Below are 72,089 nucleotides of genomic sequence, written 5' to 3'. Positions count from 1 at the left end.
GAATGCCAATTGCCAGCAGATAGAAAATAATTAGGTCTGGCAGTTATAGGCACATTTAAAGTATTTCAGCCAACCGGCATATATTATGCCGTTAAGATTATAGTCACAATAACCATAATACGCGTTAATACACATTGACATGAATATTTATTAAAGGGTGATTTCGGGAGAGATGCATCACTGTTTGGAAAACCTAAACGAGATGGACAAAATTTGCCCGAGGCTGAACTATGCCTATCACAAACTTAATGGGTTGCACTTCGTTGATGCGCCTCGAACCTGTGGTGTGGGCCCTCGTGAGTGGGTCCCCGGTGGAGGGTCCGCCTCAGCGGAAGTCGCTGGCTGGGTCGCGGTTGATTGCTTCGGTGTTCCCGTGACCCAGTCGCCAGACGACGCGCAGGAGCGCCGCTGGAATTTAGTGGGTATCTCGGCCGGCGAGTTCCACATACCTTCCTCCAGTTGGCTGGCTGGTTGGGTAGCTGGCTGGCGGGGGGCGTAAGCGCATTTCCCTGCTTTATGAAAAAAAGGTTGTAAAATCTAACGTACGCTGTGTGGTCCATCTCACCTAAAGCTCCCATAATAAGGGTCGGCGAGCGCGAAACGGACATCTTGCGATAATCGTTGGACACGCCACTTTTTGCTCATCTGTCCGAGTATTAATGAGCTGATATCGTTACTATTGCTAGATGGGAGCTAAGTGAGTAAGTGAGCACTTGATAGATAGACCTAAAAGCCATGGCGGAGCCAATTAGTGTATAGCACGCAGTCTATCCGCCAACTTCAAAATATTGGTGCTTGTACAAACCTCGTGTGTCTTTAGAATATAATAGAATAGAATAGAATAGAAATACATTTGTTTTATTTGTTGATCCAACACACAAACATTTACAAAAAATCATTCCTTAAAAGCTAACCCAACAAACAGTGTCAAAAATGTTTTTTACTTGTCTTTACTTTACTTCTTTACTACTACGTTGTCTGTAGGTACTTTACTTCTTTACTACTACGTTGTCTGTACTTTACTTCTTTACTACTACGTTGTCTGTACTTTACTTCTTTACTACTACGTTGTCTGTAATTTACTTCTGCCTCACTCACTCTGCGTCATATTCCTCACTAGGGGTTGAATTTTAAAAATCCTTTCTTAGCGGATGCCTCCGTCATAATAGCTATCTGCATGCCAAATTTCAGCCGATCCGGATCCGGATCCGTACAGTAGTTTGAGCTGTGCGTTGATAGATCAGTTAGTCAGTCAGTCAGTCACCTTGTCCTTTTATATATTTAGACTAGCTTATGCCCGCGACTTCGTCCGCGTGGACTACACATATTTCAAACCTCTATTTCACCTCCTTGGGGGTTGAATTTTCAAAATCCTTTCTTAGCGGATGCCTTAACGTCATAATAGCTATCTGCATGCCAAATGTCAGCCCGATCCATCCAATAATTTCAAGAGCTGTGCGTTGATAGATCAGTCAGTCAGTCAGTCAGTCAGTCAGTCAGTCAGTCAGTCAGTCAGTCAGTCAGTCAGTCAGTCAGTCAGTCAGTCAGTCACCTTTTCCTTTTATATATTTAGATTTATAGGATTATAAAAATAGTTTATTAGCATGGACGAAGATGATTACATATAAAAATAGAACAAATAATTAAATATGTAGGTAGGTACCTACCCCTTCCAATGGCAACCCTCTGTTTACAATCTAACGGATATTTACTGGTCTATAATATACCCCATTGAATGATAATTGCTTTAAGTGATTTTTTACTATGCAATTATACTTGAATAATTGTAGAATAATTGTACACTCGTTTGTATTGATGAGTTACAGTAATTAAATGCTAAGTTATTGCTTAACTACAATAGACTGTGTGTTTTGTATTTCTATTGTTTAAAATGAAATCAATTCGCATGGTTAAGTTTAATTAGCTCTTGTGAATGTAAAAGTGTAGCCGATTACGTATTTATCAGAATAATCTTAAAGGTGTAAACTGTAAAAACAGCTTGACAATTATTACTATTATTATGTTTGTGTAGATGCAATTATTTTATTTATTGTAGCTGCCAAGTTGTAGTCTGTAGAGACGTGTAACGTGCAATTTTTGTGTAAAAAATCATTTAAGCGAAAAAATGAAAAATCAAATATGATAACCTCTATGGGAGCTTCATATTTGTGCATTTTGGAAACCTTGGGACCATAGGGCCCGGGGGCTCGAGCTCTTTTTGAGAAAATTTCGAAAAGGGTTATCGAGTCAACCGGGGACCCTAGAGCTGGCAGCTACCTTGGTCAAAGAATTAGTTTGGCCATCCAAACTGGTACCGACCTAATGTTGTTGAAGTTTCGAGCTAATGGTATATTTTTATTTCGGCTGACGTGAAAATGACGTCATTTCGATGTTTATGAGACATGGTTCCAGCGCAATAGCAATTTGTGGGACTTATACTATAAGATTTTGTGTTTCTTTTTCAAATGGTCTACTCCATATAGCTACGCCTATATGGCGTAGACCATTTTAAAAAGAATGCTATCATGGTTTACGACAAACCAAAAGAAGCTTAAAAAATACTTAAAAAACTACATAAAAACAACTCGCTGTGTCCGTCTGTTGACACACGCTTCTGAAATGAGGACGACTCTTAACTAATTTCTCCCATCGCTACCGTACGCCGTGAGTGTTAATTGCGTCGTGGGAAAGAGAAAAGAGATACAAAAGTAAATACGAGCGAACGGGACGAAACATTCACGGTATCGAAACAAAAAGTGGTCAGGACAACTCACACTAAAAAAGTCATGCGACCCCTCTCTTTGAGGAGGCGATACTATGGTGCAATGCGTCTGTCGAACTTTCAGACCAGTTGGTCAAAAAAATGTTGTAGGTATTGGCGTGAATTGTTGAACAGTTGATGAGAGCTCTCACTGTTTGTCAACCTAGAAACCAGAACAACGGATTTATGAATAGACGTAGACTAGCTTATGCCCGCGACTCCGTCTGCGTGGACTACACAAATTTCAAACCCCTATTTTTTTTTTTTTTAATAAAGAATATTAGACGTGTTAAATGACTAATATTCCCTTTTCCTCTCCAACTAAGCGTCAGGCTTGTGCTAGGAGTAGGTACGACAATAGTGCAACGGGCGGGGTTTGAACTGTCGACCTTTCGGTTTTCAATCCACTCCTTTACCGGTTGAGCTATTGAGGCTTAAACAATTTTACCAAGTTAGGGGTTGAAATTTAAAAAATCCTTTCTTAGCAGATGTCTACGTCTTATTAATAGCTATCTGCATGCCAAATTTCAGCCCGATCCGTCAAGTAGTTTGAGCTGTGCGTTTATAGATCAGCCAATCAGTCAGTCAATTAATCACATTTTCCTTTTTTATATACTTACCTATTTAAATAGATTTTGTAAAGTACATGAATTCTTTGTGCGTTGTATGTATGTATTTGTTTGTATTTGCTTTTATAATAATGTGTTTTTGTATGATTGTAGCCAAGTGCTAAGGGTGCGTCCATAAATTACGTGAGGTGTTTTTTTTTAATTTTCTGTCCCACCCTCCCCCGCTGGTGAGATGTTGTGAGATTTTATTCAACCCCCTCCCCCATCCCCCAATCTCACGTGAGATTTTTCAAAATGTTGGTTTCTTACGTAAACGCGTTGGATTGTTATTGTAAAAAGAAAAAAAATTGCTTCGTGCTTTTATTTACGACTAGTTTAGACTAGTAATCAATATTGCTGAGAGTTATAAGTGTAATAAAAATTTAACAATAGAATACTTAAAATAAAATTATCTTCTTTCGAACGAATTAGTGAATGATCTTAATCGTATTACTATTACGCTTAAGATTAAATCTTAGTACAATCTGGATTAAATGGACCAAAATAGTATAATTTTTTTATGTTTCAATCAGAAAAAAAATTGCGTGATATTTGCCGAGACCCCCCCTCTCTCCAACGTAAGATTAGGTGAAATTTGACTCGACCCCGTCCCCCCCTTAAACATCTCACGTAATTTATGGACGCCCCCTAGTCTATAAATTAAATAATAATAATAATATTGAGGTATCTGAGCTTCCCGTCGTGATGCTCAAGGAGTCATACAGTAGCAGAAACTCGTTAAGGGCCCAACCCTTTAATGATTGGGCAATATATAATCGTCTCTGTTGGACCGGTTCGTGATATTCATTAATTAATTAGTAAAATGTAAGGAGCAATCAAATTATGGGTATGTTATGTGGGGAATTCGTGATTATATCTGTGTACTAGCTGACCCGCCCCGGCTTCGCTCGGGTGGAATTTAGAAAATTGAGGTGGGGGTTGAATTTCTAAAAATCCTCAAATACATAATTCTTCATTTGTTGCCGGAAACCCAAATACCAATTTTCATGCAAATAACTTGAAAAATGACGGACTTTCATACAAACTTTCATCCCCTATTTAACCCCGTTGGTAGTAGAATTTTCAAAAATCGTAAAATACGTATTTTTTTATTTTTAACCGAAAGCTTAAGTACTAATTTTTATCGATGTAACTTCAAAAATGACGGACTTTCATATTAACTTCCATCCCCCATTTAACCCACTTAGGGGTGGAATTTCAAAAAATCCTTTCTTAGTGGATACCTGCTCTTTACAAAGAACACACCTTCCAAATTTCATGTCTCTAGGACCAGCGGTTTAGGCTGTGCGTTGATATATATGTCAGTCAGTCAGTCAGGACTTTGAATTTTATATTATACAGAATGGCTTTTAGTTGCACTTAAATCCATACTCATTACTCCATTGAGTCTACCATACTAATATTATAAATGCGAAAGTGTGTCTGTCTGTCTGTCTGCTAGCCTTTCACGGCCCAACCGTTCAACCGATTTTGACGAAATTTGGTACAGATATAGCTTGCATCCCGGGGAAGGACATAGGCTACTTTTTATCCTGGAAAATCAAAGACTTCCCACGGGATTTTCAAAAACCTAATACCACGCGTACGAAGTCGCGGGCTTCAGGTACTATAAAATAAAATAAAAATATTTTTTACGAGCTGATACCCGCAACTTCGTTCGCGTGGTATTAGGTTTTTAAAAATCCCGTGGCTACTCTTAGATATTCCGGGTTAAAAAGTAGCCTATGTCACTCTCCAGGTCTTTATCTATACCCATGCAAAAAAGCACGTCAATCCTTTGCACCGTTGCGACGTGTTTAAAGGACAAACCAACAAACGAACACACTTTTGCATTTATAATAAGGGTACTGATGTTGGTTTTTCATCATCATCACCATGATCAACCCATATCCGGCTCACTACAGAGCACGGGTCTCCTCTCAGAGTGAGAAGGGTTTTGGCCATAGTCGACCACGCTGGCCATGTGCGGATTGGTAGACTTCACACACCTTTTAGAACATTATGGAGAACTCTCAGGCATGCAGGTTTCCTCACGATGTTTTCCTTCACCGTTAAAGCAAGATCGATCTTAAAATGCACATACGGGTAACTCCGAAATATTACGTATTCTCACTTAGAATAAAGATTTCTTAGAAATATTAGAAGTTTGTGCTCGGAATTGATCTTTATGCTCCGTGAATAAGAGGCCCACTCTTAACCACTAGGCTATGACGGCATAGTAATGTTATAGCTAACTGATATCGAAGTTACTATTAAATTATACAATTATTATCAAAATCGCCTCGGAGGCTGCGATAGAGGTATCTGATATCGCTTTCTACGAAACAACTGTACGCTGGAATAGAGTTACAAATGTCATAGATAGGGTAAACTATTGCTTTTCATTGAGATTTACTATATATCTGGTTTGGTCTGGTGGGAGGCTTCGGTCGTGGCTAGTTACCACCCTACCGGCAAAGCCGTGCCGCCAAGCGATTTAGTGTTCCGGTACGATGCCGTGTAGAAACCAAAGGGGTATGGGTTTAATAAAAACTGCCATACCCCTTCCAGGTTAGCCCGCTATCATCTTAGACTGCATCATCACTTACCGCCAGGTGAGATTGCAGTCAAGGGCTAACTTGTATTTGAGTAAGAGCCTCAATAGCTCAACCGGTATAGGAGTGGACTGAAAACCGAAAGGTTGACGGTTCAAACCCCGCCCGTTGCACTATTCTCGTACCTACTCCTAGCACAAGCCTGACGCTTAGTTGGAGAGGAAAGGGGAATATTAGTCATTTTACATGGCTAATATTATTTAAAAAAAAAAAAAAAAAAAATATGTTTAGATTGTTTCGCATGTACCTAAGTGAAAGTTTGTTCTTTTCGCGAAAATAAACTCTTATTTTTGACATTCAAAAAGTCTATAGTATATCTATTCAATTGAGTAATTTATGTTTTACTAGCCGATGCCCGCAAGTCGCGACTTCGTCAGCATGGATTTTGGTTTTTTTGTAAATCCCGTGGGAACTCGTTGAATTTCGAAAAAAGTAACCTTTGTATTAGTCCAGGGTATAATCTATCTCCATTCCAAATTTCAGCCATATCCATCCAGCATTTTTGGCGTGAAAGGTTAACTAACATACACACACACGCACACACAAATTTTCGCCTTTATAATATTAGTGTGATATGCCAGCTCGACATATTTATAGGTCTACAATCAAAGGTTATCTCGTATGCAGTCGACATAACAATTAGGCTGCAGAGAAATTCTAAAGTCACACAGTTTTAAAGCTCAGATAAGCGAGTCGAGAGCGGTATAAACCTATCAGTTTATTGTTTCTGATGTGTGTTTACAGAACGACAACTTCTGAGCTTGTTAATTAGGCAGTTTCGACTTCACCTTTCTACTATCGTACCGCAAGACATCGCCAAGGTCTGCACCCGTACGTAGTCGAAATTCCCCGGATACATACGAAGCGATTTGCCTCCATATTTCTGATTCGAACCGTTAAGATTTGGAACACCCTTCCAGCATCAGTTTTCTCTTAGGATACCTTCAAGTAAAGAGTGAATAGATATCTTCTAGGCAAGCGCGCTCCATCTTAGGCTGCATCATCACTTGTCACCAGCTAGGTGATTCTCTAACTCAGTGTCTAACAATAAATGATAGCCACCGAGGTTGGTTTGTTCTACATTGCTGCTTCACTGGGTGATGTTGTAATATTTTTTCGTAGAAAACCTTCAACGGATTAAAAATGAGCTCGGTGGCTATCATTCAGTGTTGGAAACTGAGTTAGCGAATCACCCTGCAGGTCTGATTACAGCCAAGCGCTAGTCTATAAATTATTAAAAAAAAGGTATTAGAACTGTTACGTCATTGACATGAACAGGGTATGTGGGTTTACCGCGCCGAAATCCCAGACATAAAATGAAATTATTTTTAAAATATCTACATTCGTTCTTGAATTATAATCAAATATTATAATATTTTCGTCAAGAAACAAATAATTCGTGCCCGCTTCGCTCGCGCTTTTATTTCGTTTTACTTGATGCCCACAACTTTGTCCATGTGGATGTAGGTTTTTAAAAATCTGAAAATTATAAAAGATACGAGCGTTACCGGCCGTGCATTTTATTTTTATTTATTCTTTATTACACACAATAAACATAATATCAAAAACATAGGTACAATGATCTAATAGCGAAATAATTTTAGCGAATGTTTCATTATCATCATAATCAAACCATAGCCGGCTCACTGTTGAGCACGGTCTCCTCTCAGTATGAGAAGGGTTAGGCCATAGTCCACCACGCTGGCTGAGTGCGGATTGACAGACGTCACAGACCTTTGAGAACATTATGTAGAACTCTCAGGCATGCAGGTATCCTCACGATATTTTGCTTCACCGCTTGTCGCACCACAGCGGAAAGGTCGTGGACAAGCGTTATCAGGATTCAGGTATGCGTAAATTTAGCGAATGTTTACATTATAGATTGCAATATAACCGCTCTGACCTACTGATTACAATAATGCCAGTAGGTAAGTACTTACTTTTAATTTTAATGGTCGTTATTGTGGACAATTAACGTTAATGGCAATATTCAAAGATAAATATATAAATGGATGATTATTACTTGTTTTTTTTTTAATTTTTTGCAGTCGGGTGCGGTGATAGCCGTGATAGTCTGGCTCCTAGTATAGGTCCCGCAAATTGCTATTGCGCTGGAACCATGTCTCATTAACATCGAAATGACGTCATTTTGACGTCAGCCGAAATAAAAATATACCATCAGCTCGAAACTTCAGTCTAGTGCTGCAGTCACTAAAATGGCGGCTATGCGCATTAGCAATTTGCGGGTCTTAAGAACGGCTGAAAGTAATGTAGGGACCTACATCGACCTTTAGAAGGAGATAGTAGATTAATTGTAAAGCGTTGGCCCTGTCGTTGAGACCGACAAAACATACTTATAAGTATGAGTAACAGAGACAACGCTCTACAAAGCCGAAATGTCATTCTAAAGGCTGATGTACATAGTAGGTACTGTAAAGAGAATTTCTTAACACAAAAATCTAAAACCTAAATATTTTTTGCCCGACCCAGGAATCGAACCTAGAACCTCGTCATCTTCAGTCGAACATGCTAACCACAAGACTAACGAGGCACGTGGTTTTTAGTGAAATAATCTGGCTAATTCCGTTGTACATACAATCTCAAATGACACGTCTCAATCTATTGCTATCCCTTTCATAATGTTGCGTGCGGAAAAGGATAGCACTAGATTTAGACCTGTTAATTTAGTTCTGTTTAGAGATTGTGTACAAGAGAATCGGCCCCACTAAAAGCCTCCCACGCAGCGCTTGGAGAGATAGATATTTCCTCTTATTTATCCCGTAGACTCCGTTATCGACTCATCTCCATATATTTTTATGTCTCTATCCACGTTTTCCGGTAGCCGTTAATAGTTTAACCCCATTAATGTTAATTATAAGACCCCGTCAGTCTCATACGGCCAGTTCACACAACGCCAGTCGCTGGAACCAGTAAGTAGAGTCATTAAACTGCATCGATGCTGCCATCTTCGATCATCGTGAGGAAACCTGCAATCCGCATGCTTGAAAATTTCCCATAATGTTCTCAAAGGTGGTGAAGGCTGCCGCTCTGTTCTGTGGGTTGATCACGATTATGCCAGTTTATGGCACGGGTCAACTCTGTGAATCAGAAAGTTTTAGGCTATAGTCAGCCACGCTGCCCAAGTGCAGATTGCAAATTCTACACACCATTGAGAACATTAAGGAGAATTTTAGGCATGTAGGTTTCCTCACGATGTTTTCCTTCACCGATAACGCAAGTGATATTTAATTGGTTAAATCGAATACATTATAACTCCGAAAAGTTAAAGGTGTGTGCTCGGTATCGAATCCACGACATTTCGAATAAGAGGCCGACCACTAGGTCACCACGGCTTAACCAGATATTTCTGGTCATCAAAATCATCATCATCATGATCAACCCATGTCAGATGTGCCCGAGAATCGGGATCACACCCCTGATCTCTCGAATATTTCTGGTTAAGCTGTGGATTTCAAAAATATCATATTTGATATTTAGAAATATTTTTCTGAAAGAAAGAAGAAGAAAAGAAAGAAAATACGTTTATTTATCAAACTGTAATGAAGAGTGGGATTTTCACATCATTCCAGTAGCAACACATGACTGGATTAGATCACTGTACTGGAATGCTACTGGCACATAGCGCGGTGTAACTAACCATAACTTTTATGAACTATAAAACCATCTCGGAGTCAATTTGTAAAAGAGACCCAGGTCGTTTACATAATTTAGTGTTATTTATTGGTGGTTTCGAATGTGGACCGCTTTTTTATATTCTTGAGTGGTTTTACTTTCAATGATAATAATATATCCTAATTCCAAGCTATAACTTCATAATTTTATTTTGTTTTTCTCTTCAATGATTATTAATTTTAAATTTAACAAATTAATTTATTACCTAACTAAAAAGTTTGACAAAATGGTTAAACAATTGTTAACTTCTTAAGTTATAATAGTAAGTAACTAGCTTATGCTCGCGAGTTCGTCCGCGTGGACTACACAAATTTCAAACCCCTATTTCACCCCCTTAGAGATCGAATTTTCAAAAATTCTTTCTTTGCGGATGCCTACGTCATTATAGCTATCTGCATGCCAAATTTCAGCCCGATCCATCCAATAGTTTGAGCTGTGCGTTGATAGATCAGTCAGTCAGTCAGTCACCTTTTCCTTTTATATAATTTAGATTAACTATAACAGCTATGAAGTGCAAAAAATGAGTTACTTTGTTCTTCAATATAGTGAATGTAATGTATAATTGTTAAATACGTATAATTTCAAAGAAAAATGCCTATAACGCCATAATTAGTAACTTTGTAGTCATCTACGTGCAAAAGAGCCATTTTCATCCAAACTCACGTCCGCCCAGTTTAAATACCTAACACTACAAACCATTTCACGATAATAAACAAGAGACGAACCATTTCACAGATAACATGTGAAAAATCATTTGAGGTAACACCTTGCTACCTTACTTAGTAGCCTGTGAAAATCATGTGAAACGCCTTTTCATTTGAGGTAACACCTATGTACCTTACTTAGTAGCCTGTGAAAGTCATGTTAAATGCCTTTTCATTTCAGGTAACACCTTTCTACCTTACTAAGTAGCCTGTGAAAATCATATGAAATGCCTTTTCAGTTGAGGTAACACCTTGCTACCTTACTAAGTAGCCTGTGAAAATTACGCGAAATGCCTTTTAAATAAGTACTTGGGTTACTTGTCGGGGACAAACATACTAACCTACAATAAGTACAGTTTATAATAATGCAACTACAGTTATATAAATATGTATACAATATTGTATAATGTATAAAACTCCTCAATGTCATTAAGGAGGGTAAAACTTTACGTTCGACATTTAAAAACCTTAGCACGTTCTAACTTGTATTGATAATTATGTGTTCGGTGCCTTTGTGCTTCCGACGCGGGGTCTCGTAAGGCTGCAGTCAGACTACAAGCGATATAACATTGACAGCTATATCTATGCGATGTTTTTCAAAAACCCCGTGTGAACTTTTTCTGGAATGAAAAGTAAGTAATCTATGTACTCTCCAGGTCTCCAACTATTTATATCCATGCAAAAAATCTGGTTAATCTGTTGCTCTGTTGCGACGTGATTGAAAGACAAACCAACTGACCAATAAACCGACAAACAAACAATGGTGTAATTGTACTATTTGTTGAGAGCCATATACCTCATACTAGCTGAACCTCCTTATATCATCCATCCATGCTGCTGGAGGGCACCTCACACTACGCTCACTCTAGAACTTTCCGGCTCCAACGGCTATCATTCAACTAACTGATCGTTTGGGCTTTGTCAGTGATCTTGTATCTCCTGCGGATCTCCTCATTTCTGATTTGATCATATAGAGAGATGCTGGCGTTACCTTGCGGTAATCCATTAGCTTAATTAATTGATTCTCCAAAGCAAATTCGGTGGTGGTGCGTATTGCTTGCTTGTTGGCTTTTTTCCATGTTTAGCAGTGCGGGGGCGGGTGGTGCACATCACTTGAGCATGTTGCAATATACAGATTTTTCTGTTTCAGCGGATTATAGCAAATTAAGCTTATGGTTCCTTGTACACATACAGAAACTCCGAGCATGTAGCTCTCTGCATATCCCATCGCTTTGAAGACATAGTTTTATTTTATAGCAAGATATGGAACCGGACCTCAACTCTCTCAATAACTAAGCAATCAGAGCCCCACGTAGAGCGTAGGGTCACCGATATTGGACCTCAAATGCCTCAAACAAACATAAAAATGGATAGTAAAATTTTACGACCACCGATTTAGTGACCGTGAACTATGGGAGAGGAACGGAACGGATGGACTAAGAGCCCGCGAGCGCCAGACCTTCGTTATTTTATAAAAGCTGAAATTGTCCCCAACACAAGAAGGAACGATCCGCGACTGTGAAGTTTTAATCATGATGGCTTTAACAGATAATAAGGTAACAAAGGTGTACAAAATCTTACGTCAAAGCATAAAGTGTATTTTTTTTGGTATTTTCTTCGGAATAGCACCTATTTTAGAAATCACGTCATGTATTGCCAGATACTCTGGCTGAAATTTATAGAGCGCACTTTGACTTTGCTCAGACTTAAGTTTGAGTTACAACGAGACAGATTTATGTAAGAGATACCTATAGTTCTGTCTCGTTTTAACTCTGTCTTAAGCTTAAACTTTATTTATTCCGATGAAAATATTGCAAAATTACACTTTACATACGCTGATGACGTAAGATTTTTTTACACCTTTACTTTGTTATCTGCCAATGCCATCATGATCCAAGCTTCATAGTCACTGACCGTTCCTCCCTGTGTTGTGGGCAATACGCAGAGAAACTTTCAGCTTTTATAAAACAACGAAGGTCTGACCATCGCGGGCTCTCTCTCTAGGACGGGCGGACCGATTTTGGGGTTTTATATACTCATTTTTACGTAATTCTGGTGCGTGTTAAATTTTATTGTTATTTTTAAAGCCTTTTAAATTAACTACCACGGGTTTGCCTCCAATTTATCGGTTCAGTATTGTCGGAAGTTGTCTATGGTAATAAAGTTTGGATTTAAATGTGAATTGTTAAAATATAAACTATGTTCTTTGAAAATATTATTTGTAGCTTTGTTAAATGTAGGCCCATTATCTATTGGATACTTTGGAAAACAGCCTGTTGCAGCACGGTGGCAAAATAGATGCCATCAGTAGGTACCCTTATTATAAATGCGAAATTGTGTTTGTTTGTTGGATTATTGGTTTGTTGGTTTGTCCTTCAATCACGTCGCAACGGTGCAACGGATGGACGTGTTTTTTGTATGGGTGTAGCAGGTACAAGACCAGGAGAGTGACTCAGGCTATTTTTTATCCCGGAAAATCAAAGAGTTCTCACGGGATTTTCAAAAACCTAAATCCACGCTTACAAAGTCGCGGGAAAAAGGTAGTAATAAATAGTTTTTTTTTCTTGAGTTGAAACTTTTGGCTAGACATTTTTAGGCCTCTGTAACCGACGGCCCAGGGGCCCTATTCTAAGTAGGTATTACTAAGCCTGCGCTGTCTGTTCGTCCGCCCATCCGTCTGTCTGTCTGTCATTCTATTTTAATGGGCAGTTTTTTGTACACTACAATAGAATACATAAAAAAAAAGAATTATATCTACGTGTTTCAGAATTTTTGAAAATTCCATTCCATCATTTCATTTCATTTCATTTCATTTCATTTTTCATTTCATTTCATTTCATTTTCACTGATTTTTTAAAATCCCACTCGAGCGAAACTGGGTCGGGTCGGCAAGTCTAAATATATAAAGGGAAAAGCTGACTGACTGACTGATAGATCTATCAACGCACAGCGGGCTGAAATTTGGCATGCAGATAGCTATTAAGTCATCCGCTAAGGGTTTTTTAAAATTCAACCCCTAAGAGGCTAAAATAGGGGCTTGAAATTTGTATAGTCCACTTGGACGAAGTCGCGGGAATAAGCTAGTGCGTTATATATTAGTATGAATTCTGTGGTACTAATAAAACGGTATCTTTAATAGCCCATATACAATAAGCAAGTAATCATTCATTCCCGGTCATTCAAGCGTTCATTCATTTCCCTGAAATAGCCTTATCTGTAGGAAGTCATAAAGCACTCAAGTGTTCTATCACTTGTCTCGTGTCAACTCCTTTCTTTACTGAGGAAATGTCTTATGTAGACTCACTAGATAAGTCTAGGCATACTTTGAATGAGTGTCTAGGAAATCTAGTGCACATGTTATAGTCAAATGCCAAAGATAGAATAGAATAGAATTATTTTTTTCAAGAAAACTTTTACAAGTGCTTTTGAATCGTCAACTATGTAGTTTAATTTGCCTACCACTGGTTCGGAATGCCGATCCTAGTCATAGTCAAAACTTATTTTCAAATTCAAATTCAAATTCAAATTTCTTTATTGCGAATATGGGTAAACAGTGCAGATATTACAAAACAAAAAGGTACAGCCAAATTCTGCCTATTAGCATGCAATATGTTATGACTTATGATATACCTAACAACGTGTACATAGTTTTGATAAAATTAGATTATTCAAATTCATCTTTTCTGGGAAAATCATGCTTTGGTTATCGAGATATTGTTACTTATCTTCTGTAGGTACATAATATAATATAAAAATACTCGTCTTGACTAACTGAATGATGTGCCACAACTCCTGGTTGAAGAAACTTGAAACTTTGACTGAAGGTTTTTTTTATGTAAGCGCACATTATGAAAGGATTTTTGAAAATTCAACCCTTAACAGCGATTACACACTACCCGCACTACACTTCCGTCATCCGAGTTCTATCCGTCATCCCTGAGAATACCAGCAATTATCTATCTACGACATAGGGCCGGTTGTTTCAAACCATTGGTCTTCGTAAGATACGTTCGTTAAAATTTAACGGACGTAGACGAATTTTAACATCTGTTAATTTAAGAGCGTTGCTTCATTGTACAAAAAACTGTTAGTCATTGTTATTCTGGTTACGAAACTAACCCTAAAAATTAACTTACTTTTCCGTATCCTTTTTTATTTCATTTTATATTCAATTATATAGTTATTGATATTGCTACCTCGCATTTTAAACACTTTTTCTTTTTTAAAAATTCTCTTTCATCTTCAAAAAAACTACCATTAAAAGCATTGAATTCAATTGATTCCATTACTTATAATTTGTAAATAAAATAATCCGTTTGTAAGAAGTATGAAGTTACGAACTGATTTGACGATCACCAATGGTGTCAGCACTGGTTAACGTAAACGTAACATTTTAACGAACGTTAGCGCTAATAGATGCTGAATCAACGCTTTTTCTTTTCTTGCGTTCGTTAGCGCCATATTTAAAGGTTACGTGTCCGTCAAAATTTGTTTAAACAACCGGCCCTTAATATGTCATAAGCTACCATACAAAACAAAAGGAACGTATTTTCACGGACTCGGATCGGATGCAGTGCGTCACCGCTCTAAAGGGGTAAAATAAGGGTTTGAAGTTTGTGTAGTCCACGCGGGCCAAGTCGCGGACCAAGGCTAGTATTTTATATAATTAATAACTAAACGCCTAGTGCATGTACATATTACCTAGTTTGAATGAATGTCTTGTAAATCTTGTGCATCAATGTACCCAGTCACACATTGTATTGATAAGTGTTTAATAGGTAGGTACCTAAGTACTAGTGAATGTTAAAGTCACTTACCTAATTAGATAACATGTATTATAGAATATAGTACCTACTTATCAAAAATAAACAAATACGTTAGCAGACAAGTAATGAAAGATTCACAAAAATGATTTTAAAAGCTCACAAAAAATATGCTGAAATAAATAAGTACCTTGTAAAATAGATAGGTAGGTAGTTCCTAGGTAGGTATACAAATAAATGGTAAAGTACGCGACAGGTTAACATTTCGGCTTTGTAGAGCGTTGTCTCTGTCACTCATACCCAGTGGCCTGCTAGTTAGCTAGGAACCTGTTTATTGGCAGGTCAAAATGAAAAATATGCATTGAGCTATTACAACTGGGGTAAGCAGTGCATTTATGCCTCTATGACCTGCACGCCCCTGCTCATACCTATATGACGTTTTGTCGGTCTCAACGACAGAGACAATGCTCTACAAATCTGCTATCTCCTTCTAAATGTCGATGTACATTACTTTCTGGCGCGTACAGTAGGTATGTCCCAATTTTCCAGAGGGCTTTCCTAACACATTGGTGGGTAAGTCTTACAAAAATTCCTTTACACTTTAGTTTTCGAAAAGCTTCATAGCATTAGCACTTTTTAACTAAACACTTTTGGGAAAATGTCTATAGTTGCATAATAATTAATAGTGAATCAATAATCATATTCTGTAAAAAAATGTTTTATTATTAAATTATTATGGTTAATTATACCATACTTCGATAAAGTAGTTTATATTTACACAATATTTATGAAATGATAATAAAACTCAAAATAATAATAATAATATAAATAATAATCGACCATGACAGCCCCTCATTATCGAGAGTTTTATTTATTATTCTTATAACGGACGCGTGTTTGAAAAACTCGAGACTCAATTTATTATTAATAATATAAAAATAAATACAATTAACACAAATATTTATGTCTGTCGACGTACAAACAGATAAGCTATCTAAATGTCTCCTTTACTGAACAATAATTGTTACATTATAATTATTATGATCGGAGCAATAAATAATTATGGTCGTTTATATTATTTACGAGTATTCCGATTGGGAAACGTTCAATGCGTTTATGGAACGGACGTTCGGTTTAATGTGCTTTAACAATAAAATAGTTAGGTATATATATTTCTCAGAAATAATATACTTACCTACTATGTTTATCTAAATATACAAAATGAAAAGCTGACTGACTGACTGATCTATCAACGCATAGCTCAAGGTACTGGAGGGATCGGGCTGTAGCTACGAGTATTTCCATATTGTGACGTAGACATCCGCTAAGAAAGGATTTATGAAAATTCAACCCCTAAGGGGGTAAACTAGGGGGTTGAAATTTGTGTAGTCCACGCGGACGAAACTAGTTATCTATAATTCTATACCTAGACTACTTAGGTACTCGATAATGTCCATGATTTCGTCCGCCTGGATTTAGGTTTCTAAAAAATTCCGCGTTTAATTTTAATTTTCCGAAATAAGAGTACCTATCCTATGCCCATTTCTCAAGCAGTACCAAATATGTGATGTCCGTGACTTCATCCACGTGGATTTAGACTTTGTAAGAATCCCATGGGAATTCTTTGATTTTCCGGGACATTTTTCATGGGATTTAGTAGGTTTGCTAATAACTTTGTCCACACTGCACATATGCCTACGTCCTACAGTGTAAATATACATTACAATCGTGTGCCGAACAATAAAAAATGCAATTTATTTGTCACGCAAGAAATCAGTCAGTTGGCAGAAAAGCGGCCAAAAGAAATAATCACAGCCGTTTGATTCTGCAATGGCGGGCGCTGGCAAGTTGACAGATCCCACCGCTGCAGCACGCTCGGACTGCACCTAATGAGCGTGCCTCGCGGACCCTGCACACTGCACCTACCTATACTAGTCGCAATACCTCGTTGCACGCGGGGCAATAGAACATCTTTTTTGTGAAGCACACAACAAAAGACACTTTATTGCCCTGCGTGCAGCGAGGTATTGCGTATAATATAGTCCGTTTTTCATTAGTTTGCTTAAAAGATAACAAATCGCAGAAACCCTGTCCGAGAAACGCTAAATAAATCTTTTAGAGTTAGGTTTTCACTCGTATCATGATTTCATTGTCAGTTCACGATAACAAGGTCATGTATCAGTAATAGTGCTCCTCTTATACGCATTTCAGCGAGAAGTTACTTGCTTACCTCAAGTAAACTAAGAAAAACTAAAATATACACTAACTGATTCTACGATTCATATTACTTCTATATAAATATACGCAAGAAATCACTCAGCTGGCAATTAACAGAAACAATCATAGCCGTTTGATTCTTCAATGGCGGGCGCTGGCAAGTTGACAGATCCCACCGCTGCAGCACGCTCGGACTGCACCTAATGAGCATGCCTCGCGGACCCTGCACACTGCATCTACCTATACTAATCGCAATACCTCGCTGCACGCGGGGCAATAAAACATCTTTTTTGTGAAGCACACAACAAAAGACACTTTATTGCCCCGCGTGCAGCGAGGTATTGTGAGTACTATAGCCCGTTTATCTTTAGTGTGCTTAAAAGATAAACAAATCGCAGAAACCCTGTCCGAGAAACGCTAAATAGACCTTCTAGAGTTAGGTTTTCACTCGTATCATGATTTCAAAATCACGTTTATCCATTGCTCTGTTGCGACGTGATTGAAGGACAAACCAACAAACAAACACACTTTCGCATTTATAATAAGGGTACTGATGCGAAAGTGTGTTTGTTTGTTGGTTTGTCCTTCAATCACGTCGCAACGGTGCAACGGATTGACGTGATTTTTTGTATGGGAATTTAATTTCGTGTGATTCTGATCTACCTATACTAAAGAAGTTTTCGCTTCAGAAAATAACAAGTTTAATCCGTGTGGTGCTCAAAATATACTTTAACTGTAGAGTGTACACACCTCTTAACATGAAACGTTTCAGCAACAACGGAGTGTCTCAAGTCGTCACTACAGAGCCGCCCTGTACACTGTGGCCTGAAAATTAACAACCACGCTCCATTGCCGTGATTAATTCCCTCGATTAAGAGCCACAGGCTCCAAATTAATAAGTTATTTTTAATTACGCTGTAATTATTGTAAAGCTTAGACTAATATACCGTTATAGACAGAGTAGTAGTTAGTCACCATGGTTTTAATTTTATTCTGTTGACAAATAATTACCTTTTTATATTCTGCAAACGATTTCCATTTATTCACCCTGGTTATAAAGAAATCTTATTTTTTATGTTGCTGATATTGAGGTTATATTTAATTAATACTTCTTCTAAATAAATTGATTTTTACGATTCTAACTGTAATTGTGGATATTTTCTATGATAGGGTAAAGGAAAAGTCGTAACAAAACAAAGAATCGTAAAAAATAACACATTTTTTAAAAATTAATTTAAATTTTGACACAACGCCACAAGACGCCCGTTTACGGGCGATCTCCTTTACTACTGGAAACTTTACTGCTCAAGTATTGGAGGCACCGGGAGAACCTAACCCTAGGTTTAACTGATAATGTGTGAGCACAGCTTTAAAAAATAAACGTTTTTTCTTTAAAAAAAAAAGCGGTTGCAATACCTGTTAATGCGCGGAACGTCGTCTTCACGAATATTTTAATCTAGAATTTACTGGAAACAGCTATCGCTAGTTCAAATGATTGTGCGTTGTAGAAGCACCAGCAACCTACCAGTTGATCTTTGGGTGAAAATCTTGAATTTTAGCTTTTTTAGGGTTCTGTACCTCAAAAGGAAAAACGGAACCCTTATAGGATCACTTTGTTGTCTGTCTGTCGGTCTGTCAAGAAACCTACAGGGTACTTCCCGTTGACCTAGAATCATGAAATCGAAATAGATCTTATAACTGACATTTGGGGAAAAATCTGAAAACCGTGAATTTGTGGTTACATCACACAAAAAAAATTAAATTGTGGTCATGAACTAATAATTAGTATTTTCAATTTTCAAAGTAAGATAACTATATCTAGTGGGGTATCATATGAAAGGGCTTTACTTGTACATTCTAAAACAGATTTTTATTTATTTTTAGGCATAATAGTTTTTGATTTATCGTGCAAAATGTCGATAAAATACGAATGTAGTACGGAACCCTCAGTGCGCGAGTTTGACTCACACTTGGCCGGTTTTTTTATACTATGTTTAGAATTCTGTAGTCCTTACTAGTAAAACGTGTTAACGGTGAAGAAACACATCGTGAGAAAACCTGCACTTCTGAGAGTTCTCCACAATGTTTTCAAAGATAGGTACGTCTTTGAAATATGTCAACGCACTTGTATAGGCTGCAGTCAAAGACGTATTTTAATATTACACTTTACAACTGAAGTTGATAAATAAATAAATAAATAATCATTTATTTGCAAGAATGTTTGTACAAGAAAGATGGAAATTACACTATAATCAGAGGCCATAACATTCTACTAAATTAATAGTGTGCAAATATTTTTGAGTGACAATTTTTAAAATAATTAATAGTCAGTGAACAAAAAAAAATTAAATTAATAGTCAAACATAATTACAAGCAAAATTTTATAATGTCAAATTTCATTTATCAAACAAAAAAAATTGATCAAAAGAAGAATAGATCAAAGTCCTTCTATAATATTATTAGTCTAAGTCGCCCTGGTGAGTATACTGATATTAATTAGTCTGTAATGAAGCGATGAGGGTTTCACATTTGCGCTCAGTGGCACGTGAACAAGTTACTTGTAAATGCACATATGATACTTCTTGTGCTCTATTTGAAGATGTAATTATAGATAATACTAGCTGATGCCCGCGACTTCGTACGCGTGGATTTAGGTTTTTAATATCCCGTGGGAACTCTGATTTCCCGGGATAAAAAGTAGCCTATGTCACTCTCCTGTAGGGCGATTGTCTAAAACCTGCATCAATCATTATTACAATCTCAATTGTTCTGATTGGCTGAATTTGTGCCATTCTTGTTGCAACAACGCATTGTAGCCAATAGTGAGCGAGCATTAACCAATCAGAGATGATTGCGATCGTGACATTGTAGCTGTCAAACAACCGCGGTAGGGCCACAGGTCTTTGACTATACCCACCCAAAAAGTCACGTCAAGTCCATTGCTCCGTTGCAACATGATTGAAGGACAAACCAACAAACAAACACACTTTCGCATTTATAATAAGGGTACTTACCTACTGATTTATTTGTTTACTAGCTTATGCTCGAGACTTCGTCCGCGTGGACTACACAAATTTGAAACCCCTATTTCACCCCCTTAGAGGTTGAATTTTTAAAAATCCTTTCTTAGCGGATGCCTACGACATCATAGCTATCTGCATGCCAAATTTCAGCCCGATCCGTCCAGTGGTTTAAACTGGGCGTTGATAGATCAATCAGTCAGTCAGTCAGTCAGTCATTCAGTCAGTCACCTTTTCCTTTTATATATTAAGATTCTGAGAGGAGAGCCGTGCTCTGTAGTGAGCCGGTGGTGGGTGATGACATAAACATCATTTAAAATGCGAATCAAGCAATAATGAGTAACATTGATCGATCACAATTATATAAATGTATATAATTATTCATTATTTAATTTAATTTACTTAATCAAAAGTGGGACAAAGATCGCTGATGTAGGTAAATTATTTGCCATTATAATAATTAAGATAAAAATTATTTTTGATACACAATGTTCAAGCCTAAAAGTTTGTACAGGATGATGTTGCATTAATTATTAAAATAAGAAAGTTCATCTACTGTATCCATATTCCATACTAATATTGTAAATGCGAAATTATGTCTGCCGTTCTGTCTGTTATCCTTTCATGGCAAATTCCTTTAACTGATTTCGAAGAAAGGTTAACTGCAGCTGGTCTCTTGTAGGGACTTTTGCACGTCACGGTCTTGCACCGCCTGAATCCAGCGAATTCCTGCGATTCATTTGGTGTCTGCTCATCTAGTGGTAGGTTCTTTCCAGTGCGAAGCCTTTATCCCAAAGTCTCACTTCAGCTTCGCAACCTTGAGGTATGTCGGACGTCGGTTACTCTGGTTCTCTTATATTGTTAAGAGAACTCTTTTTCTCTTATATTGTCGGTTTTACGAACTATTTGCCCTGCCCATTGTCACTTCAGCTTCGCAACCCGTTGAGCTATGTCGGTTATTCTAGTTCTCGAACGGATCTCCTCATTTCTGATTTGATCACGTAGAGAAACTCCAAGTCAAAGTCAAAGTCAAATGATTTATTTAAAATAGGTAATAAATTACTCTTATTGATGGTGGTATGGTGTTAGATTTGTAAGATATAGTGGTGATAATTATTACGCAAACTTAAAACTACGAGCATATTACCTATCTCTTTCAATCGCCCGCTGAGTGACTCTGAGCTTTCTTATGAGGCTGATAGTTAGCGACCATATCTCGGATCCATATGTCATCACTGGCAACATCCACTGTTTGAAGGCTTTGGTCTTAAAAAAATCAGTATTTACGAATATACAAAACTCGGATCACCCTGTATAAGCAATCCATGATCCCATATCGCTCGACCCGACCCGGCTAGCAATCAGACAATTAACTTTAATGGGCTTATTTAAATTAGTGGCCAGTTTATTACAACGTTATAACTATTATCGGGAGTTATTGTGATAGTTAAAAATCGAGACTGTTGACCAAAATGACGTCAATTGATAACTTAATTATTAATTAGTGTTTTGCATTAGATTGGCTGGGCTCGCGATTCGCTTTGCTATAGTTTTATCAACATTTAAACTTTAAACTATGGTAAATATAATTCAGCTGTGATAGTCTAGTGGTTAGGGCGTCCGCCTTCTAATCGGAGCTCGGGGATGCTATGTGCTTTGTGCTTTTTAAGAAATTAATATTACTTGCTTTAGCGGTGAAGGAAAACATCGTGAGGAAACCTGCATGTCTGAGAGTTCTTCATGTTTTCAATGGTGTGTGAAGTCTACTAATCCGCACATGTGGCCAGCATGCAGCGTGTGGTAGACTATAACCAAAACCCTTCTCACTCTGAGAGGAGACCCGTTCTCTGTGATGAGCCGGCGATGGGTTGATCATGATGATGATAGTCTTTCGTCTGTCTTTTTAGGGTTCCGTACCTCAAAAGGAAAAACGGAACCCTTATAGGATCACTTTGTTGTCTGTCTGTCTGTCTGTCCGTCTGTCCGTCTATCTGTCAAGAAACCTACAGGGTACTTCCCGTTGACCTAGAATCATGAAATTTGGCAGGAAGGTGGGTCTTATAGGTGACATTTGGGGAAAAATCTGAAAACCGTGAATTTAGGGTTAGATCACACAAAAAAAAAAAATTGTGGTCATGAACTAATAATTAGTATTTTCAACTTTCGAAGTGAGTGACTATATCAAGTGGGGTATCATATGAAAGGTCTTCACCTCTACATTCTAAAACAGATTTTTATTTATTTTTATGCATCATAGTTTTTGAATTATCGTGCAAAATGTCGAAATAATAAGACTGTAGTACGGAACCCTCATTGCGCGAGCCTGACTCGCACTTGGCCGGTTTTTTCTTGTATTTACCCTTCTAGTTATAACTTCATACTTACTAATATTATAATAGTCCATAGTCCATACTAATAAGTGCATAGTGTATACGTCCTCCTAGCTTTACTTTTACGGCCCATCCGTATAACAGATCTTGGCAAAATTTTGTATCTAGCTTATCAGATAGCTTGCGTCCCTGGGACGGATATAGCCTACTTTTTAATCCCATTTTTTTTTTTTTTTTTAAAGAATATTAGCCATGTTAAATGACTAATATTCCCCTTTCCTCTCCAACTAAGCGTCAAGCTTGTGCTAGGAGTAGGTACGACAATAGTGCAACGGGCGGGGTTTGATCCGTCGACGTTTCGGTTTTCAGTCCACTCCTCTACCCGTTGAGCTATTGAGGCTTTCATTAATCAAAAGGTTCTTAAAAACCTAAATTCAAGCAGATGAAACTGCGGGCATTTTCTTTACCCAAACTTTAGTCAAACTAAGTAAATGATTGATTGATAAGTTGAAATAAAACCACACATTTAAAAGTCATTAAATTTTAATAAATTTACTACACAAGTATACAAATATCAATTTACAAATAAATTCTATTTTATTTACAATAATATTTTAATGAAATTCCTGAAAACTGGATCCCGAATAATTTTGTACTAAACATAAAATAAAAATTACCTATACAGTTATACTATTAACATTTTGATTTGGTACAATAATTAATGTTTTATAGAGAAATAAAATAATTATACATTTCATTGAATAATACACAATCGTTTAAGTAGTATATCAACCTTAAAACTATATTTACAAAAAATAATTTACAATTTTAATTATGTAAATTAAAATAATATTAATGTAAATTTTCGTCGGAATAAACATTCAATCTTTTATGAGACTTATTTTAAATTTCTAATGGAATTTGAAACAATCATTTGGCATTTCATTATTCAAATGTAAATATTATATATTAAGTTTTGTCTGCGTTATTTATAAACGGAGCAAATCTTACAATAGTGTTGTCTGTCATAATTTTGATTAATGTTGTCTGGCGTTTATTGTAAATCTCAACGAACGAACAGTTTAATTATTCTTGTCATTCGAAAATAAGTATAGTTGTGCAATTTTGTAATTTGATTGTTTTCTCTGACAACTCCTTTAATAATTTCGTAACTGACTAAATTAAAAAAAAACCGGCCCAGTGCGAGTCAGGCTCGCGCAATGAGGGTTCCGTACTACAGTCGTATTTTTTAGGGTTCAGTACCTCAAAAGGAAAAACGGAACCCTTATAGGATCACTTTGTTGTCTGTCTGTCTGTCAAGAAACCTACAGGGTACTTCCCGTTGACCTAGAATCATGAAATTTGGCAGGTAGGTAGATCTTATAGCTGACATTTGGGGAAAAATCTGAAAACCGTGAATTTTGGGTTAGATCACACAAAAAAAATTAAATTGTGGTCATGAACTAATAATTAATATCTTCAACTTTCGAAGTGAGTGACTATATCAAGTGGGGTATCATATGGGGGGTCTTCACCTGTGCATTCTAAAACAGATTTTTTATTTATTATTATAAAAATCTGTTTTAGAATGCACAGGTGAAGACCTTTCATATGACACCCCATTTGATAAAGTTATCCCATTTATAAAATTGAAAATACTAATTGTTAGTTATATACTAGCTAATTTTTTTATATGGAAATATTTGTCTTTAAGTACTACAGAGAACCTGCTAAATTTTGGTTTTCAACAGGACTTCTATAATTTATTAAATTCAAATTTAACGTTTGAAACACAGAATTTGAACGTTGCCAAGCGGTTTACTTCAAAGCTTCAAGATCGCAATTCACAACGGAATAAATTTTAAAATATAATCATTGTTTTTAATATAAAAATATATTAAAATAGTAAAAGTATTTTAACTAGGAATTCAGCCAAACAACAGTTGTTCAAATAACTTTACACAACCAAATTATATCATTCATTTTTTCATTCAATATCGAATTCAGTCTCTTTTTAGGTAACCAAATTATACAAAATCTTAAATATTCAGTACAATAGTTTTCTTTCTTTATACTTATAATTTACTAATCGATTCATCCAATTAATTTTATTTTATATTATACGGTGTATTTGTCAGTGATGTGAGGAATCGATAAAATATAAATTCTTTTCAATTATTTTGTCGTAGCAAAATATTTTTTTACACTGATGAATAGAAAGTAATATTTTAAGCTATAAGTCCCGCAAATTGCTAATGCGCGTGGCCGCCATTTTAGTGACGGTTGCATTAGACTGAAGTTTCGAGCTGATGGTATATTTTTATTTCGGCTGACGTCAAATGACGTCATTTCGATGTAAATGAGACATGGTTCCACCGCAATAGCAATTTGCGGGACTTATACTGTAACGATTCACCATAAAGAAATTTAAGATTCCATAAAAGTATAACTGAGGAGTTGGCGTACAAAACGGAACATATCTGATCAATTTTTTTTTCATCCGGATGTTGTTGAGTTTGAGCTCCTCTATCTCCGCTTTTTACCCCATTTTCACTTTTGTTAGACCACTATAAAGTCGCTGTGTATGTGTATAAGTTTTGTTGATTGTCTTACTGCTGACCGTTAGACTGTGTACTAGGCGATGGTGAACTCGGCACAGAGGCTTGCATAGCCAAGTGTGGAGGCATCATGGGTAAAGGTCGGCCCATCAGTGGGTGTGGGAAGTATTGCTGGAGGGGGTGGGGGTACATGTGGTGGGGGTGGCGGGTGAACTGCGCCATTTTGAGCTTCTCTATCTCCGCTTCTTGCACCCTTTTCGCTTTTGCCCGTCGATTTTGGAACCAGATTTTGACCTGTCGACAAAAAGAAAACAGGGTAAGTTATTTTGAATACCTACTTGCAGATCATTCCTACAAGTCTAGCTAAATGCCAGGGACGACATATTATTAACTAGCTAATGCCCCACGACTTCGTACGCGTGGATTTAGGTTTTTAAAAAACCCGTGGGAACTCTTTGATTTTCCGGCATAAACAGTAGCTTATGTCACTCTCCAGGTCTTTAACTATACCCATGCGAAAAATCACGTCAATCCGTTGCTCCGTTGTGAGGTGATTGGAAGATAAACCAACAAACCAACAAACAAACACACTTTCGCATTTATAATAGGGGTAGTGATATGAATCCGAGACATGGTCGTTAACTAAGATGAAGTCTATGTATAACTTGTATTTTAATTCCTGCTTATTTTTATGTTTTTAATTTAAGGTAATAATATTCAAACACCAGTTACGGTAAAATGTATAAGGCTCATCAGACATTGTTTCAACCTATTGTACCTGCATTTTATTGAATAAATAATTCATTCATTCATTCATTCATTCAACTCTAGGCCCCATAAGAAATCCACTCAGCGGGCGATGCGCGATGGAGAGAGCCAATGTAAAAAGTACTCTGTGGAGAGAGCTACGACTAAGCTTGGAGTTTCTCTACGTCGCGTCGTGATCAAATAAGAAATGAGGAGATCTGCCCCCCAATTGTGTAAGAATAACCATTTCATGGCTATCGCTATCGTCAAGAAATTATGCCCTTTGATTGGTTAATTCGCTCTTTACATTTTTTCACAGCCAATCAAAGGGCAGAATTCTTGACGACTGCGATAGCCATGAAATGGTTAGTCTTACACGATTGGGGGGCTGTACTCTATAGCAGCGTTTCCTATTTGCTGGGTCGCGACCCAGTACTGGGCCATCAAATTAAAATACCGGGTCGCCACATACCTGCCTTGTTTTAAAAATATTACCTACATTTCTATCGACACGTCGTAAATATTCGTAACGGGTATTTTACCTAATGGTTTAAAAGTGTGTTAAGTGGGTCACGAAGAAGCAGTGTGAAAATTACCGGGCCATGGCAGAACCATGTTTGGGAAACACTGCTCTATAGGTATAGAAAAACAAGTCAAACCAGCAACTTTTTATCAAACGTCAAAACGCTTAGTATGGCCGCTGGATGGTGGCGGCGCAAGACCGTGGCGTGTGGAAGTCCTTACAAGAGACCTATGTCCAGCAGTGGACGTCTATCGGTTGATGATGATGATGATGACTTGTTCTGATCGCACTGTACCTAAGTACTAATTTATTTTTCTAATTTAAGAACTAGCGCGCACCACGGTAAATCGTACGTTTTTTCCCGCAAAATCTGTGAACTATAGAACTATATTACTTATATGGGAGCGCGCGCACTGTGGAATTAATTTCGCACAGGATTTTCATCATCATCATCATGATCAACCCATGGCCGGCTCACTATAGATCACGGGTCTCCTCTCAGAGTGAGAAGGGTTTTGGCCATTGTCCACCACGCAGTGGCGTGCACAGGGTTTGAAGCCAGGGTAGGCATTAGTTAGGTAGGAACCTGTTTAATGGCAGGTCATAATGAAAAATATGCATTGAGCTATTACAACTGGGGTAAGCAGTGCATTTATGCCTCTATGACCTGCACGCCACTGCGAGGGGGCTGTGCGGGTGTGCGAGGCGTTCGTAGGAACCTGTTTAATGGCAGGTCATAATGAAAAATATGCATGAGCTATTACAACTGGGGTAAGCAGTGCATTTATGCCTCTATGACCTGCACGCCACTGCCACCACGCTGGCCATGTACGGATTGGTAGACTTCACACACCTTTGAGAACATTATGGAGAACTCTCAGGCATGCAGGTTTCCTCACGATGTTTTCCTTCACCGTTAAGCAAGTGATATTTAATTAATTTAGACGCACATAACTCCAAAAAGTTAGAGGTGCGTGGCCGGGATCGAACCCCTGACCTCCGATTAGAAGGCGGACGTCCTAACCACTAGGCTATTACAGCTTTCACACCGGATTTTACTAGATTTAAATTCAAATTAACGGATTTTAAAACGCACCGCAACTCGCCGCACGGTGGTGCGCGCTAGCTCTTTACTAACCTGCGTTTCAGATAGTCCAAGAGACGACGAAAACTCTGCTCTCTCAGCAATGCTTAGGTATTGCTTGTCAACAAACTTGCTCTCGAGAGCACGTAGCTGTTGTGCGGTGAAGGGGGTCCGGGGCTTGCGGTTCGGTTTGTGCTTGCGCAGGTTGCATTTGAGTTTAGGAGGCTCGCCGTTGGCGTCTGTTGGCAATAGAAAATTTGGTTATTTTTTTACTGAAGCGAAACTTCTTAACGGATGTTTGAGAGTAGTTCTGTAGTAGACTGTTCTTAACGGATGTTTGTGGTAATATTTTTTTACTGAAGCGAAACTTCTTAACGGATGTTTGAGACTAGTTCTGTAGTACTAGACTGTTCTTAACGGATGTTTGTAGTTTTTTTTTACTGAAGCGAAACTTCTTAACGGATGTTTGAAAAAGGGATCTAAATGGAAAAAATGTGTAACAAATTTTTAAAAATTATTATTTCTTCACAAGTTAGCCCTTGACTACGATCTCACCTGGTTGGTGGTAAGTGATGAAGCAGTATAAGATGGTAGTAGACTTTAATTTTTTGTTACGCCCATACCACTTATCGGTTTCTACACGGCATCGTAACGGAACGCTGAATCGGGCACGGCAGGGTGGTAACTAGCCACGGCCGAAGTCTCCCACCAGACTAGTCCACAGACAATGTAAAAAAATATAAATGCCCACATTGCTCTCTGCCGGTAATCGAACCAGCGATCTCCCACGTATAAGACTACTGCGCTGAGCCAGGGAGGGCGTCGAAAACACTTCATTGTGTGGACGCTCATTGTTGCCCATAATATGAGTCCCGACGGAATACAGCTTCGCTACTCTCAGGTGTTCATAGCTTCATTAATAAGTAATTGTAAAGATTAATGATGGCAATAGAGATGGTCTCTACTAGTCAAATCAGCAACTTTTTATCAAGCGTCAAAACGCTTAGTATAGGAGCTTGTATGAAACATAGTACACGACAGGTCAAGATGGCAATCGCACGACACCCGCGCTCGCCCGCACCGGGTTAGCGCGTGTTGTGCGGGTGTGCGGGGCGTACTACAAAATATCTTATTACAGTACATTTTACTATCGGTTAAGTACGTTTTGTTTCGTTTGCGAAGTACAATGGTAGAATTACAATTTGCAGCGATTTAATATCAATATCACATTCGACCGATTTATAATAATAGTCTCGGAGTCAGTGGAAATATTGTGGAGGTGAATGATAAATAATCAGAACTGAGGAGATGACATATTATCTCAGCTGGTTGCGAAGCTGAAGTGGCAATGGGCAGGGCACATAGTTCGGAAAACCGATAGACGTTGGGGAGCGTGTGGAAATCCCACAACAAGAGACCTATGTGGACGACTTTGATTGGGTTGATGATGCTGATGATGAAATAATAAATGCTGAGAGTTTAAAAAGCGTTTCACAATAACGGTTCGTATCAAAAATCGAAAGGATACATAATGTAATACGAAAAAACTTATTTAATAAGAACTTAAACTAACACTACCAAAACTGGGTGTATGCAGTGGCGTGCAGGTCATAGAGGCATAAATGCACTGCTTACCCCAGTTGTAATAGCTCAATGCATATTTTTCATTATGACCTGCCAGTAAATAGGTTCCTAGCTAACTAATGCTTACCCTGGCTTTAAACACTGTGCACGCCACTGGGTGTATGTATGTATTTGTAGCCGATTACATTATGGTTTTTGAAGGCTATCTAAACTATCTGGTAGATCAACTTAAGAATCGAAGGTTAAAGTACTACTATTAAAATCTATGTACATCAATAAAATCTTTCTGTTTAAACAATAACCTTAAAGTTTCGACCCGCTCTTGGACTACAGTGGCTAGGGAACTAAGGACAGCCCATTACGGCTATTTATTTACTTGTAGAGAAACGTAACAACTCAATAAGCAATGGCCCAAAGAATGCCGACCCATTCTCTTAGGCGCGCCTCACACGGGCCACGTTTGACTTGTAAGTTGTAACACGGGATAGATGCAATTAAATATGGTAACTGACCGATTAACTCACAGAGGATTAGGTACTTTATTAATGCAAGAGCATTATCAACGTATTAGAACTGTACAGTTTAAATACATGAACAATATGGCTATATATCTATGGCTAATATCAGACGAAATTTGACAGGTATGTAGTACTATTCTTTTATGATTTTACTAGCTTATCCCCGCGACTTCGTTCGTGTGAACAACACAAATTTCAAACCCCTATTTCACCCCCTTAGGGGTTGAATTTATGAAAAATACTTTCTTAGCGGATGTCTACGTTATACCTAATAGCTATCTGCATGCCAAATTTCAACCCGATCCGCGTCCAGTAATTTGAGCTGTGCATTGATAGATCAGTCAATCAGTCAGTCAGTCAGCCAGTCACCTTTTCCTTTTATATATTTAGATTAAGTTAGGTTCTAATCACATATTATATGTGACACTAAGGAGATAAAATAGTTATCTCCTTTAGTGTTTAAAAATCCTGTCTTAGCGAATGTCTACGTCATAATAGCTATCAGCATGCCAAATTTCAGCCCGATCTGTCCACGGTCCAGTAGTTTGGTCAGTCAGTATTTACATTTTCGCCGAGCGAAGGGCGGGCTGTCGCTAGTATCTACTTAATAAACTTTTAACCGATTAAAGACTATCGAAAATCGATAGCGCTATAATTTATGCTTAAAAGTTTTTAATGGATCATTAAATTGACGATAAAATAATATTTATTATTTCGGAAACCGGTCAATCATAAAACTTTAACGGGAACAAATTAGATAACACAAAACTCCAGTCTTTGACGAATAATGGCGCCGATTCTCTGGTCTTTCTCCAAACTACATTTAGATTATCTGCATCTTTTTCTTTTTAATATTGCTAAAAAAGGACGGAACATGAGTTTTACATTTAAAGACTCTAAATTGGGTATTTGACTCCAATTTTTTTATTACTTTATTATAAACTAGAATAAAAACAATGACGTAAACTGAAAAAACTAATTAAACCGATCAAATAACAAAAAAAATTATAAGCATTTAAATATTTCTGATTAGACAGAGATAGCGATACAGCAGTTTGACGTCACACCTACTAATGCCATAGTAGCTTCATGCGGTTCCATACAAATTTTCGTTTTGCGAGAAAGGGATAGAAGACCCTCCCACTCCAAAATTAAAATGCCTGTAACTTTCTAAATCTTTGATGGATTTTAATATTTTTTTCAGTGTACGTCACTATTTTCATCCTAGTTTATAATAAAGTAATAATATTTATCAAATTCAAAAGTAGGAAAATACCCAACTTTAGTGCACGCTACGAATTTAAACCCGGCTCGCGACTAGCAGCTAAAGTCAAACTAAAGTCAACGGCTCTAAATTAAATGTAAAATTGTCAAACTGTGTCTGTCCTTTTCATATTACATTGGTAAGAAGAGGAAGCAAATACTCTAAATTTTAGGTGATCAGAATCAGCACCGATGCCAGTTTCAATTTGATTGTGATAACACACTTTATGGGCTATAAAAACTAATTAATATGTAGGAACTAATTAACGCGTTTATGCGTTGATTGATTGTGTGCTCGTTAGAAAGTCTTGTAGGCTAGGAGCAGCGTCACAATTATGTATTTTCCTACTTTTGAATTTGATAAATATTATTTCTTTATTATAAACTAGGATAAAAATAATGAAGTACGCTGAAAAAATGTTAACATCCAACAAAGATTTACAAAGTTACAGGCATTTTAATTTTTTAGTGGGAGGATCTTCTACTTATCCCTTTCTCGCAAAACGAAAATTTGTATGAAACCGCATGAAGCTACTATCACTACATTAACAAAATACTAGGTGTGACGTCAAAATTCTATATCGCTCTCTCTGTCTAATCAGAAATATTTAAATGCTTATAATTTTTTTGTTATTTTATCGATTTAATTAGTTTTTCCAGTTCACGTCATTATTTTTATCCTAGTTTATAATAAAGTAATAAAATTGATGTTAAATACCCAATTCACGTCAGGCTCAGAATAAATACCTGTAGAAGTAGCTCTAATGTGACTCTTACCTACTGTTAAAGTGAGATAGCTAAATGCATTTAAGCTCTTATTAGAACGTGACAAAATGATTATTTTCTGTCCTTATCACCGTGGCCACTTTTTTTTGTTTGTCAAGATGTATTTTTACGTGAGATCTTGAAAAAATTTATGATTTATGATTTAAAAAAACAACGTGAGGTTATGTTGACTCAAGTATTTTAAAGAAATAATTGATTTGTTTTGCTGTTTTTTTGTTTTTGAAGTTATTGTGCAGTGGTGGGGAAAAGGGAATACAATAGTAGTCATGACTAACATGGCTAATATTATTTTCTATAATAATACTTCAACCCTCTAACAAATAAACCTGGAATAGCGGTGGAATAGTTATACTCTGTTTTGTCTTTCTCTGTCATCAGTAATTTGACATTTGAAGGAAAAAGACAAAACAGAGCATAACTATTCCACCGCTATTCCAGGTTTATTTGTTAGAGGGCAAAAATATTTCAAGGTGAGCTCTTACACTAAAAAAGCTAATGAGATAACCCAATCGATTTACGCAAATCGAATCGTAATCAGTCATTCATGAACACTCTATTAATATCCAGTAGGTATAATAACATGTGATCAAAATACAATTATTATAATACGTTATCGTATCAAAATAATTATAATTATTATAATGATACGTTATCGTCTAAATTCAAAACAGTTAAAAGAGGTCACAATATTGTGAGATATTGTGATATGTTTTGTCTTATGATGATTTATTATAATTTTAATTATAACAAGATCGATATAAATGCCGAGATATGGTCAAGCGAACAAAATTTTTCACGGTTTGGAAACCAAATAAATCAGCGCCACCTCTTAGATACTAATGAACGACCCGTTTGAAATCCAGACGTCACTGAGGTTACATTGGTACATAAGCACCAATGAGTTGGTGCCATGTTGTTTGTTCAATAACCCTGTCCATACGAAGTAATATATAAGTCAATGTATAACAAGCTAATGATGGGTCTATAACACTGGTTCGGGAGTTACTGAAGTACGCTGAGAGCATTACATGAATATGTCATTCAATATTCTCAGCGTACATATTATTCAAAATCCTTTGATCTTTTATCGTTTTGTATTTTGTGTCTTTTTCTTGTACCTTTATTTGTATTTAAATTTATTATTAATCATCTAGTTAGTGTAAGTGGCACTGCCGTTCTAATAAGATATAAAATAAATAAATAAGTTTTTTAAACGATATTTTGTAAGGACATGTTATTTTAGGTTATACTTTTTATCTAAAATAATATTTATTAGTATTTTAACGCTAATAAAATACATAAAAGTACTTCGTAAGTAGGTACTAAATGTTTCTAACACTACCTTGTCAATAATAAATTAGAAGTTCGATGGGCTATACTTTAGATTCGGTAATTTTGAAATAAGTAGATAGTTGAAATCCGTTGATTAAAACCGCGTACGAAAAATAGGATGTTTTACGAAGAACTAAACGATCTGTTAACTGTAAGGTACAACGCACACCAACAGGGTAGAGAGACGTCAAGGAGCAGCGCGAAGTACGCCGCGCGTCCTTTGAGTCTCATGCGCATTGTTTTTTGTATTCATTACACCAATTTCAACCGTATGTCAAATTGTATAAAGCTGAGTTTATCGTTGCAGCAAAAAATAAAGAGCAACCACCGAGCTTCTTACTGATGCTTCTTGGTAGTGTGGGCATTCCAAACCTGTTGGAGATTTACTCGACGATTCCAAAGCATTTAAAAAAAAAAAATTATTCTCAAAAGAAATTAGTAGTCAAAAATTAGAAGTTAATTTGAATAAAACAATCTTTCTTTTTCTACTATGTCTATAAAAATAATCCATTAAACTCTGCCGGTGCGCGTCGGCCCTAAGGCCAAAGGAATATCAAAGGAAGATATATTAACCCCGGTACAGGAGTTAACGATTTCATCGTATTAATCCCGATGTCAAACACGACTCGCTTAATAGCTAATGGGCCACGAAACGCGGGAAAAAAGTAAATTATGTGACAGCCGAAAAAAGTCATGTGTATTAATGTCGCGGGACGTCAAAGCGACTGCCGGTACTGAAATACTCGTAAGGGGGCGGACATACGTGCGACTGTCTCATTGAGGACTTATATTTAGTTAGAGGGATCTGGCTGTTACTCATTGGCTTGTTAGGTACATCGTTGGCATAGAAGTTATTGCCATAAAAAGGCAACAGAGAGACACAGTCTATGCATTTATAAAGTAACTAGCTTCTGCCCGCGGCTTCGCCCGCGTGGCCTACAGGAAACAAATGGCATTTTTTTTTTCAGAAACAAACATTATAACATCAGGACACGCACTCTGAACAGCACCGAATAACAAACTTAGGGGTGGAATTTCGAAAAATCCTTTCTTAGTGGATACCTAATGTTCACAAAGAATAGACCCTCCAAATTTCATGTCTTTAGGACCAGCGGTTTAGAGTGTGCGTTGATATCTATGTCAGTCAGTCAGTCAGTCAGTCAGGACTTTGAATTTTATATATATATATATATATAGAAGATTAAGTTAGGTTCTAATCACTACCCATATCATAAATGAGAAAGTGTGATTGTTTGTTGATTTACAATGAACCAAAAGGAAGAAGCAGCCACCAGGTGCCAGGTTGCTTGCCTGGTGGCTGCTTCTTCCTGCATGTTTAGCAGTGGGAGGGCGGGCGGTGCATTCCGCATGCTGCATGTTGCACCATACAGATTCGACCTGTTTCAGCGGATTATAGCAAATTAAGCTTTTGTTCATTGTATATCATGGACTTCCGCAAAGTAACGCCTGCTTCTATACAACATTTTTGTTGATTTGTCCTTCAATCACGTCGCAAGGGAGAAACGAATTGACGTGATTTTTTGCATGGATATAGTTAAAGACCAAGAGTGACAAATGCTACTTTTATGTGAAAATAAAAGAATTCCCACGGAATTTTTAAACACTTAAATCCACGCGGAGGAATTTGAGGAGATCAGCTAGTCAAATATAAATCATGATTTTTCTTTATTTTTAACATAATTACCTAATTATTAACATCACGCATGGCATCACAAAATCATAAGGCAGTAAACGACCAATATTTTTAAATTTTTTAACATAGAAATAGAGTAATTTCTGCAGGAAAATATTTTTAGCAGCATTATAGTAATGTAACTAATAGGCTGAGATACTTTTCATAACACAGTCCAATACCACAGTTTGATCATATCCGTCTTCCGCATGCAAGATTCCTAAGCCGTCCACATCTCAATAACGCCTTTTAAAAATATATGCACGGGAACCGTAAGCTACTCCGCTGTTAATTGTCTAAAGAGATATCAATACACATGCTCGCATCTGAATTATGCGCGCCTCCTAATGGCGTCGAAAGAATTACGAGGCATTTTAAAATGTAACTACATTTACTATTGTCGTACATTCGTTCTGTCAAACATGTAGACTCGGCTTAAGAATGTATGATTAACGCTCATTGCATATAAAATTCTGTTTCAGTTTATATTGCAATCAATTGTTTTTTATGCGATACCATAATTATTTATGCTCGTGTTATTAATAAATAAGTACTAATAAATTACAATCCTCAATCAAATAACTCTTGTAGTTCAATAATTGTGTATTCTTTCTATGTGTTAATCCAAGGTATAATCTATCTCCGTTCCAAATTTTAGCCAAATCAGTCTAGTAGTTCTTGCGTGTAATAGTAACAAACATACACACACACATACAAACTTTCTCCTTTATAATATTATGTGATTAGGTATAGTGTCTAAAGAGATATCAATACACATGCTCGTATCTGAATTATGCGCGCCTCCTAATGGCGTCGAAAGAATTACGAGACATTTAAAAATGTAACTACTTTTACTATTGTCGTAGGTATATTCATTCTGTCAAACATGTAGAGTGTAGACTCGCCTTAAGGATTTATGATTAACGCCCAGTGCGTGTTAAATGCTGTTTTAGTTTATATTACAATCAAGTGCGATACCGTGATTGTTTTTTTTTTTTTTTTTTTTTTTTTTTTAATAGATATAGCGAGCAAGCGAGCAGGCGGGTCACCTGATGTTAAGTGATTACCGCCGCCCATGAACATTTGCAGCACCAGAGGAGCCGCCGATGCGTTGCCGGCCTTTTAGGAATTTGTTGGTCCGCCCCTTGAATAACCCCATGTTATAATCTAGTGGGAACACCGCCGATGGGAGTTGGTTCCACAGTTTGCACGTGCGTGGAAAGAAGGATCTGGCGCAGCGGACGGTCGAAGTGCACCAGACACCCAGATGGTGAGGGTGAAATTCCTTACGGTGGCGCGCGGTGCGGTTGTAGAAAAAAGAGGGTGGAATGAGGTCAAAAAGCTCTTCAGAGCACTCCCCATTATACAGGCGATAGAACACGCATAGAGAGCTAACGTCTCTGCGGTGCTCCAGGCTTTCCAACGAGCCGGTTAGTTTGGGATCGTCCACAAGTCGAACAGCCCGCCTTTGGATCCGATCAAATGGAAGGAGTTGGTACTGGGGTGCTCCAGCCCAAAGGTGGGAGCAGTACTCCATGTGAGGGCGGACTTGCGCCTTATAGAGTAGGAGCCTATGCTCGGGCGCGAAGTACCGCTTTGCTCTGTTGAGCACCCCAAGCTTTTTGGAGGCTAATTTGGCCTTGCTTTCCAAATGATCGCGGAATTGAACCTCGCTCGAAATGTGGACTCCAAGGATCCCAATGCTGTTGGAAGGTGTGAGGGGAGTGCTCTGAAAGAGAAGAGGCAGTGTAAAAGTGTGTGTTTATGCTCGTGTTATTAATAAATATGTACTAACTAGCTTATCCCTGCGACTTCGTCCGCGTGGACTACACAAATTTCAAACTTCTATTTCACCCCCTTAGGGGTAGAATTTTCAAAAACCCTTTCTTAGCGGATGCCTACGTCATAATAGCTATCTGCATGCCAAATTTCAGCCCGATCCGTTCAGTAGTTTGAGCTCTGCGTTGATAGATCAGTCAGTGAGTCAGTCAGTCAGTCAGACAGTCAGTCAGTCACCTTTTCCTTTTATATATTTACATAAAATTCAATCTTCAATCATAAAACTCTTGTAGTTTAATAATTGTGTATTCTATGTGTTAATCCAAGGTATAATCTATCTCCATTTCAGCCAAATCAGTCTAGTAGTTTTTGCGTGAAAGAGTAACAAACGTACTCACATATATATTTTATAATTTTTATGATATTATCGTTCTTGCCTACATTTCATGGAATTTTCTAAATAATTTCAAATACATAATATAAAAATTGCTGATAATGCATGGGATACCTCTCCTGACTCCTTGGAAGATCCCCAAAATAAAGAACCAAATGTAATTAACTATTCATCATCATCATCATCATCATCATCATCAGCCTGTGGACGTCCACTGTTGGACATAGGCCTTCCCTAAAGAGCGCCACCACACCCGGTCCTCAGCCTTCCTCATCCAGCCACTTCCCGCCAGCCTCTTTATATCGTCGGTCCATCGTGCTGGAGGGCGTCCCACACTACGCTTGCGTAAACGCGGTCTCCAATTAACTATTGTCGTAGATTAATTCTGTCAAACATGTAGACTTGCCTTAAGAATGAATGATTAACGCGATTGCATGTAAACTTATCTTTCAGCATATAACTTATAAGTATATATATATATATATATTACAATCAGTCATTTTTTGCTATATTTATAACTTACTCTAATTATTTATGTTCGTATTAATAAAGGCTAATTATTATTAAAATACAATCTGTTGTAATATAATTATTATAATGATGACTATTATCATTAATTTGAATAAAAATCACATAAAAGAATAATGATATTATATATTATGAAACTGTTTTATAATGACACTCAGTTTTTTGATGTTAAAACATTATTGACTATTGAGATATGTTGTGGCCGTATGGTAATAATTAAATGCGGCAACGGTGGAAGATGTTTATTGAGAGCCGGCTTATGATCTACTCTCGCTTATGCGCTAACAATATCAATAAAGAAATCTTACATACTATTGTTTTAATCTTATTGCCTAACTACCTAACCTACATAATTTTGCATCACCTCTCTTTCAATCCGATGTGCAGGCAACCTAATTCGATATATTGAGGAGTTGCATTTTTATGTTACAGCTAATATGAAGATGCTACGTTTAAACTGTCAATTCGTACATATTACAACTCCCCTGAAAATGTATGCGGTTACCCCTCCCCTTAAAAGAAAAAAAAATGTTAGACGCTACATCGAATCAGAAGAAAAGATGATGACAATCACAAAAATAAAATCTAATGCTAAATAAAATTAATTATGTAAGGAAACATTTTTTTTTAGTTACTTCCTGTGCTTAAAGTGCAATTTATCTTATCTCTTACTTCGTATGGGCATACTTTCAACTTTACTTATAAATAGAAAAATCGTTATCTATTAAGTGCAAAGTCAAGGATTTAACTTATACAAAAGTTTCGAAAAAATCTCATCATAATAAAATAATCTCAAAATAGCATCATAGGTATTAGATATGTATAAGCTGAGGTATCGATTTCACAAATCGACTTCAAAAGATTCTTTGACCTATCAAATCGTCGTCATCATAAGTATACAGCTGTCGTATAGCATCGTCGTAAGACGGTAAATATAAGGTTTCTATTCTATAACCCATAATAATACCTATTATTAAGTAAACATCTCAGGTATTCATATTTCCTGGACAGTCAAAATAAATCTCTCCTAGTCTTCATCTTCCTTTCAAGTTACTTCTTCACATAATACAAATAAATAAACAAATCAACAAACGCGGCGCGTACTCTCCTAATCAATATTTAACATAACATGCTTGCGAGCATTTTTCATAACACTTATAATCTTCATCAAACTTATTTCTTTTAATAAGTATTTCAATAACATTCAACTTTTCATAAAAATTCTAGGTCTTTCACTAACACCAGCGCGGTAGATAATGATCAAGAGTCTAGACAAATATATAGTTGAATGAGGAGGTACTAAATATGCGCAAAACATCGCGTTTAAACAAATAAATAACAATCAGATTCCTACGTCAGTATGTCTCAATCCAAAATAAATATTGTATATTTTATACCTATAGCACTTCTACAGCCGAAGGGTGATCAAGCCTTTGGTTTGCAGAGTCCTAATTTGTCAAAGCCGGGTAAAGTCTTATATCGTCAAAACTAGCACGAAACTAGACGAAAAACGTCTGTAGGGGAAAAAATTCTCCTTATTTCATATTCATTTCCTTGTATTTGCAAATTGCATCTCGAGCAAAACCATTGTCTCGTATAACAATACAAAATATTCGGGTACGCGTGTGTCGTTGACCACGCGATGACACCGTTATAATTCTCTGAATTATTAATATTTACGAAAGAAGTAAGTACCTATTTATTCATTTATTAATTATTATCTATTATTAGTTTAAACTATCCTACACACTATATAAAATCTTACAAATAAAGTACGAATGGAACTTATTAGTAGATAGTGGAGCAAGTATTATTTATTATTAAAAAACCAATATTCACCTAACCTACGTACAAAATTAAATTATCTACCCAAGAGAAAAAAAAATTATAATTGCTACATATTTTACCTATTTGCCCATTACGAGAGATAAATTGCACTTACTTTAACTGTTAGCGACGCATTTCAATAGTCAATTTCGTGACCGCCGTGTAGTCGCCGTCGTCGTCAGGACTGGTTTTGGTCATCAGGTCTGGAGGTCTGGAGTCTGCGCCTCTTCTTTACTGCATATTAATGGGCCGGGAAAACCCTGGACTCCTCGAACTGGGCCGGGAATACCCTGGACACCTCCTAGTTGTGGCCGGGATAACCCTGGACGCACGATGATGCTGGGCCGATCAATGAAGCTTGAGATTGTCTTATGTTCATAAGCGATTCATTTTTGAACTTATTTCTTGATGTTAGTGTTTTTTGATTTTTAATACAGGACGTGGAATTATTTTCTTCTTTTTGTTCTAATTGAGTCTTGAATCTTGATATTCTTTAGAAAATTGTGTAGTCTTCTTCTTGATCGGTGCCCAGCCGGTGCACGCACTTAGATTAGGCATGCACCGACTGGCAAGGGTCGCCATGAGATATGTTGTGGCCGTATGGTAATAATTAAATGCGGCAACGGTGGAAGATGTTTATTGAGAGCCGGCTTATGATCTACTCTCGCTTATGCGCTAACAATATCAATAAAGAAATCTTACATACTATTGTTTTAATCTTATTGCCTAACTACCTAACCTACATAATTTTGCATCACCTCTCTTTCAATCCGATGTGCAGGCAACCTAATTCGATATATTGAGGAGTTGCATTTTTATGTTACAGCTAATATGAAGATGCTACGTTTAAACTGTCAATTCGTACATATTACACTATAAGGATTATTATCATTTCATAGTTTAGTTAAAACTCTCGTGTTGAAATTGAAAATTGGATTCTGCAGAATATGTAATGTAATGTAAATTAATGTTATTTATCTACTGTCTATCTATTAATGTTAGTTATATACCTATATAAAACTGAGTGACTGATTTATCTATCAACGCAGAGCTCAAACTACTGCACGGATTGGACCAAAATTTGGCCTGCAGATAGCTATTCTAACGTAGGCATCCGCTAAGAAGGGATTTTTTTAAAATTCAACCTCTAAAGGGGTAAAATAGAGAGTTGAAGTTGGTGTAGTCCGCGCGGAGGAAGTCGCAGACATAAGCTAGTGTAGAATAAAATCTAAAATATTTTTACAAATATTACGATAAATAAGTCTACCATAATAAAATTATTATCCTACTCCTGATACTCTGCATTCTTTGTGAAGGTTTCAATGTCAATTGCAACCATTTTTATCTAAATATATAAAAGGAAAAGGTGACTGACTGACTGACAACGCACAGCCCAAACTACTGGACGGATCGGGTATATGAAAGTCTGTCATTTTTCAATTTATTTGCATGAAAATTGGTATTTGAGTTTTCAGTCACAAAAAACAAATACGTGATTCAGGATTTTTAGAAATTCACCTTCACCTCGATTTTCTAAATTCCACCCGAGCTAAGCCGGGGTGGGTCAGTTAGTCTTTATATAAAGGGCGGGATATTTGCAGAATATACTTTATGCAAAGTGCAGTACGCGCCAAGCTTTACAAAATCAATTTAAATAATAAATATTCCGACCGTACTATACCTACCACTAAAAAGACAGCTGATATATTAATGAGCGTGCTTGCTTTTTGTGCGAGCTGTACCATTAATCCTGCTGCGTGGTATGTCATTCATTCCGATGTTTTAAACGGTTTGTTTCTCGACGTTTTTGTTGTCTGTACATGTTACAAGGGAGGCGGGAATTCGCTGGAAATTCTCTCTATGACTTGGACGAAGAATATGTTTATAGTGTTTGAATAATTAATTAATCTATATTAAATTCATCTCTATTTATTTATTTCGTTTATATGTTCCAATTATGATACGTCAAGACTCTGCCACCAGTTCGGCGAGCAAATATTAACTAGCTTATGCCCGCGATTTCGTCCGCGTGGACTACACAAATTGAACCCCTATTTTACCCCCTTAGGGGTTAAATTTTCAAAAATCCTTTCTTAGCGGATGTTTACGTCATAATAGCTATCTGCATGCCAACTTCAGGCCCATCCGTCCAGTAGTTTGAGCTGTGCGTTGATAAAGCAATCCAGTCAGTCAGTCCTTTTCCTTTTATATGTTATTTAGATAGATTTCTCTCGACACATTAACAGAAAACGCGACATTGGCGAAGTAAATTGTGCCGTGGTGGCACTACCAAAAACCACTAAGCAAGAAACAACAGCAACAACAGTAAACATAGTTTTCATCATGTTTTTATGTGAATATTTCGTGAGTACAAACTCGCGGTATGGAATAGCGGTTCCATACATTTAATTCAATGGTTGAAAACTTATACAAAGTAATTTCTAGTCAAATCAGTGTGCAGGCGTTTTGAACAAGTAGTCAGCCGTTGTCAGCCGTTGGCGGCCGGCCAAAACGTTAATGTCCCATTGAATAGTGCTATTTGTAACCGCTCTATACACTTAATAGATCGCGTATAGGGCTATGAAGAACGCTGGAAATGTTTAAGTGTTTGAGATACATCTACAATTGAGTATGTGCCTATGTCAACAATAAATCATTTCTCGTTTTAAGTGTAGTAACCATTTTAAATTATCGATTTTTCGAATTATCGATAAAACTAAAAAAGTACGTCATTATGATGTGAGGTCACATTCTAGTATTTCATAGAATATTGCATACTAAATGCGCGTTTTGACGTTTGATAAAAAGTTACTGATTTGACTAGCTTTGTACCGGACATACCGGAATACTGGACAGATGATGATGGGCTGTTTGACACGCAGATAGCTATTATGACGTAGACATCCTCTAAGAAAATATTTTTTGAAAATTCAACCCCTAAAGGGGTAAATAAAATAGGGGGTTGTTTGTGTAGGTAGTCCACGCGCGGACGAAGTTCAACCCATCAACTCATCGCCAGCTCACTACAGAGCATGGTTCTCCCTCAGTATGAGAAGGGTTTGGCCATAGTCCACCGCACTGGCCAAGTGTGGATTGGCAGATTTCACACGCCTTGGAGAACATTATGCATACACTCAGGCATGCAGGTTTCCTCACGATGTTTCTATAAAATTGAATCGAAATCGCAGACGAATTTGAGGGCCATTCATCTAGTGATATAATAATATTGTATTTGCTCAAGACTTTTTTAATGGGCAAAATATAGTAGACAAAATAATTAGTTGGCAAAACAAATCAGCTTCCAAAATCCGATATCAAATCGACCTAATCTAGTGAACTCTTCAACAACAAAAAGTATTGTTCGACTATGAAGTGAAGTCTAATACAAAACCGTCAATTCAAGACTATATTACCACTAATCGAAGACAAAAATAAAAATCTGAAGTCTCTGATAAAAAAACTAAACAAAGCCATCAATAAATAGTTAAATAGACTACACCCGTGTGTTCTATGGCCCCCATTTAAAATGAAAGCCCCGAAAGGATTCGGTCTGATCGCAAGATAATTTATATTATGAAAAAACATATAAAAAGCTATATATTGTGGGTGTACGGAATCCGGGAAGAGTTGTTAATGCTCTTTGTTTGGGCCGATTTTGAGATTTATATCTTGCGTGCTTCCTTTTTACAAAAGGGGCAATATTTTTCGGTCCGTCCGTTCCTTTGTACGATTTTAATGTTTTCATAATACTATTTGGTTATTTAGGATACGACTACTGACTATTGGTATTAGAAGGAAAATTAAAATCTAAATCATTTTTAGAGCCTCAATAGCTCAACGGTTAAGGCGCGGACTTAATTGCACTATTGTCGTACCTACTCCTAGCACAAGCTTTACGCTTAGTTGGAGGGGAAACGGGAATATTAGTCATGATTAGCATGGCTAATCTATATATATAAAAGGAGAAGGTGACTGACTGACTGACTGACTGACTGACTGACTGACTGATCTATCAACGCACAGCTCAAACTACTGGACGGATCGTGCTGAAATTTGGCATGCAGATAGCTATTATGACGTAGGCATCCGCTAAGAAAGGATTTTTGAAAATTAAACTCCTAAGGGGGTGAAATAGGGTTTTGAAATTGTGTAGTCCACGCGGACGAAGTCGCGAGCATAAGCTAGTATTCTATAAAAAAATATTTCCCCCTACAGCTACACACTACTTTTTCTAAAAAGCGACTTACTCCAAAAAGAAGCTTCTTATCGCCAAAAACGTAAGTATTTTCAAAAGTATAATGTTTCTAAAAAAATGTTCTGTAAGACCAAGGCTTTTTTGTAAGTTTTTAGTTTATTCCTACGCAGCAATTTTTTTTTAGAACCATCAGTTTTTTTTTAAATTCCCACACAGTAGGTACGCTTACAGGGTGTAAATCACAACACAATGTGTTTAATAAATAAATAAATAATTCCGAAAGGTAGGTACTTTCAGAACTATGGGCGTTTTAAACATTTAAAATTTAAATAAGTAGGTACCTATGATTTGATTACACAATAACAGTCAAAAAAGAAATTTATTAATTTGCTTTTTAAAATATTAATAATCCAAGTAAATTTTTAAATGTAACTTTTGTCATTCAAAAGAGCTCTATAAAACTTTAAATATATTATATTTTCAATAAAAAATCAAATATCAGAAGATTTTTTTTGCCAACGCTACACGTGTCGAAAAGTGAACAGTAAAATGAGACAACGTCGTTTCTGGCATCAGTACGCAAATGGAGCTATGCTCTTGTTGTCCGGTAATTGATTGGGAATGCTTCTATAATTAGGAGAATGACTTGTGGACGGTACTTTCTAATAGGGTTGTCATAATTTGGTAATATTAAAAAGAAAAAGATGCAGATACTCTAAATTTAGTTTAGAGAAAGACAACAGAATCGGCGCCATTAGCCCCAATCTCTAAATATATAAAAGGAAAAGGTGACTGACTGACTGACTGATCTATCAACGCACAGCTCAAACTACTGGACGGATCGGGCTGAAATTTGGCATGCAGATAGCTATTATGACGTAGGCATCCGCTAAGAAAGGATTTTTTAAAATTCAACCCCTAAGGAGGTGAAATAGGGGTTAGAAATTTGTGTAGTCCACGCGGACGAAGACGCGGACGCTAAGAATCATAGTTAAAATCGTTTTATAATAGCTTTTGATAATAATTTTTATTGCGTACAATTCATCATCATCATCATCATCAACGTAGACGATAGACGTCCACTGCTGGACATAGGTCTCTTGTAGGGACTTCCACATGCCACGGTCTTGTGCCGCCTGAATCCAGCGGCTCCCTGCGACTCGTCTTATGTCGTCCGTCCAGCTAGTGCGGGGTCTTCCAACGCTGTGTCTTCCGGTGCGTCGAATTAATTGACCCCAATAAAATTTGGCGAACAGCGACGACGACGAAGCACAAGATAAAAAAACGACGAAATATTATACGAATTACTATTAGACCACTATTAGCCAAGATTTATAAAGTGTAGAGCGGCACCGATACGATAAATCGTATTACCTAATCGTACACGACAATTTATTTAAAAATCTTGTAGGAACTTTTTCATTTTCATTGTCTAAGGATGTGGTTATGGCAAGTTCTGTTAACCAGTTCAAGAATAGATTGGACAAACATTTGGAAGACTCGAAGCACTTCTGATATAGACGCATCTGCTTAGTCTATTAAACATAATTATAATAATTTTTCGGCCAAAAAGTAGCCTATATCCGTCTCCGGGATGCAAGCTACATCTCTACCAAGTTTCGTCAAAATCGACTGTATAGATGGACCATAAAAAGATTACAGACAGGCAAAACAGACAGAAGTTTGGATTCTAACTCCTCAATCCTGATGCTGTACGGGACCTGACCACAAAAACTGATGGGATTTTGAAACTCTCGGTTATAAATTGATTTGGAGGTACCTACCAAGTAAAGACTTTTTCTGTCAAGGACTCAACTTATCAGCTCTAATGCTGTAAGGAATTGCATTCCTAAATCCTAGTGATCCCACGGTATTCTTGCGTTTGAATATTTTTACGAAATTTGGTACTTAGCGAGTACATTGCATCCCGGGGACGGGCTACTACGGATAGGCTACTTTTGTCATGGAAAATCAAAAGTTCCCACGGGATTTTAGAAACCTAAATCCACGCGGACGAAGTCGCGGGCATCAGCTAGTATATTAATAAATGTATAGCTAATCACTGAGGCTGACCCCCGTATTCACAATCATTACTATGAGGTCTCACAGTGCGCTTGAACGCACAGTGTGTGGTTCCACCAATCAGATTATTTTGTCACGTCAATTTTCGATAATCTGATTGGTGGAATCCATACTATGCGTTCGAGCACACTGTGCGATTTCATAGTAATGACTGCAAATACGGGTGTCATTGTCGTGCAGTATAAAAGCCACTTCTCGTGACAGAACAAGGAGTGTATTTTAAAAGCATTAGCAAATTTATCGCTACCATTCTCCAAATGAGTATTCAAATTTAGTTCCGAGAAGGTTGTCATAATTTATGGAGCGGCCACAATGCGCTGCGTTCGATGACAAATTATCTAATTCGCCACGCTTTTAATTAAGGCTGTTATATGAAAAAATCGGCCAAGGTCGAGTCAGACTCGCGCACTGAGAGTTCCGTACTACAATCGTATTTTTTCGACATTTTGCACGATAAATCAAAAACTATTATGCCTAAAAATAAATAAAAATCTGTTTTAGAATGCACAGGTAAAGCCCTTTCACATAATACCCCACTAGGTATAGTAATCTTACTTTGAAAGTTGAAAATAGCAATATTTGTTCATGAACACATCTTAATTATTTTCTTGTGATGCAACCACTAATTCACGGTTTTCAGATTTTCCCCCTCATGTCTGATATAAGAGCTCCCTTCCTCCCAAATTTAATGATTCTAGGTCAACGGGAAGTACCCTATAGGTTTCTTGACAGACAGACAGACATAACAAAGTGATCCTATAAGAGTTCCGTTTTTCCTTTTGAGGTACGGAACCCTAAAAACTGGTCAAGTGCGAGTCGGACTCGCACACGAAGGGCTCCGTACCATCGCAATGTTGTTGTTTATTGTTGTCCTCTATGTATGTGGATTGTTTTCCCATATTAAAAAAAAAATTATAACTAAAAATTTCTAAATAATAATTGAAATAAATCGTAAGTACAACATATAAAACATGACTTGTACGTTTTAATTTTTTTTTAATTTGCATGGTGGCAATTTTGAAATTTTAATTTTTTTGTTTTTTATAGAGGCAACAGAAATAAAGGCACACTCTGTGAAAACTTCAACTCTCTACCTATTACGGTTCATGAGATACATCCCGCTGACAGACAGACGGACGGATAGACGGACTGACCGCGGAGGTTTAATACCTAATGGGTCCCGTTGGCTCTTTGAGTACGGAACCCTAAAATTAATAAACAACGTTGATAGTAATCGATTTTTATGTCGGGGATTATTCGATTATTATAAACTCAAAACTATTTGACGTGAGCCTAATTTATCGAATAAAATAAAACGAAAAAAAATTCATTTTCGATGTAATCCGTGAGAAAAATATTGTGTTTATAAAAGGCAAGGGGATTTGTAGGCGTAATAAAGTTTATTTTTAGTCTCATTCGGAATAATATGATTTGAAATTTTAAAGAATTAATTGATTTTTTACATATTGTGTGATCGAGTATCGATTACTGAGCGGTAAAAATTGTTTATAATTTTACTATGTGGTAATATTGTTTTTAGGGTTCCGTACCTCAAAAGGAAAAACGGAACCCTTACAGGATCACTTTGTTGTCTGTCTGTCTGTCTGTCGGTCTGTCAAGAAACCTACATGGTACTTCCCGTTGACCTAGAATCATGAAATCTGGCAGGTAGGTAGGTCTTATAGCTGACATTCGGGAAAAAATCTGAAAACCGTAAATTTGTGGTTACATCACACAAAAAAATTAAATTGTGGTCATGAACTAATAATTAGTGTTTTCAATTTTAAAGTAAGATAACTATATCAAGTGGGGTGTCGTAATAAAGGTCCTCATCTGTACATTCTAAAACAGATTTTTAAGCATCATAGTTTTTGAATTATCGTGCAAAATGTCGAAAAAATACGATTGAGTACGGAACCCTCGTTGCGCGAGCCTGACTCGCACTTGGCTGGTTTTTTAATTATTACTATCAAAAAATCTATTAATTAAATAAAAAAATTGAATGATTATGTCAATGAAATAACTTGGGTAGCTGATATATTATTTGATACTAAACAATATCAAACAACGCTTTCATCAGACCAAATGAATGTATTGCATTATAATTGTAATTATGTATTTAAATTTTAAATAGGTATTTAATGTATTCTTGCCACAATATTGTAAACATTATTCATCAATTCGTCGTAATCTCAAAATCAGAACGCGAAAATAGCGAAACAAAGTAGGCTATCAAACTAATTATTGTACCCTCATTTACATAATTAAATCTCTTTTAGATCGATTGTCAATAATTTATTGATTAAATATTTATGCATTTGACAGTTCGCAACAATCATTATCTTAACGGCATCTGTATTTAAGAGGGGTTTATTTGTAGTGCACTCCAGACATACGCAGTTTGGCCGGAGTGAACTAGAGGTGTGCCGTGTGTCCTACCTGTGATGACGTATGGAGCGGAAACGTGGACGCTAACAGTTGGCCTCGTCCACAAACTAAAAGTCGCTCAGCGCGCTATGGAGCGAGCTACGTTGGATATCACTGTCAGGGATAAAATCCGGAACGAGGAAATTCGCAGAAGAACAAAAGCGACCGACATAGCTCAAAGGATTAGCAAACTGAAGTGGCAATGGGCAGGGCATGTCTGTCGCAGAACCGACGGCCGATGGGGCAGACGTGTTCTGGAGTGGAGACCGCGTACCGGTAAGCGCAGTGTGGGACGACCTCCAGCCCGCTGGACCGATGACCTGAAGATGGTGGTGGGGAGCGGATGGATGGCCTATGTCCAGCAGTGGACGCAAATAGGCTGATGGATTGGATTGGATTGGAACTAGAGGGAGGGAACTCTCGGTTTGAACTTGAATCGACGATTATGTCCAATATTATCAATGTTTTTTTTATTTGTAACAAAAATATCCATACTGTATCCATACTAAGTAATATTATAAATCCGAAAGTGTGTCTGTCTGTCTGTCTGTCTGTCTGCTAGCTTTTCACGGCTCAACCGTTCAACTGATTTTGACGACATTTGGTACAGAGATAGCTTGCATCCTGGGACAGGACATAATCTACTTTTTATTCCGGAAAATTAAAGAGTTCCCACAGGATTTTTAAAAACTAAATCCACGCGGACCAAGTCGCGGGCATCATCTAGTTTACAATAAAGAGAAATAGAGAGTAAAAGTGGACTGGACGTGCTTCCTTTATATCTGTTTTTCTTTGTTTTTCTTTATATTCGTATTGATTCAAGTATATTTTTTATTAAAATGAGAACTAAACTACGTTTGTATGGGGCGAGAGACGGTGACACTGCCTTTAATCGCTGGGAAGCAATTAGTTTCGTTCCATTTTATAAAATGTGAAATTGATTTTTATCATAATTAATTCGGCATTTTATTAATTTTATTTTTAGTGTCAACTTAATTTACAAAACAGTTCCGTCACAATAAGCATGTTTACAACTACCTATTTAAATCGTTTTGTCAAAATAGTTTTGTTTGCGAAAATATCGAATAGTTTCATAAACTAAATAATATATAAAAGGAAAAGGTGAATGACTGACTGACTGACTGACTGATCTATCAACGCACAGTTCAATCTACTAGGCGGATCGGGCTGAAATTTGGCAAGCAGATAGCTATTATGATGTAGGCATCCGCTAAGAAAGGATTTTTGAAAATTCAACCCCTAAGGGGGTGACATAGGGGTTTGAAATTTGTGTAGTCCACGCGGACAAAGTCGCGAGCATAAGCTAGTGAGTTCATAATATTCTACTGCTGACAGTTTTATAAAAAAAAAACTGCTGACAGTTTTATAATGGGTGGATAATACGTTGACAAATGACAGAAGTGAGGGGAAAAACGCGGACGAAGTCGCGGGCATCAGCTAGTGACTAACTAAATCCAGTGAACTGTCCTTGTACCCCTTGCAGACTTAGACGTCGTCGTCGTAATAAAAAAAAATTGGAAAGCAAACAAACAGAATTAGAATAAAGGCTGCACCTGCAATGAGCCAGTTAAAAAACTTGGCGAGCTTTCAGAAGTCAGGCTTGTTTGTGCAAATTGACGGATTTAATCGCCCGCCTCGTTTCGTGAAAGAATGCATTTCGCGAAAAAAATCGTACAAAACAGCCGCATGCTTTAATGGGCATTTCTAATTGGTCAACGCATAGGTCGAGCCTCGAGTACTGAATACTAAATCAGTCTAATAAAACCTTTGCAGGCATTTTAAATTGTTTTAAATATAGTACGTAGATTATATTTTGTTCTTCTTCTTCCTTATCTTATCCTACGTGGGATCGGCACAACATGGCGACGAAGTCACGGGCATCAGCTAGTAAAAAAAACCGGCCAAGTGCGAGTCAGGCTCGCGCAATGAGGGTTCCGTACTACAGCCTTTTTTTTACCTTAACCCTAAATTCACGGTTTTCAGATTTTTCCCCAAATGTCAGCTATAAGATCTACCTACCTGCTAAGTTTCATGATTCTAGGTCAACGGGAAGTACCCTATAGGTTTCTTGACAGACAGACAGACAGACAGACAGACAGACAGACACAGACAGACAGACAACAAAGTGATCCTATAAGGGTTCCGTTTTTCCTTTTGAGGTACGGAACCCTAATAAAATAAAAAAACACTCAAAATAAGATGCATGGTCTGTGGTATCAAAACGGACTCCACTCAGAATTTGCTGCGCATGCGGTGGGAATAGGGGCACAGCGCTGGTCTTCCGTGGAGCCACAAGTTTCGGAAAGCTAGTCTACCTTCCAATACGGCCAATACCTATAGAGCGAAACTCACCATGCCAATCATTACATTACAATCTTTCTTTGAAGTCCTCTAACGTCACGTTCTTCTATTCATAGATATTAGATTCTCCGAATTGCGTGTGGTAGGTAGTCCGGCTCGTTTGTGGAATAGTCAGAGAGCGAGCAAACGTTTAGTGTAATCCACTTGTACGCAAATGTACTCTGAATAGCGTATTCAGGACTCAGGCATCGCGCAGACGACGCATTTTCCTCTGCAATGAATTGCACCATCGAATCAAAACTGTTTCAACTCAAAAATCTTGCCTTTTGATATGCCTTACCTATACCTACAGTAAGTGGCCAAAAGTGATGAACATCGATCTTTAGAAGGAGACAGCAAATTTGAAGAGCACTGTCTCGGTCGTTGAAACCGACAAAGCGTCATATGGGTATGAGTGACAGAGACAACGCTCTACAAAAATGAAATGTCATTCTAAAAGCCGATGTTCATCACCGTAGTACTTCAGTGTCCGATCCCTGGCTCGATTTTCAGTACGGGAAAACTGTAGTAAATAACTACGCTTTATGTACTAATTCATTCAAAGCAAGTAGATAATATAATAATTCCTTTTTTATAATTTTAATATCTGATTATTAAAAAAAAAAAAAGTAAAAGTACCTACTTTTGGGGTTGAGATAGTTTTGATACTAGATGATGATTCCCGATCCCCACGCATTCTATGCAATTTTCGGCGCTTGATAGAAACTTTTGGCTTCGACCAAAACATCGGTCTATTTTGACCAGAGGTGGTTTTTTGGCTAAAGGTGAACGAATCCGAAGCTCCGGTCAGAAACTAGTTAGTAATTTAAGTAAGTATAGGATAGAAGGACGTCAACGCAGGGCCTTAACAGCGTACTTAAGACTTAAACAGCACTTCTGTTCATTGTCTAAAGCCGTTACTAATATTTGTACAGTTCTGCGAACAACTAAAAATATATTACACTTAAATCTCGGCTTCCTTTCCAAAACAATTACGCGAATGTAAACTCTAATCCCCTGTAATAAAAGCTAGTGTTTGTCCAATTAACAGGACTGCAAGCTAATTTGTGGTAGCAGGAAGCACGGATGGCGTGATGGGGATCCCGAGAGCGTATAATCTTCACTTGTGATGTTTATCTAAAGATTTATGGAGGACTGTCATCAGCCAAGATGGCGGCACGCGTCACTGACTCTCATATCGTTGTCAAGATACAAAAGTGTGCTAATTTTCAGGCTTCAAGGATTTTTTTTTGCTTTCTTATCTGAGAGAGGCGACCAGGATACCCACTAAAACCCAGCGGCGCGCTCCTGCGCGTCACCTGGCGACTGGGTCACGGGAACACCGAAGCAATCAACCGCGACCCAGCCAGCGATGTCCGCCGAGGCGGACCCTCCACCGGCGACCCACTCACGAGGTCCGTCCGAGGCGCAACGACGAAATGCGTGCGCCTCCCGACCCAACGGGCGACAAGTTGTCGCCGACAACAGCAGACCCTGCGCACGTCTCCCGCGTCCCCTCCTCCTCTTCGTCTACTGTGCCCTCTGCTAGTCAGAGGGACACGCGGAGAAACCTCCCCCCTACCAGGTCATTAGCCATTGCCAACAATATCCCCGAAGAGAAATTATTAGCCATGTTACCGGGGTGCACCAGCCCGAATACTGCTCTTTCCCTCGGACGTATCCAAAAGGGGCCAGCATCACCCAGGCACACTGGGAGGTTACCTGGCTGGCACCCCCCTGCCAGATACTAGCTTTAATGTAGGTACCTATTAGTGTAAGTAAACCAAATAAATAAATTAAATAAATAAGAAAGACTACGCACTTTAATAACGTATCGAAGTTGCGTGGCTACTCGAAAGCGACGCAATTCACGACCAATTAACCAATAATGCTAAATTAGCCGTTCCACTCATTAGCCGTATTACATTGCACGAAAATAAATTATCTATACATATATAACCAACTTGAGTACAGACAGTGCAAACTTGTAGATAAATACCTACCTAGCTACGAGAGATGGACCATTTCACAGCTGATAGCATTATGAAAAATCATATGATTTTTCATAATGCCAGATTAAATTGGTGGGCTCTTTGTTGGTCACCCGTAAAGCGAGACAGACCTAGTTCGCTTCTTTCGCTTTCGCTAGGGAAATGAAAGAGATAGATACTAAGCAAAAATCTATCTGGGAAAGCCGATATCTTGCGGGTTGTACGGTGTATGGTACCTGCTTCCTACTACCTACTTACATTAGCTGATATGCAGTATGCTTTTAACTTAAATACAATAACAAAAAAAAAATTAGCATGCGTGACAATCGAACCTTTGGCCTACATTTATGTGAAGTAGTTCCTACGCTTTAGGTTTTTTTTTTTTTTTTTTTTTTAAACCTTTATTGCTGATAGTTTTTCTTTTTTAATCTTTTTAGTTTTAGTCTTTAGAAAATATAATTTGTTTTGTTCTTTAGCTATCAGCGTGTCCTCTCGACACATAGGCCTCTTCCAGCAGCTTCCACTTTTGCCTGTCACGCGCTGTCCTTTTCCATGTTGCTCCTCCAACTTTTCTTATGTCGTCTTCCCATCGCCTGTATTGTTTCCCTCTTTTCCTTTGTCCATCTCGAGGTAACCATTCAGTTATTTTCTGTGTCCATTTTTCGTTGCTTTCCCTTGTCATATGTCCTGTCCACCGCCATTTCAACTTTTTAATTGTCTCAAGCAGTGGCGTGCAGGTCATAGAGGCATAAATGCACTGCTTACCCCAGTTGAATAGCTCAATGCATATTTTTCATAATGACCTGCCAGTCAACAGGTTCCTACTTAACTAGTGCCTACCCTGGCTTCAAACCCTGTGCACGCCACTGGTCTCAAGTATGTCTTGCACTTTAGTGGTATTTCTTATGTCATTCGCTCTCTTCCTGTCTCTTAAAGTGAATCCTAACATACTTCTTTCCATTCCTCTTTGACAAGTTCTAAGTTTCTGCAAGTTTTTCTGCGAGAGGGCCCAAGTACGCTTTAGGTATGCCAATTCTTAAAGGGAAGCCGATAGGAATCGTGTTATATCGCCTCTTCGCCGCTGGTACCTACCCATAATAAAATCACTCTAAAGAAAAAATAATAACTTTACCAAGTGAAAAGTGAAATCAGCAATCATTTCATCCCATCCCTAGTAGGTAGAGGTAGGTGCAGACATAACTACAGACAGACAGTGCAAACTTGTAGATAAATACGTCCATATTTGTCTATCAGAGTAACTGTAAAGTCTTATCGAATACCCAACTCGTTAACGCTTGCAATTCGAAACCCCTATTACGATTGTAACGAAAGCTCAACTTTCAACCTTAAAATCTACATGTTAAGGTTCAAAATCGCTTGTTCGGTGTGTTTAAGGTCTTTTTTCGCCGTGTACGCGCTCGATTGCCTCTCCTAATTGGCTCGCCATGTGTTTAATTCATTTCGCGATAGTTTTACAAGTATTTTATTGACGCGTGGCTCCGCCTGCGGTGGAAGCAATTAAGAGCAATGCACACCGACAGAGTGGCGTGGAAGCGAGGTGCAGCGACTTCTTAGACAGGGGGCACACGATCCGTTGCTCCGTTGTGATGTGTTTGAAGGACAAACCAACAAACCAATAAACCAACAAGCACACCTTCCCATTTATAACATGCGTAGTGAAAAATACGCACATTTAAGTAGGTAGATAATTATAATTATTGGTAAGCAGCGTATCCACATTGCCCGAGATTTGCCGAATGAATTGCTCCAATGTGTATGGCTGTTGAGACTGCACCTTAATAAATTGAATGTCATTAAATGAATAACAATTAATTGAAGGATAAATGAAAATGCGTTTTTGCGTGACTTCGCAAAATTAAATCACTGAATTACCTATTGGCTCTTATATTTTAATATTGCGATTTATATACCTATTGTCTATTCTTATTTCTTATTTTTTATATTTATTATTAATTTTTAGGGTTCCGTACCAATTTTTCGGGCTGATCTCCGAAACTAATGTATGGGTTTTTAATACGGTTGTTGATATCATAAAACTTTTTTCTACGTTTCGTAATAAGAAAAATAGATGTGTATATATTTGTGCAAACCGGGCCACTTGAAAGATGTCAATTCGTTTGTGACCTACTATTTAGGATGAATCTAAATGTTTGCAAAAGTTATTAAGTATGTAGGTTAAACAATTATTATTGAACTAATAGCAATCTCGGAAAGTCATTAGCACGGTAGGCAATAATATTATGATAAGCCGCCATTGCAATAAGTGAAAAAAATAATTATTCTCGCTCCGAATGCCACTCAAGCGATGCGATTTCGTATTAGTAATTTAGCATCCGTAATAGACTATTATGCGGGCTCGTAAACAAATAGCAAAACGCGAAGCAATCGCCGTATTAACGTGTGTTTAACGCGTTTATTATAGGCTAAGAGCTGATAGCGAGTTATCGAAAGGTCACCTACTCATTTTTCAATTTATTTATTTTATTCTAAACTAGCTTATGCTCGCAACTTCGTCCGCGTGGACTACACAAATTTCAAACCCTTATTTCACTCCCTTAGGGGTCAACAGAAAGTTTATGTAAATATCTCTTCAGTTCTCTGTTGCATTCCATCAAGAAATTCAGATTGTAAATTGTAATCAATTAGGCTACGATGGGGCTGGCCTGTCCATGCCGGACAAGAGTCCCATACAAATTAAGATAAAATAAATATTGTGTATCTACCTCAACAAAATGATCTACCAGCTCTTGAGCTACAAGCACTATTGTATCGATAAGGAGGCAAGGTATATTTTTCATCGCTCTATGTAATCCACTGAACCTGCGGCTACGACCTTTTGCTCACACATTGTATCTTGAACTGTGTATAATGACAGCTGGTACTGTAATATTGTTGTGTGAAAGCAGTAATAAGCGAGATTATAATGTTAGTAGGGTCCACACTGAGCGCGAAAAACTTCCGTAGCTAATGTATTCTGTGGCCCTACCGCGGTTGTTTGACAGCTACAATGTCACGATCGCAATCATCTTTGATTGGTTAATGCTCGCTCACTATTGGCCACAATGCATTGTTGCAACAAGAATCACACAAATTCAGGCAATCAGAACAATTGAGATTGTAATAATGATTGATGCAGGTTTTAGACAATCGCCCTACTGATTTATTTCAGTTTGACATAATTATACCTTATCCGCAGAACGAAGTTAGTTGGTATAGCTGTCTCTCTGTTACGTACCAATCATACCATACCCATACAAGCGATAGATTGGCTAATAGAGAGCTGAGAGAGAGAGAGCTATATACTAACTTCATTCCACGGATAGGGTATTGAGTAAAGACCATGTTATCTTGTCGTGTCGCATTGACATTTTAATAAAAGAGGCAGGGGACAAAATGGCATACTTACCTTGTAATTTATGGCGTTTTGGAATAAAAATCCGTTGTAATATTATAAAATATACAAAAGTGTGTCCGTCTGTTAGCTTTTTCATTTATTGTTATTCCACAAAAAATTCTACCAGCTCTTGAACTATAAGCGCTATTGTATCGATAAGGAGGCAAGGTATATTTTTCATCGCTTTATGTAATCCAGTGAACCTTCGGCTACGACCTTTTGCTCACACATTGTATATTGCACTGTGTATAATGACAGCTGGTACTGTAATATTGTTGTGTGAAAGCGGTAATAAGCGAGATTATAATGTTAGCAGGGTTCACACTGAGCGCGAAAAACTTCCATAGCTAATGTATTCAGATTTATTTCAGTTTGACATAATCAGAGGCGTCCTATGGTGCAGGGTGTGCGGCGCACACGGGCGCCGGGTCTAAGGGGGCGCCGAGCGCCCTCTAATGCGACACCTCCAAAGATGCGTCGATGCCGGCGCTCTCAAAGACCCTGCGCTCGTGTTATGGCCGACGCCGTCATCATTTAAAATTGCACCATTTGCATCCGAATTTCCGTTTGAAAATATAACTGTTAGTATTCCATTTTGACCCTGCTCCTACTAGACTAGAGGGCGCCAGGGTACTGGTTGCACACGGGCGCCACAAGGGCTAGACGACGCCTCTGGACATAATTATACCTTATCCGCAGAATGAAGATAGTAGGTATAGCTGTCTCTCTGTTACGTACTAATCATACCATACCCATACAAGCGATAGATTGGCTAATAGAGAGCTGAGAGACAGAGAGCTATACTAACTTGATTCCACGGATAGGGTGACGACCCGATAAAGACCCTGTTATCTTGTCGCATTGACATTTTAATAGGGGAGGCAGGGGGCAAGATGGCATCCTTGGGATTCGTGGCGTTTTAAAATAAAAATCCGTACTAATATTATAAATACAAAAGTGTGTCTGTCTGTCTACTTATAGCTTTTTTAATAAAAGCAGCAGGATTTTAAATACGCAAAAAGTAGATTTGCCTTTTAATGATTTTTTCGTGTTTCCTTACATCTTTTTATGTACAGTAGGTATTGAGTGAAAATTATTCTAATAAAAATCGTGATATACCATAAAACTACTGAACTGTAGGTACAACGGATATTTTATTTTATAACTGGTTGGTACTAATTTTATTCGTAGATAAAACAATACCCAAATAATTAGCGTTAGTTAACAAAGGGGTTGGTAAAGGGTAATTCACTTATTAATGGTTTGTGATAGCGCAGACATGCTGGACATGTTTACGAGTGCTCAATATAAGCGCAAAAAGTTGTACTTAATTAGTTGAAAACTGAAAATAAATAAAGCTTGCTCGTGTCAAGCCACCATTACGTAGGTATACTTACATTTAAGTTAGGGTTGCATCATTGACTTTAAACTTTATTTATTACATAGGAAAATATTAATAAAACAGACAATAATTAATTAATATATATATATATTAATTTGTGGCTAATTCCATTGTACACAATCTCTAAACTAAACTAAAATGACAGGTCTAAATCTGTTGCTATCCCTTTCATAATGTTGCTTGCGTAAAAGGATATCACTAGATTGAGACCTGTTAATTTAGTTAAGTTTAGTGATTGTGTACAAGAGAATCGGCCTCATTTAGTCTATTAAATAAACTTAAATCTAAAAAAAAACATTATATTAAAATTAAACTAAATCTAAAACCTCATCGAGACCACCGCAGCGAGGCATTGTACCCAAGATGCTGGCAGCATTACCCCTTTGGATGGCCAAACTAATTTTTTGACCAAGGTACGAGTAGCTGCCAGCTCGCGGGTCCCCGGTTGACTCGATAACCCTTTTCGAAATATCCTCAAAAAGGGCTCGAGCCCCCGGGCCCCACGGCCCCAAGGTCTCCACACCAAAAGGCACGAATATGAAGCTCCCATTGAGGTTTTCATATTTGCGCCTCTTGGCCTATTGACTTACTTAGTACCTATATTACTTCGTATGGCCATTAAACAAGGAAAATGGCACCGATTCATTGGTGCTAAATGTTTATTTAGCACCAGTGCGACCTCAGTGACGTCTGGCTTTCAAACCGGTCTTTCATTAGTATCTAAGAGGTGGCGCTGATTTATTTGGTTCCTAAACCGTGAAAATTTTGTTCGCTTGGGCATATCTTGTCATTTATATCGATGGGTTGCATCCATCCATTCACCCATTTTTATACGACTACCCAAAAAAAAACCGGCCAAGTGGGAGTCAGGGTGACATCAGTAGAGCGCACTCTGACTTAAGATTGAGTTAAAACGAGACAGATTTATGTGAGAGATACAGCTCTGTCTCGTTTTAATTCTGTCTTAAGTCTGAGCTGAGTCAGGGTGAGATCTATAGATCGCAATCTGACTTAGTCAGCCTCAGTCTTCAACTTGAGGCTACGTAACGAAGGATGGCAACCCTATGCACATGCATGCAAATGCAGTTTTTACTTGTTTTCAAGTTATTTTCGTTCCCGATAAGTTATGCGAATAATCATGCTTTTTAAAACATGGGGTTGGTTTTTGGTACAATCATGTAGGGGTGCAATTTCGATGGGTAGCCTTAAAATAACATAACCATCATAACAATAATCATCATAATCATCATCAACCGATAGACGTCCACAGCTGGACATAGGTCTCTTGTAGAGACTTGCAGTGTGGGAGGGGGGGACCGGGGGGGGGGGACATTCCAGCACCTTGGGACCCCAACGTCTATCGGTTTTTCGAACTACGTGCCCTGCCCATTGCCAATTCAGCTTCGCAACCCGTTGAGCTATGTCGGTTACTCTAGTTCTCCTACGGATCTCCTCATTTTTTATGTCTGATCACGTTCATAGATACCTACTAATGCAGTCAGTCTGTCTGTCTGCTTCCTTTTCACGACTCAACCGTTTAACAGATTTTGATGAAATTTGAAATAGAATCATAATTCTATTTCAAATTTCATCAAAACATACATCCCGGGGCGGACATAGGCTACATTTCTTCCCAGAAAAATATTCCCATAGGGAAACGGAGAATTTGAAAAGCATAGGCCTACTTAATCCGTCTAGCTGATTTTGAAATAATTTTGAATGCAAATCAAAACTAAATTTACACGGGCAAAGCCGCGGGTAAATTGCTAGTTAGGTATATAATACGAGAGGATGCCCTCGCCTTCGTACACGTGGATTTAGGTTTTTAAAAAATCCCGTAGGTGCTCTTTGTTTTTCCGGGATCTGAAGGAGACTATGTCCTTCCTCGGGATGCAAGCTATCTCTGTACCAAATTTTATCAAAATCGGATTAACTATTGGGCCGTGAAAAGCTAGCAGACTGACAGACAACTTTTGCTTTTATAATATTAGCAATGGACTCAGACGTTTTACTTTGACAGTTTTTCACACCTTTATTACCTGTTATTTCCCAAAGTCATCATGATCTAAACTTCATAATGGCTCGTTCCTCCCTGTATTGGGGACAAAACGGAGTAAAACTTTCAGCTTTTATAAAATAACGAAGGTCTGGCACGCACTGGCTCTCTCTATTAGAATCGGCGTGTCTGCAAATGCTTTATCAATGCCACGAATCTCGGATCATTTCAGGCGTAATATGCAAAACCGTCGGCCATGTTCCCCAAGCCGCCATCTTATGTGGATATTGTTTTCGCGTTTCGACAGATCCGTTATTTATGTGAGGCTTATTTAGCCCTTTATTCGCCGGGTTCGAGTCTCGACCGGTTCTGGAAGGGTTACCGCGGATTTGTGAGCTATGTTCGTGTATTGTTTTGTATTTTGTTCGGGATTTATTCAATGATATCTTGAGACGTTGATACGGATCGGGCTTCCGTTGTTTTTGACACGCGACAATTAATGAAACCAAAACTGATTGTGATCAATAACTGTAAACTGGTTACACCACAAAACATTATGCCTGTTTGACAGGTCGTCGTAGCTATAGTCGACAGGTTGAGATGACAATCGGGGTATGAGGCGGGGGGGACGCCCCGCACACTCACACGTCACCCATGCTCGCCCACAGCGCACGGACGCGCGGGGACTGTGCGGGTGTTTGGCGCATTTCCTTCCCGATTGCCATCTCGACCTGTCGCGTACTTATACGAAGTAGCAAATTGGCTTAGATTCCATGCAAGGATCTTTTAATTCACCATTGCACACTAGCACAAAATACTTAATGAGTAGCACCTACCTATAATAAATAGGTAGATAGGTACAGTACATTGCAGAAAGTAATGTACATCGACCTTTAGAAGGAGTTAGCAGATTTATAGAGCATTGTCTCTGTCGTTGAGACCGACAAAACGTCATACTTATAGGTATGAGTGACAGAGACAACGCTTTACAAAGCCAAAATGTAGGCCAATGTACCTACATTACTTTCCGCCGTGTAGATAGGTACAGAAGGTTTACTCCGCAAAGACGTTTAAATAAATATCGACAAGGTACTAGGTGATGCCCGCGACTTCGTCCGCGAGGATTTAAGTTTTTAAAAATCCCGTGGGAACTCTTTGATTTTCCGGAATAATAAGTAACTTATGGCCTTCCCCGAGATGCAAGCTATCTCTGTACCAAAGTTTGTTAAAATCGGTTGAACAGTTGAGCCGTGAAAAGCTAGCAGATAGACAGACAGACACACTTTCGACACACATAAGCGAAAATACAAAACGCACTCTTGATCAATATGGGAAACACAACGCAAAAATATTATGTTTAGGTATTTAAATACTAGTTTATGCTCGCGACTTCGTCCGCGTGGACTACACGAATTTCAAACCCCTATTTCACCCCTTTAGGGGTTGAATTTTCAAAAATCCTTTCGTAGCGGATGCCTACGTCATAATAACTATTATACATGCCAAATTTCAGCCCGATCCGCCCAGTAGTATGAGCTGTGCGTTGATAGATCAGTCAGTCAGTCAGTCACCTTTTCCTTTTATATATTTAGATAAATAAACTGGAATTTAACTAATTAAATTATTTAACAACAAGCATAATCAGGTTAGCATTATTTTCCTCAATATGATTAATTATGCTAATTCGTTCACATACAATAAATTCTTATTAGAATCTTCCTTCCATCCGTTTCTAATAAAAACAAAATATTATAATAACATCCATATTTTGCTAGTCATAGATACCTACACCTAGTAGGTACGCTATTATCTAAATATATAAAAGGAAAAGGTGACTGACTGACTGATCTATCATCGCACAGCTCAAACTACTGGACGGATCGGCATGCAGATATTTATTATGACGTAGACATCCACTAAGAAATAATTTTTATAAATTCAACCCCTAAGGGGGTAAAATAGGGGTTCGAAATTTGTGTAGTCCACGCCGACGAAGTCGCGGGCATAAGGTAGTTAATTATACAATAGGTAATTTATGCAGTTGAAATATACCTACCTACCTAGTTTATGCCCGCGACCCGCGCCCCTTCGTCCACGTAGACTACACAAACTTCGAACCCCTATTTCACCCCATTAGGGGTTGAATTTTAAAAAATTCTTTCTTAGCGGATGGTTAATAATAGCTATCTGTACTTATGCCAAATTTCAGCCCGATTCGTCCTGTAGTTTGAGCTGTGCGTTGATTGATCTGTCAGTCAGTCACCTTTTCCTTTTATATATATATGTAGGTACCTAGATGTGTTATTTAACTACAAGGAAAACATATTTTATCGGTTTCTTGAATCTAGCAATTATGTACCTATTAATTGGTAGCCAATTAAACAAATTATGATGATATAATAATTGCATTAAATATGCATTAAATATAACCTAAGAACAATTTGTTTCTATTTAATTATTATTGCTACTTAATGTTGCAATATACTTAATTAAATAACAATAAAATAAAATAATAACCATGACAAAACCATTTAACTTAATTAGAAAGTAACCACAGTGAAACATACCTAAATGTCTAAAAGATAAACGGTAATAGATACTTCATCATCATCATCATGATCAACCCATCGCCGGCTCACTACAGAGCACGGGTCTCCTCTCAGAGTGAGAAGGGTTTTGACCATAGCATAACCATAGTTTCATAGCTTTGAGAACATTATGGAGAACTCTCACTCTCAGGCATGCAGGTTTCCTCACGATGTTTTCCTTAACTGTTAAAGCAAATGATATTTTATTAATCAGAACGCACATAACTCCGAAAAGTTAGAGGTGCGTGCCCGGGATCGAACCCCCGACACCACGGCTATCACAGCTTACCTTTCTAATAAGGATAAAATCGTACTTTTAATATGACAGTTGACACAATGGCACGGTAATGTTATCTATGACATTACCGTGACAATGGTGCGTGAGAAATTAAAATGTATGCATGACATGCCACTTTTTGATTGTCATGTAAGATAATAATTAGGTTATTACGAAAACTTAAAACTCAAGCTACTTACTAAGTAGGTGATGAAAACAGATTGTGTTCCAAACAAAACTGCTGACATAGTCCACCGAAACAAATTGTTAAACTTTCCTAAGGGAAAGTTAAATAAAAGTCGATAAACATGAAGACGCCAAACAATTTGATGCAACAAAAAAATGATTGATGAATGTTTAGAACCCCGAAGAGGCGTTTCATTCTGTAAATTATAGTTACTTCGGACAAAAACTGGCGCTACTGACGATCGAAATGTTAAATATGACACCAACTTTTGAACCGATAATGATCTGGAGACGAAATTTGGATGGCATGATGATGACAGTGACATGTGTTTACACAAACATAGTTTAACATGAATGCCGGTAATTCATATTAGGGTTACTAATTTGGTTACTTAGGTAGTAGTAGTAGGTAGGTAATTGGGTTAACAAATTTTACTCGCAATCTTGAAAGATTTTCATAGTTTTTTTTTACTTTTAATGATTTTTATAACCTAGCGGTGCAAATGATAACTGAGCCGTGTCTGTAAATTTATAGTTACTTCGGACAAAAACTGGCGCTACTGACGATTGAAATGTAAAATATGACACCAAATTTGGAACTTTTGAACCGAAAATGATCTGAAGACGAAATTCGGATGACATGATTATGATAGTATGTGTTTACATAACCGTAGGTTAACGTGGATGCCGGTAATCCATATTAGGGTTACTAATTTGGTTACTTACTTCTAGTAGGTAATAATAAGCAGTAAATCTTTATAGAAATAATCCGGTAGATGAGATAGAATCTTATCTAGTTGGGTTAAAAAAAATTGCTATTAATGCTCGACAAGAATTGTTTACTTCACTATAAAAGTTTTTCATCTAATCTTTTCCTGTTACCAAAAAACTGTAGAGCTAACAGCCTCCTTTAATTGATTCAGGACTTTACTCCAGTTAATAAAGTCCTGAATCAATTTTATGCTAAAAATTAACACAAATTGAATTTACTGAACGCTTGATGAACATGAATTAATGGAAACTAACCTGTAATGTGTCCAACGGGAAAATGTGACTGGAACAGAGGTCCAAACGAAGGTACCACTGAAGGGGGACCAGGCCAGCCTAGACCGTGGTAAGCCGCCGCCGCTGCCGCCAGTGCACTAAACGGCGTTGGCCTTATCGGACCTAATCTCTCCTTGTCATTGGGCGTCGATGTCCTGTCATCCTCATCACTCTGCGCTCCGTTTTGTAAATCTTCTACATCTACTATCGAATCTTCTTGATTGACAGAATCTTCGTATTCATCATCTGATGATGTAACCGTCGCTGATGCGTTCAGATTTAAAGGTGGAGTTTGGGACGATGGTCTGGGAGATATCGACTTTCCGCCGGGCAGTTCAGGTTGCGCTGCTGGGGATTGTCGTAATGGAGATTCGGGAATCGTTCTGTGATGTCTGATCATCTCAGCGGTTTCATCGACTTGGTTAGCTTTTGTATCTGCAAGGATTGATGCGACGCTGAAGCTTATCCTGGAGTTTTTGGGCGGCTCAGTAGCCTCGGCCGGGCTGCTGGGGTACCTCGAGACGCTCTGTATCGCCATGTTCACTTCCTTGTCCTCGAATCTTTGTTTCTTTAACATTGAACGCTGGTGAGTTCCATTTAGCACTTTGACACTTGTACTCGCGATCGGGGGATCGTGTACGCATGCGGGCGCGGTCGGAGGTAGACTGGCGGACGAGGAGCGGTGGAGACCCTCGCGCGATGGGAGGCGTGGCGTGGCCCGGTCCGCCTCAGCATAGAGTCGTCCCGCTCAGCCAATCGACCGTTCCGAGCCGAATTGATCCGAGCGGGGGACAGAGGGGGACCGATTTAGCACGCTCTTATCTCGTTAGTCTCCTTTGTGATACTCGATTTTTTGTAGGAATCAAAACATAATTACCTTTTGTAGGGTTGGCGTTCTGATCGCGCACTTTATGCCCGCCACCAGAGGTATAAAGTATAAAAATATAATGAGCAGCCGTGAATGCCGCTTGTTAAATCCTTTTGAGAGATGCTCCGGGTGGTTCCCTTTATGAGATTAGTGCTCGTCGTTTGCCGAAATTCGGCGCGCTCGGCTGCGGATCCGTTTCAAATTAGCGCGCGTGATTTACTGTCTGCCGGCCTCCGTTGCGACGTTGTGACCCGAGCTTTATTTTGCTTGCAACTAATTGATAAACTTATGATTTGTTTTGGCATTCATGTAGGAACTTGCTGCCCTGAGTTTATTTTCAGTGCGTTCCTTGTATTTATTTTTCAGGGTTGATTAAATTATTAAATTGGTTCATTGATGATCATTACTTTTTAGGGTTCCGTACCTCAAAAGGAAAAACGGAAACCTTACAGGACCACTTTGTTGTCTGTCTGACTGTCTCTCTGTCTGTCTGTTTTATTGATCTAGGTAGGTAGGTACTTTTTTGTCTTATGACACCGACGCAAAAGCTGACAAAAGATTTAAGCGATGACAAAATTATTTTCTCTTCAATACTAATAGGTATCTACCTACTTTCTTCGTCACGTCGGTCCCTCAATTTTAAGGATCGTAGGTAGAGCTCCTTCGAGATATCACCTTGTTCACGACGTTGCGCCATTTTTCCCTGTTGGAGGCCGTACGGAAGGCATCGCAGAAGGGTGTGTGGACCGCTTCTCGTGGTCAGACCAAAACGTCTCGGGCTTCGTCCGCGGGGTCTCTTTCCTCCGACGACGTTTCCTATAGTCCGACGCCTTTGACGTCGTGGTAAATGACGACCAAAACTGCTCTGCAATAGCTCTGATAGGTCCCGCAATAGGTACTCAATAGGGTATTTGACAGCATGTAAAATATATAGGATCTGTTGATGGCATTGATGTTGGAATCCCCCTCTTTGATGGCATCCGTATTGAATATGAATTTAAGTCATCAGTGATTAACTGCTATGATGTGTTGCTGCAGCGACAGAGCTAGGCAGCAATGTTCCGCTACATTGCTGCGCGACATTGCTGCCTAGCTCGGAATGTAATGTCATATAAGCTTATAGAGATTATATGGGGACCAGTAGTGCCGCGACAGCACTGTGACAGCTGGTGACAGCACTGTTGCGGCAGCGCTGCTGCGTGCAGCGTGGTTCGGAATCATACCTTAACGTTGAACAGTTTTTAGAAACTTGTCAAATACCCTATTGCAGTCGGTAGGTAGGAAGGTACATCGACCTTCAGCACATTTGTATACACACAGCATTGTCCCTGTCGTTGAGAGTGACAAAACGTCATATACTTACCTACCTTATAGGTATGAGTGACAGAGACAACGCACTACAAAGCCGAAGTGTCATTCTAATGGCCGATGTTATTCCGATTCCAGCTCCACGGCCCTCGAGGGTCAGGGGCCGAAAGAATATTTATTATATATTCCAAACATTTTTGTACTCTTCAGGTTGCTCAATCGGTCTGCCGTGAACTTCAGGCTGGTGTACTATGCTTCTCAGGAGAGTCGACCTCCTAGACCTCTCACAAATCAAGTGTATAAGTTCACAAAGAATGATACGGTAAACTCTTATTGTTTCTTCCTAATAGGGTAAGTCAGGGAGAGACGCCTATAGTTTTGAAAAAACATCATTACTAATTGTTCAAGTAAGATACTGAATGAAATACACATTGTTTATTTGAATCACTGTTTATTAATGCCAGTCAGGATAAAATTGGAAAGATTGTGTAACATTTGCCATATTAAAAATATTTTTTTAAAATAAATACGAAATAGGCATCTCACCCAGGCATGTGGGTGAGTTGCCTATAGATATCAGGGATAGATGCCTACAGGTTTATTAGCACAAAATTTAGACGTTACACGTTAGGCATTTCGCTGAAGCTTCACTACAATCTTCCTGAAACCACATGTGGTGTTACACGCACTGTAACCAGTCGCATACTTAACTTTTTAGTGGCGTTATAATACAGCTCCCCACACACTATACAAATATCTCCAAGAATTTCGTATTCTATGTCCATTTCTGATGAACTATCATGGAGAGAAATATGATCGCTCTCAATGCTTGAATCATGGGGTTCCGTACCTCAAAAGGAAAAAGGAAACCCTTATAGGATCTCTTTGTTGTCTGTCTGTCGGTCTGTCAAGAAACCTACAGGGTACTTCCCGTTGACCTAGAATCATGAAATTTGGCAGATAGATCTTATAGCTGATATTCGGGGAAAAATCTGAAAACCGTGAATTTGTGGTTACATCACACACAAAAAAAAATTATGGTCATGAAATAATAATTAGTATTTTCAATTTTCTAAGTAAGATAACTATATCATGTGGGGTATCATATGAAAGGTCTTCACTTGTGCATTCTAAAACACATTTTAATTTATTTTTATGTATCATAGTTTTTGAATTATCATGCTCAATGTCTAAAAAATACGACTGTAGTACGGAACCCTCATTGCGCGAGCCTGACTCGCACTTGGTCGGGTTTTCTTGTTTAATCTTGCATAATTTCTATTCGACGGTAGTCTTTTCTTTGGTTTTTCCCCAAATAGTTTTTTCCCCCTTGGATTTTTCTTGTCTGATTCTTTATTAGAACGGCTTTTTAAATCTTTTATTTTAGTTTTATTCCTAATATTGTTCAAATTTTCCGGTGTCAACACCTCAGCGTGCTGTTTTCTTTTACTCAAAACCGTACAGTACGTACAGTAGGCTTTCTTCTGTATTCATTCGGCATATAAAAAGATATCAGATCATTAATATTTACTGGGCATCTAACACTGAAACATTATTGGGCATCTCTCCCGATCATAGGGGAGACATGCCTATCGACTCTGGACGCATCCGAAAGCATTTCTAATCCAAAATGGCGGATCGTCAACAAAACAAGATCACAATGTTGGGTTATGAAAAAAATTTAAACTATTGAAGTGAAGAATTCAGGGCAAAAAATTACTACAAACTATCCCAAAGATTGTATTCTAACGTATTAATTAACTACACTTACATTATTTTATGAATAAACATCAAAATATTAATTAAAACTCCATAAATTTGCGCGCAAAAGTTTCACACTGACCGCCAAGCTTGAACTGATGTAATAAAGATGCGTTCCAGTTCACACAATTTTATTTTTTTAAGTTTTAAATTTAGTAGGCATCTATACCGTATAGGCATCTCTCCCGGACTTACCCTAAATGTATATCTAATTTTTAGGGTTCCGTACCTCTAACCGACAACAGTGCCGATGACTTAGGTACTTACATTACTTTCTGCCGCGTACCTAGCTGTACGTAGGTAGCAGTGGCGTGCATAGGTGCATAGGGTTTGAAGCCAGGGTAGGCATTAGTTAGGTAGGAACCTGTTTACTGGCAGGTCATCATGAAAAATATGCATTGAACTATTACAACTGGGGTAAGCAGTGCATCTAAAAGCCTCAATAGCTCAACCGGTATAGGAGTGGACTGAAAACCGAAAGGTCGACGGTTCAAACCCCGCCCGTTGCATTATTGTCGTACCTACTCCTAGCACTAGCTTGACGCTTAATTGGAGAGGAAAGGGAATATTAGTCATTTAAAATGGCTAATATTCTTTAAAAAAAAAAAAATCTACTCCTCTATGACCTGCACGCCACTGGTAGGTAGGTACCTACCTACTTGGGCCGTCTTGAGGCGCTCTTTACCGAATGATTACCTACTCTGTCTAGATGGCTTCATCTCTGTCTGTCTGTGTGGATGTCTACTATCCTTACTCTGTGCTAAAGCCTAGTCTTTTTTGTTCAGATACAAGTTAACCCTTGTCTGCAATCTCACCTGGTGGTAAGTGATGATGCAGTCTAAGATAGAAACGGGCTAACCTGGAAGGAGTTCTGCCACAGGGTATGGCAGTTTTTATTACACCCGCACCTCTTTGGTTTCTACACGGCATCGTACCAGAATGCTAAATCGCTTGGCAGCGCCGCTTTGCCGGTAGGGTGGTGACTAGCCACGGCCGAAGCCTCCCACCAGACCATACCAGAGATTTAGAAATTATAAAACAGTATTTACAGTTTACACAGTTTAGTACTTACACACACATAGTTCGTACCTACAACCGATAGACGTTGGGGTCCCAAGGTGCTGGAATGGCGACCTCGCACCAGAAGACGCAGCGTTGGAAGACTCCCCACTAGGTGGACGGACGACATCAGACGAGTCGCAGGGAGTCGCTGAATCCAGGCGGCGCGAGACCGTGGCGTGTGGAAGTCCCTACAAGAGACCTATGTCCAGCAGTTGACGTCTATTGGTTGATGATGATGATGATTTACAGTTTACACCTAGTCTCTCTCCTAAACAGCCGGCAATGAGTTGATCATACGAACTGCCAGATAAGTTATCATAACAACATTTTAACACCCCCCCAAAATCCATAAACCGAAAATGATAAACCAGCATCCGTCAAGAACAATATTGTATTAATATCACGTCATTTATCTAATAAACCAAATCTTTATATCCCTTCACAAACTTAGCAAACCAGTAAATCAAATGATTTTCAACTCTATGACATTCGAAATAGAAGTTGGAAAAGGTGCAAACAATTTGTACTCTCACACTATTATTCTTTGCACCCCAAATAATTAACTCTCTTCCCTCCGGAATACTAAATACCTATTTAGTAGCAACTATTACTGATAGATAGAGATGGGTATATGTTTTTGCATACGTGTGATAGAGATGGGGTAATATAGGGTAAGAGACAGCGCCCTAAGTTTTCACGGTTCGGTATTAGGGCGGTTATAGATGGGTCCCCTCTTCGGCTCCTATGTTTGGGAAGGAAACCGAGTGTGAAGTGATGGGATACTGTTTGTTCGTCCCTATTTAATGTAACGTGTTTGAATTTTTAACTCAATAAATAGTAACTAAATTTTAAAGTGGGTCCCAATCATGTAACAGTGTGACTTGTTGGGAATCCATTGATTTTTTTTCAAATCGAGTCACACCCACAGCTACAGTGTGACTCATTGGGAATCATGATGATCGTAATCAACCCATAACTCTCACTGCATAGCGTGGGACTCCTCTCAGAGTGAGAAGGGTTTGGCCATTGTCTACCATCTGCGGATTGGCAGACTTCACACACCTTTGAGAACATTATGGAGAACTCTCAGGCATGCAGGTTTCTTCACGTTGTTTTCCTTCACCGTTAAAGCAAGTGATATTTAATTACTTAAAACGCACATAACTCTGAAAAGTTAGAGGTGCGTGCCCGGGATCGAACCCCCGACCTCCGATTAGAAGGCGGACATCCTAACCACTAGGCTATCACATCTGTCCCACATAGGCCTTAACCCGCAAATTGCTAAAGCGCGTGGCCACCATTTTAGTGACGTCAGCACTAGACTGAAGTTTCGCGCTGATATATTTTTATTTCGGCTGACGTCAAAATGACGTCATTTCGGTGTTAATGAGACATGGTTCCAGCGCAATAGCAATTTGCGGGACTTATATCACAGCTGTCATTGGGAATGCTAAGGTATAAAAAGGTTGCAACTGTAGGTAATAAAAGGTGCAGTGTGACTCGATAGGGAAAAAAAATAGATGAGTTCCTACTTCCCAATTAGTCACACTGTGGCACGACTGTGACATGATGATAGATAAATACTACTACTACTGTGATTCGTTGATGCGATGATTATAGAATTAAAAACTTTGCCTTGAGTTGATTTTTCAGTAGGATCGACTTACCTACTCTGAACAATAATTCTAAAGTTCTGCAATTCAATGATCCTTATTGCGGAACTCTAAAATCAACTCATTAAGAAATTCAATTAATTTATTTCTTTATTAGTTTTTATTAATAATATTTATTATGTTTATGCCTACATTCTCATGACAAAAAATGGCGTAAGTAACATTAAAGTGTATTTTTTAAAATTTTATTAATAAAATGAACGTTAATTACAATTTTATTTATTAATATTGATTTATGATTAATGCTTCAATGGCCAAGTCAGTCGGATGGGTAGGAAATACGAATTTTATTATAGTAAGCGGGCACATATTTTGTTAACTTAAAAAATATACCTACCAGCCCCCCGTGTAAGAATAACCATTTCATGGCTATCGCAATCGTCAAGAAATTCTGCCCTTTGATTGGTTGATTCGCTGTTTACATTTTTTCACAGCCAATCAAAGGGCAGAATTCTTGACGATTGCGATAGCCATGAAATGGTTATTCTTACACAATTGGGGGGCAGGTTAGTATACCTACTAAGTATTTTTTCACGAGTTATGGGTAATAAATTACAGTAGCCGGCAAGAAATATTGTACGTCGACCTTTAGGATTTCGGCTTTGTAGAGCGTTGTCTCTGTCACTCATACCTATGTGACGTTTTGTCGGTCTCAACGACAGAGACAATTAAGTACTTTACGAAACCGCTATTTCTAAAGATCGATGTTCAATATTTCCTGCCGGGTAAGCTCTCCTCTCAGAATGAGAAGGGGTTTGTTTAGACTGTCAGTCTATAGACTGTTTATTTATTTACTAGCTGATGCCCGCGTCTACGTACCTAAGTGTGGATTTAGATTTTAAAAAATCCCGTGGGAACTATTTGATTTCCCGGAACAAAAAGTAGGCTATGTCACTCTCCAGGTCTTTAACTATACCCACGCAAAAAATCACGTTGATCCGTTGCTCTGTTGCGACGTGATTGAAGGACAAACCAACAAGCCAATAAACCAATAAACCAACAAACAAACACACTTTCACATTTATAATATGGGTAGGTAGGTAGGTACTGATAGACCACCACGACGCGATGGCCAAGTTTTGATTGGCAGATTCTATCAACGCACATAGTGTTGCCAGGCGTCCGGATAAAGCCGGACACAGTCAGGCTTTTTGGTTGCATGTACGGCCAAATTAGACGGTGTCCGGCCTGTCCGACTCTTGTTAGGCTTTTTAAATTTGACCATTTTTTACATTTTGCAGTAATAGTAGGTGTGAAGAATGATGATTGTTTAAATAGGACTGGTTCATTCATTAGGTATGTTTAATTTTGTTTAATTCAAATAAGTTGAATAAGTGATTATTAAAAAAAGATTGGTTCATTTATTTTATTGTTCTTTTATTAGAATTTGAGGAGATTTTAAGGTAAAAAATATAAAAGCCTTGTTTTTTTTTGTGTTATATTAAGACTGAAAAAATAAGATTGTCCGGCCTATTTTAAATAAAATAAAATAAAATTTTAAGGTAAAAAATTTAAAAGCCTTGTTCTTTTTGTGTTATATTAAGACTGAAAAATTAAGATTGTCCGGCTAAACTGGCTAGTCTGTTCGGCTTTTCGGTAATAAGATCTGGCAACCCTAAACGCACAGCCCAAAGTTAAACTAGTTGACGATCCAAAAGCACTTAACAATAAAAATATGTTCTATTCTATTTTAATCCTTTCTTTCTTCTTTCTAATCTTACCCTAAGAGGGTAAAATAGGGGTTTGAAATTTGCGTACCTAGACGAAATCGCGGGCATAAGCTAGTCTATACTTCCATACTAATATTATTATAAATGCGAAAGTGTGTCTGTCTGTCTGTATGCTAGCTTTTCACGGCCCAACATTTTAACCGATTTTGATGAAATTTGGTAATGAGCTAGCTTAAATTCCGAGGAAGGACATAGGCTACTTTTTATCCCAGTAAATTAAAGAGTTCCCACTGGATTTTTGGGAAGTCACGGGCATAAGCTAGTTACAAATAAATCTCCATCCCGAAAATATCAAATGTGCATTCCACAAAAATACCGGTACACACATGGGGGCGATTAACGCTTATGTCAAAATAGAATTCCCCACTAAAATATTTCCTTCCAGCGCCAACCAAC

The 72,089-nt window shown here is 38.0% G+C and overlaps 1 protein-coding gene across 1 annotated transcript; it reads right to left on the bottom strand.

Moving 5' to 3' along the window:
• Positions 1-25,232: 25,232 nt before the first annotated feature.
• LOC117993493 (muscle segmentation homeobox-like) lies at positions 25,233-63,939 on the bottom strand. Its single transcript, XM_034981294.2, has 3 exons — positions 63,274-63,939; positions 27,678-27,862; positions 25,233-25,563 (listed from the first exon to the last, which is right to left on the bottom strand). Exons 1-3 carry the CDS (start codon positions 63,866-63,868, stop codon positions 25,321-25,323), a joined length of 1,023 nt encoding a protein of 340 aa, XP_034837185.1. The 5' UTR covers positions 63,869-63,939; the 3' UTR covers positions 25,233-25,320.
• Positions 63,940-72,089: the final 8,150 nt, after the last annotated feature.

Source organism: Maniola hyperantus, chromosome 24, assembly GCF_902806685.2.
Source record: "Maniola hyperantus chromosome 24, iAphHyp1.2, whole genome shotgun sequence".
Taxonomy (NCBI): Eukaryota; Metazoa; Arthropoda; class Insecta; order Lepidoptera; family Nymphalidae; genus Maniola; species Maniola hyperantus.
Note: the sequence above shows the minus strand (reverse complement) of the source record. Positions and strands in the feature narration are given on the sequence as shown.

Excerpts from the sequence above, each read along its gene's own strand:
- LOC117993493 (XM_034981294.2), bottom strand. The coding sequence starts at position 63,868 with ATGTTAAAGAAACAAAGATTCGAGGACAAGGAAGTGAACATGGCGATA. Across the intron at positions 27,863-63,273 it reads TCCCGTTGGACACATTACAG|ACGCCAACGGCGAGCCTCCT; the intron begins GTTAGTTTCCAT and ends TATTGCCAACAG. Across the intron at positions 25,564-27,677 it reads TTGGACTATCTGAAACGCAG|GTCAAAATCTGGTTCCAAAA; the intron begins GTTAGTAAAGAG and ends TTTTGTCGACAG.